Source organism: Arachis ipaensis, chromosome B4 (assembly GCF_059453495.1).
Source record: "Arachis ipaensis isolate K30076 ecotype BB chromosome B4, ASM5945349v1, whole genome shotgun sequence".
Lineage (NCBI taxonomy): Eukaryota > Viridiplantae > Streptophyta > Magnoliopsida > Fabales > Fabaceae > Arachis > Arachis ipaensis.
This window is the reverse complement of record NC_142439.1, coordinates 108,181,004-108,253,092: the sequence shown is the minus strand read 5'-3', so window position 1 is coordinate 108,253,092 and position 72,089 is coordinate 108,181,004. Positions and strand designations below refer to the sequence as shown.

The following is a 72,089-nucleotide window of genomic DNA, read 5'->3' as shown; positions in this document are numbered from 1 at the left end:
TCATTGGCCTCAAACGAATAAGTGCTGCGGAATGTAAAATAGCATGCCCCCAAACCGAGGTTGGGAGATTTGTTCTCATAAGCAAGAGTCTAGCAATCAATTGGAGGCGTTTAATAAGTGATTCTGCTAACCCATTTTGTGTGTGAACATAAGCTACTGGATGTTCAACACTTATTCCATTAGCCATACAATAAGCATCAAAAGCTTGGGAAGTAAATTCACTAGCATTATCAAGACGAATTGCTTTGATTGGATTTTCTGGAAATTGTGCTTTTAATCGAATAATTTGAGCCAGTAATCTCGCAAACGCCAGGTTGCGAGAAGATAATAAGCACACATGTGACCATCTCGAAGATGTGTCTATCAGGACCATAAAATATCTAAAAGATCCACATGGTGGATGAATAGGTCCACATATATCACCTTGAATCCTTTCTAGGAATTCAGGGGACTTAAATCCAATCTTTACTAGTGATGGCCTTAAAATTAACTTCCCTTGAGAACATGCAGCACAACAAAATTCACTAGATTTAAGAATCTTCTGGTTCTTTAGTGAATGTCCATGGGAGTTTTCAATAATTCTCCTCATCATGGTTGTTCCCGGATGACCCAATCTATCATGCCAAGTTATGAATTCATTTGGGCTAGTAAACTTCTGGTTTACAATGGCATGTGATTCAATTGCACTAATCTTGGTATAATACAATCCAGATGAAAGTGAGGATAACTTTTCTAATATAACTTTCTTATTTGAATCATGAGTTGTGATACATAAATACTCATGATTTTCCTCATTCATTGTCTCAACATGATATCCATTTTGGCGAATATCTTTGAAACTCAACAAGTTCCTCAGGGACTTGGTAGATAATAGTGCATTATTTATTATAAATTTTGTTCCTCCATGAAACAAAATTATAGCTCTTCCGGAGCCTTCTATCACATTGCCTGAGCCAATAATAGTATTAACATACTTTTCTTTTGGCACAAGATGGGTAAAATATATAGTACTTTTAAGAATAGTGTGCGAACTTGCACTATCCGCAAGGCAAATATCTTCAGAATATATCCTTGCCATTTTTCTTCAAAAACAAATGATAATAATAATAAAATGAGTAGAAGTACATGCACAGTAAAATTATTCACATGAATACTTAACAAACACATACACATATCAAACTATTCCATCGTTGATCAAATAGCCAATATTACCTTCAGAATCCTTAAAGAAATTAGATACATCATAATGAGTGGTGGAATTTTTATCATTTGAAACAAAATTTGTTTCCTTTTCTTTGTCATCCCTTTTCAAGGATGCTTGATAAAGATCAACTAGGTGCCTTGGGGTATGACAGGTACGTGACCAATGGTACTTTCCACCACAACGGAAGCATTTATCCTCAATTGATTTACTTTGTCCATTGTTTCTTTCTTTATCCCACTTCTGGTGAGATCCTTTCTTATGAACATAATTTCTTTTCCTTCTATAATTTTTTTTGTTATCAAAATCTTGCCATTCACCTTTTCTGGGGTTATAATTTGTCGCATTTGCTTCAGGAAATGGGGCGGCGCCAACTGGGCGCGCTTCATGATTTTTCAAAAGTAACTCATTGTTGCGTTCAACAACAAGAAGGCAAGAAATTAACTCAGAATATTTTTAAATTCTTTTTCTCGATACTGCTGCTGCAGGAGCACATTCGAGACATGGAAGGTCAAGAAAGTTTTCCCTAACATACTGGGCATGAGAAAGTATCACCGTCTTTTCATGATTATTCTTTTTTTTTCAAGGACTTTCCACAGATCTGCAGGATCTTTTAATGTGGGATATTCATTTTTCAATCATACTTCAAGATGATGATGAAGAAAAATCATAACTTTGGCTTTATCCTTCTGGGATGTATTATTTGCAGCCTTAATGGTATCTCCAAGATCCATTGAATCAAGATGGATTTTAGCATATAGTATCCATGATAAATAATTATTTCCAGATATATCAAAAGCATTATATTCAAGATGAAAGAGTTTCGACATAATAAAAATTTGTTACCTGAAGTCTTCTTAAAATTTCGTTAGAGCTTCGTGCTGATAACGTGTTGTAAAACAACTAAATAAATAAATAAATAAGGAAGATGTAACAAATATAATATAAAGAAGTATAAAGAGAGTGAGAGAATTGCAACGTAAAAGAGAGAGAGTTGTTTATTGATTGTGTGTGTATTCCTTTTTGGCTCAGTACATGTATTTATAGGCACACAAGAAGTAGCATATTCAACTCTCATTAAACTCTCATTAAACTCATCTCTCTTGAGAATGTGAGCCACCCATATTAAATGATGGTCATCCACCTCATTTGATCTTATCACAACAAATTTGTGATGCTTATTTTTTTTATTTTTCTTACCTTCTCCTTTTTTTTTTTGCATTTACGTTTGAGTAGTTATTACCTGTAGGAAAAAAATTAAATGCATTTCTATTCATATAAAATTAATATATATTTTTTAAATTAAAAAAAGTTCAATACAAAAAATTAGAATAAAAGTGTCAATTAAAAAAATGAATAAAATAAAATATAAATTGTAAGAAACAAGAGACCAAACTAAAGAAAGTATTTTGTGTATTATTCAGTCTGAAGAAAAATACAATGTACAAAAGGTATATATAGCTGCTAGAGGAATCAAAGTAAAAAAGGCATAGAATTTTACAATTAATATACAGATATGCTATATAAATACAAATGATACTAATTGATCTGATTCGATTCTAATTATTCTCTTAACATCCCTCCTCAAACTCAAGTGGGAGTTAAGGATACCATCTTGAGTTTGGATAACAGAGTCTGGAAACGAGTCAGATAATGAGCCTTTGTGAAGATATCAGCAGTCTGATCTAGTATTCCAACGACGATAAGACGAACAGCATCAATAAGGATACATTGCCGAACAAAGTGACAATCAATCTCAATGTGTTTGGTGCGTTCATGAAACACATCATAATGGGCAATCTGAATGGCACTGCGGTTGTCACAAAAAACATCAGTTGGGGATGACTGAGAAGCATCCAAGTCTGCGAGAAGTCAACGAATCGAGATAACTTCAGCAGTGGTGTCAGCAAGGGCACGTATTCAGCTTCGGTGCTTGATCGAGCAGTGAATGTTTGCTTCTTAGCTTGCCAGGAAATGAGAGAGTCGCCAAGAAATAAACAATAACCAGTGGTGGAACGACGATCAGTAGAATTACCAGCCCAATCAGCATCTGAATATGCCTGAAGGGATAAAGAGAAATGGGCAGAAAAATAAAGGCCATGAAATATGGTGCCTTTGATGTAGCGAAGAATGCGAAGAATGCGAAGAACTGCCGCATAGTGAGTAGTACGAGGAGCTGACAAGAACTGGCTAAGAACATGAACCGGATAGGCGATGTCTGGTCAGGTGACAGTTAAGTAGACGAGTCTGCCAACTAGCTGTCAATAAAGAGTAGGATTATCCAGAATAGTGCCATCCATAGGAGTAAATCGAACATTAGGCTCAAGAGGAGTAGATTCAGTGCGACTATCTATAATTCCGACTTGAGCAAGGAGATCTGAAGCATATTTAGCCTGAGAGAGATTGATGCCATCATCGGTGGATATGACTTCTAGACCAAGAAAGTAGCTGAGAGAATCAAGATCTTTCATCTCAAAAGTATGATGAAGGGATCCCTTGAGATCAGAGATACCATCAACATCATCTCCAGTAATGATCATGTCATCAACATATAGAAGTAGAAGAACAACTCCACGTTCGCTTTTACGAATGAAGAGAGCATTCTCATGAGGGCTGCAAGTGAAACCAAGATTGCATATGGTAGTGCTGAACTTGTCAAACCATTCACGAGGAGCTTGCTTAAGTCCATGGAGTGCCTTGTGAAGGAGACAAACTTTGCTAGAAGGACAAGGATAACTCGGAGGGGGTTTCATATAGACCGTCTTCTTCAAATCTCCATTAAGAAATGCATTCTTCACGTTCATCTGACTGAGAGACCATTTTTTAATTGCAGCAATAGCAAGAAGAGCTCGAACAGATGTGAGCCGAGCAACAGGAGCAAAAGTCTCTTCGTAGTCAATACCATATTCTTGCGTACAACCCTGAGCAACCAATCATGCCTTATAACGGTCAATAGAACTATTAGAGCAGTCTTGATCTTGTATACCTATCTGCTTTTCACAACTTTCTGATTAGAAGGATGATCAACCAAATCCCAAATGTGTGCTTTTTCAAGTGCCTGTATTTTTTCCTGCATTGCTTGTTGCCAATGTGGATTTGTGGAGGCTTCTCTGAATGACTTAGGTTCATGTTGATGAAGGATAGTAGAAAAACAATGATAATCAAGAAGATGAGGAGGTGGATTTCTTACCCTAGAAGAACGAGTGGGAGGAGGAGGCATGACGGTAGGAGCAGGATCACCGTCTAGTCTGGAATCGTCGGGAGATGGAGAAGGCAGAAGAACAGGAGGCTGTGGAGGGTCATTCGAGATAGAACCTATAGAATCATCACTAGGAAAAAGATGAACACTGGGGTTAGTGAAAAAAGGTGACTGAGTAGGAGGAATGGACTCAAAGGATGAGAACCGAGAAAACATGTGATGCTCTCAGAAGACAACATGATGAGATATACGAATATGTTTAGAGAGAGGATGCCAACAACGATAACCCTTGTGTTCAGTGCCATAACCAAGGAAATAACACATACGAGCCCGAGGTTCAAGTTTACTATGTTCATGAGGCTGAAGAAGAACAAAACATACACAACCAAAAACTCGAAGAGAACTATAATCTGGGGAGGTATGATAAAGACGCTCAAAGGGAGTAATATTACTAAGAACAGAAGAAGGGAGTCTATTGATAACATGAACAACATTAAGAACAGCTTCACCCCAAGTACGCTCAGGATACGAAGAAGAAAGAAGCATTGCACAGACGGAGTCAAGAATGTGACGGTGTTTGCGTTCAGCTCTGCTATTTTGTTGAGACGTACCAGGACAAGAAAACTCAGACAAAGTACCCTGTTTTGCAAGAAAGGTTAAGAGTTTGGAATCACAGTATTCAATAGCATTATCGCGTCGGAAAACCTTAACGACCTTAGAAAACTGAGTTTTAATCATAGTAGCAAAGTTGATATAGATCTGAGGTAACTCATGGCGATTAGTCATCAAATAAACCCAAGTAAAACGTGAATAATCATTAATGAAAAATGACAAAGTATCGAGTTTCACCCATAGAAGCAGTGGGAGCGGGGCCTCAAACATCAGAGTGAATGAGATCAAAAGGAGAGCAAGAAAGAGAGGAATTATTGTGAAAAGATAAAGCAGGTTATTTGGCAGTTTGACAAGAAATGCAATCAAAAGATTCATTTGGAACCTGACCCAAAACACCCTGAGACACAAGAGAACGCAGTTTTCCTAAGGAGGTGTGGGCAAGACATTGATGTCATAAGTGAAGGGTAGAAGGAGAAGAAGCAGCACAGAGATTTGGTACAGGAGGAATATGAAGATTCTCGAGTTCAAACAACCTTCCGACCTTACATCCAGTTCCGATGATTTGTTCCATCCGAGGATCCTGTACATGACAACCAGAAACAAAAAAAGTGACATCAAAACCTAGATCAACAAGTTGACCAACAGAAATAAGATTAAAGTTTAATTTGGGAATATAATAAGTATCAGGAAGATTAAGAGTTGACTGGGATATAGAACCCTTGTGTGTTGCGTGCAAGAGGGAGCCATTTGCAGTATTGACAGAAGGTCCATTTGTAGTGGTAGACAGGGACGAAAAAATATTACGCAAAGGAGACATGTAATTAAAGCAACCCGAGTCAAAATACCATTTAGAATTACCTGGAGGGGTCAAAAAAGCAGCAGGGGTATTACCAGAAACAGAGAGAAGATGCTGAAGAAGAGATGCAATATCAGATAGAGAGATAGGACACCATGTTAGAAACAAGAGACCAAACTAAAGAAAGTGTTTTGTGTATTATTCAGTCTAAAGAAAAATATAATGTACAAGGGGTATATATAGCTGCTAGAGGAATCAAAGTAATAAAGGCATAGAATCCTAAAATTAATATACAGATACGCTATATAAATACAAATGATACTAATTGACCTGATTCAATTCTAATTATTCTCTTAACATAAATAATTGTTATTTCTAGCATTATCATTAATCATTTGTCGCTCATGACTGAATTGTGTATGATATCAGCTGCAGCTGACGCTTTGTGTTGGAAGATTTTTACATTTTTTTAACTAAGTATCCTAAAAGACAAAAAGAAACCAAATAAATTTTATTTTGTAATCTTTCTTCCTACTAAATATACCTATCTATTTCTCAAAGTATTTATTGATTATATTTGTAATTAAAAAAACAATAATTTATATCCATAAATTTTATAAATGCTAATAAAAGAACTCATCCAGCAAGAAAATTAACGTTATATTATTAAAAATGAATTTTATATAATAAAAATATCAAACACTAATTTTTGGTTTATTTTTTAATAAAATTTTTAAATTATCCATATCTTTCATTTTTAATTACAATTTTACACCACTTTTTTTTTTAAATTTCAAACTTTTACAACCTTCTATTGTCACCATTTTAACCATATTTTTTTTATTTTACTGAAAGTTTATTTCAAAACCTTTTCTATAAGGCACTGGCTTTGATGTTAGAAATATTTGTGTCTATCATCTAGCTACAACCTCATACCAAGCATCAATTTTGTGCTAGCCATAACTTTCGATTTTGAGAAATCGAAACTGGTGCAGCTGAAAATTAAGGCCAAGGTAATTGAAATTAGTGGGGCAATGATTTTTACTTTTATGAAAGGAATTTAAATTGGCTCATCATTCAAGCTAAAATGACCAAAGAATATCCAACCCATAACTCAAGCATAGCTTTGATGCTTATAGCAGGAGTTATTCAAGCTATTGTTTTCATTCGCTTTTTGTACCGAGAGGGATCTCAATCAATAAAAAACTTGGTTGGAATATCAGGCTTTTGGCTTCTGCTTATTTGGTAAAGCGGAAAGAGAAGAGGATCAAGCAACTGTAATGGAGAAGAGGAGAAGATCTTGTGCGAGAGAGAAGTGGGCCAAATGTGCCAAGCTTTACGACAGATGGCGATGATGGGACTGCGCCGATGAAAACTGTGGGGTTGGACAGAAGAAACATGGATTGAGTGGACATAAACGGCAGGGTTGGACATCTGTGAACAAAAGGCAGCAAGACGCTGCAAAGTGCGAGTGGAAGAGAATGCGACGGCAGTTGTGTCGATGGACGCTAGTAACAGAGAAAAGGAGAGTAGAGAGGTATGGTGGCTGTGTGATTGTAGTTTGGCAGACGGTGATGAAGGAGTTGTCTCTGGAGGTCGGAGGGGCTATCTCTGGAGATGTTGGGAGTTGGGGAAGAAGAGATGGTATGAGGTTTATGTTGAAGATGAAGGGTGGGGGTAATTTAGAAATTATATTAAAAAGTAAACAAAAAATTAGGATTTGGATACTTTTATCATACGGAATTCATTTTTTATAAGTACAGCGTTAGTTTCCTTATTTGATGGGTACTTTTGTCGACATTCGCAATATTTATGGGTATAAACTAAAAATAGTTATTTTCTTTGGAATTATCCAAAGTTTAACTTATCAGAATGGCAGAGTCGACCAAACAAACACTTCTCTCTTGCCAACCAATAAAAACCAGATAAACAGTTTCAACTCTTGGTGGCATCTAACTACTCCATATAACTTTAGTGAAGCTATAATTTATTATGTCTTTTAAGAATGTTTCTGTCTGCAAGACCTACACAAACAAGTTGGTAGAATAAATGTCTTTTTTTAATTAAATTTTTAAAAACTTTATCCTCTCTTTTATGGTTAATTTTATTAGTTGCAACATTCTATGAAGTTAGTTTAGAAGTTTTAACTTTCATTGGTATAGCTCTTTCCTCCACTATAAATTTTATATCCACTCTAACCCATTTTAAAATCTACAATCCTCTATGACAAATCCTTTTTATTTGAAATCGAAAAAAACTTTGGAAAAATTTCTTTCAAAGTGCTATATCATAGGTTTAGTAACTAATAAAGATCTTTCCAAAATCAAATTCTTCTCCACCCTCTATTTTTATAAACAATTCACTGATCATCTTATCTCTTACATGTTGCTTACTAATTTGTAATTGACAGATATATTTTCGTGGATCCCTTCTTTTAGGTAGTATCTAACTTATTAGCATATCATTCGAATTTAAATGATTGCATAAGCACACAATCTTCTTTTACAATGGACAATCTTCTTTTGAGAATCGCCGCTACTACTTAAATAGAAGAGCTACATCTCGAATCATTGTATTTCTAATTCCCAATCCTTCTAATTTTTTTGGACTTTGCACTACTTTTTACTTCACTAAATGGTATCTTGTTCTTTCCATCCTCTTTATTCTATAGGAATTGTCTCTACAGTGAAATTAGTTTCTCTGCGTCTTTAGCATCTTGTATGTAAAGTTAATAGTTAAAAATAGTTAGATAGTAATTTAATCAAACATGTTAAATAATTAAACGATTCTTAACTATAAATTTTAAAAGATGACATACAAATACATGTGAATCTCCATCATTATAGTAAATCAATTATTTTTAATTAAATATCTTTTAATTAGATTAAAATATTTATTTTAAAAATTTAAAATATTAAATAAGAAATTATAATTATATATCTAACAAAAATTTACCTACTTATCACATTTTTAGTAACCTATATATATCAAGGTTCTGAAAACTGGTTCGGACCGGCTGGTCGAACCGATTGAACCGTGAACTGTTGAGAAAAACAACTTGAATTAATGCCAAAACTGTGGATTTCAAAAACCACAATTGAACCGATGAATCGGCCAGGAACCGGTCGATGGAACCGAACCGTGATCCGGCCAGTTTTTTTAATGGGGAGCCAAATGTCACCGTTTCAGCTGCTGCATTTAGCTTAGCCCTAACTCCATCCTCCCGTACCAGATGCCCAGATCTAGATTCCAGAACACTCTGCCTCTTTCACACTCAGTTCAGGGCAGGGCTCCTCTCAATCGAGCTCCTAGCCGTCCCTCACCTCCGTCCAGCCACCACCTTGTGCTGCTGCCGTCGTTCTTTCGAGCAGCCACAGTTCGCTCGCTCACTTTTCCTCCATCACGCAGCAGCCATCGATATCAACCTTCCCTTCAATCGTGCAGCCATCGCAACCTTCCTCTGTCGCGCAGCCTCGCCGACGCAGGCACTAGCTTTGTTCCTCTGCAACCACTGTCTCGTTCGAAGCCCGTTTGAAGCCCATCGCGTAGCCACGCTTCCTTGTCTTGATCACTCGGTGTCTTTGTCTCCCTCTTGCATGCTCTGTTGAAAGCTTCTTCTAGCTTCTAGGTAAATTTTTTTATTAACTATGATTGAACCATTGTTTGATTCTGTGAAGCTCTGTGAACTGTGAAGTCACTGAAGTGTGAACTGATTTACTGAAGTGTGAAGCTCTGTGAATAATTTTTTTATTAACTATGATTGAATAATTATTTGATTCTTCTAACTTCTAGTTCTAGGTAATATTTTTTATTAACTATGTGATTTACTGCTTTTTTATTTTTCTGTGAACTGTGAAGTGTGAACCAAGGTTCTGTGAACTCAAACTGTAAACTGATTCAACTGAAGTTACTGAACTGAACTGTGAACTTTGTTGAATAATTGTGAATAATTATTGTTAGTTAAGTTGTGAAGTGTGAATTACTGAATTTTGTTGTTTGATGAATAATTATGAATAATTTTGAATAATTTTAGGTGTTGTTTGTTGAGAACTTAAGATTATTGTTATTGGATGTTGTTCCTCCACAATATAATGTTTATATTATAATTAGATTGTATTGTTATTGCTCTGTTGAGTCTGTTCTGAATCTGATTAGTGATTTCTGAATGTAAAATCAATCAAAAAATTGATTTTGTGTTGTTATCGAAATTATTGCTAAAAATGGATTTGTTAATCTGCTGTGGCCGTTTTTGAATTTTTGTTGATAGATTTATTGATTTCAGAGTTTAGGGTGATTATTTGTTGCTGTGTTTTAATTTTAAACTATGCTTTCAAAAAAATTAACAAATAGCATATGTCCCATGTTATTGACTTAGAGCAAAAAAATCATGAAGATGATGTTGTTGTTGGAGGTCTTGGAGTGATGATGATGATGGTAGTGTATTTCTCTGATGTAGAAGACGGTGGTTCAAGCCACTACTCTCATTTCTAATATTTTTTACTTCATTCTTTAACTGCAAAATTTGGTTTTTGATATTTTTTAATGCTGAATTTGATTGATTCTATGGATATTTAGACACCCTTTTATTTATGATTCATGGAATTGAGAATTGGATTATTTGGTAATGCTCTCTCTCTCTCTCTCTCTCTATATATATATATATATATATATTCTATGTCTTGGTGTTGAGTCTCCTAAATATTCTTAATTACTTACTGCTATGATTTATTTCCTTCTTGAATGGGATTTTATTTTTCCAAAAGAAATCATAGAGAATTAGAGTTGTAGATTTTTTAATTGAGTGATGAGTGTAAAGTTGAAGATGATAATTGTAAGACCGAGAATCTTTGAAAAGTCTTTTTATGATCAAGTCTCAAATCATATAATTATTTATAGCCTTAATTTCAGAAATTATTTTATTAAAGATAATTAAGGCAAGTTTTGATTTATTGAATTTGAGATAAGTTATGATTATTATCCAATTTTATAATTATTGAATTATTTTCTATATTTAAACCGCAAAGTTGGTGATTGTGAAATAATAAGGATTTTTATATGATTTTGGATTAAATAATTAATATTTTAAATATTAATACTGTTACTTTGGAAAATAAAAGGTTTAATTATATTATTTCTAATTATTTTAATTTGGGCATTTTATGAAAAATAATTTGTAAAATTGGTGAGCAAATAGTATTTTCTATATGCAATTAGTGTTGGATTTAATGTGGACTTCAATTACTATATTATCCACAATTTTATTTAAAATTACAAAAATGTCCCTAACCCTAATTTTTGAAAACGAAACCCTAATTCCTAACTCTCAGCCGCCACACCCCAACCCTTCCTTTGCCCCAACAGAACACAGCAGCCCTCTTTTCTTCCCAGCAGAACGCAACACACAGATTTGTGAAAGAAAGAAAGATCCGGAAGGGAGAAGGAGGAAGGGCGGCGCTGGCGGGCGTCACTACCGCCGCGCTGCTGTGTTGCACCGAGGAGGGGGAACCGGAGACGTGGGACTGTGCGGTGCCGGCAAGGAGTGCTGTCGCCGTTGCTGGCGCCGAGGAGAAGGAGAGACTGCGCGACATTGAAGGAAGGGGACGCGGGCCAGAGACGCGAGGAGCGTGACCCGCTGCGCCGCCGTGGATCCCTTGTCGTCGAGCTCGAAGGAGCAGGGGAGAACGACGTTGGGTTTGAAAGAGCCAGAGGTGGTGCGGCGCCAGGGAGGAGGCGAGCTGTTCGCGCCACCCAGTCGCCGGTCCGCTGCCTCCATTTTCCGCCGCTGTACCACGGAGAGGAGAGAGCCGCGCCGCACCTCAGTCACTGCTTACCCACCGAAGAAGCCGCCGACGTTCGTGCTTCCCGTCACCGTCAGCTGCGTCATCACCGCACCTAGCCTCGCCGCCGTTGACCTCCTCGCAGTCCACTGCCGCCGATTGAGCACCACGGAGGACAGAGAGCGCGCTCGATAAGTGAGAAGGGATGGAGGCTGGGCTGGGAGTCCAACCACCGCATCCAGCCGGCGCTGCCTCCGTCAGAACTGCCGCCGTCAGAAAGGGGTTTCGACCGCCGCAGGTGTCGCTGCCGGAAAAAGGGAGCTGCGTCTCTATGATTCTGACTGCCGGGAGTGGTTCTGTGACTTCCGGGAGCACCGTCGGAGCTTCTGGCTGCTTTTGCCGTCGCTGAAAAATTCTATCGGTAAGGACTTTAAGTTGGTTCTCCTTTCTGTTGAGTTTCTGGGAACCTCATTGTCACTGCATATGGTTCAGGTCACCGCTGCTGCTTTAGGTAGCTGTCGGGCTGTCGCCGAACCGGTTCGAAGACCGCCGCTGTTTCGGTTCAGCTGTTCCTTCTTCGGTTCGGTAAGCGTTTCGATTTGAAAGCCCTTTCGTTACTGTTCTGTAATCTCACGCTGAGGTTTGTGGCGTTAATCGCTATAAGATTGAGTTTCGGTTGTTGTATGTTACGATTAGAGTTGCTGAGACTGTTGAGAAAACAAGTGGAGCCGATTTGTTGGTTGCCGTCAATTCGGGTTGAGGCGGAAAGGACTCTGTGACGCGTTTGGGTTATGGAATTTGCATTTTGAGGTAGGGGCGCTTTCCAAAATCTATGTTTTAAGTATTGGAATTATTACATATGGATACTGTTGTGAGATATTGTGTATTTGGTAATTGTATCTGCCTTATGTGTTATTTGATTGACTCGAGTGATTATGGACGTTGGTTTGGTTGAATTGTTGTGTGACTTTGTGAAATGTAATGTTTTGAAGTGATTCTTTAAAGATTTGAAATCTGAGTTTAATCCGTTGATGATTGATTTGATTTGAGTCAATTATTTGATGATGTGAAAAGTCGAATGCACTTTTGAATTCAGCCTGGTTTACTTTAATTGACTTGATCTTGGACAAATGATTTTTTACTGAACCGTTTCTTTAAAGCTTTGAAAATGAGTTAAATCGGTTGATATTGAGTTGATTTTGAAATAGTTTTCTTGAGATATGCCACTGAGGCGACTGTTGAATTTAGCTTGCTTTGAATTGATTTCTGCTTTTGAGCTGTTGAAAAGGAATGAGAAATGGTTTAGTTGGGACCCGAACTGGGTGGCAAAAGTCCAAGTTTTAGGGGAGGTGCTGCCGAAATTTCTACAAAATCCTAGTCTTGTTTGAAAAGTTATTTAAAAAGGATTGGATTTGAGAAGTTGTATTATTTGATTTGTTAAAAGAATATTTATATTTTCAAGCTTAATTTATTTAGTGAGCTTTATGCCTTGAGTTTGACTTATTTAGAAATGAACTATTTTTACCGTTTGAATCATTGAAGGAAAGAATGATGCTCTAATATTGATTTCAAAATAAAAAGGAGCTTTTAGTGATTTCAAAGGAATCTAGACTTTTGATTGAGTAATTAAGTTTGAGGCATTTTGGAAGAGTTAGAAAAATGGGTTCTAAAAAGAAACCTGAAAGTGGTTTGAGTCAAATGAACCGGTTCCTTTTCAAATGAGTTGATTTTTGGACCGGGTTGGAACTTGTGATTTTGTATGGTCGGTTTCATAATAAATTCAGTTTTATTTACTTGAACTGAGAATCCATGATTTTAAGAGTTTCAATGAATTTTAAGGAATTGATATAGGTAGACCTTCCCTAAAGACTTGGGACTCTGCCAAGAAGCTTTTATTATAAAATCCCATTGTGGGACGGGTGATTTTGAATACTTTGAAATAAATCCTTAACTTGTCATGGTTTTGGAAGTTTTGGAAAGAGAATGCCAAGAGTAGCTTTGTTTTAAACAGGGAACTCACTTTGAGTAAATTTGGCTTATGAGCCTGAGATGATTTGAGAAATGAGATCTTTTAAGCCAAGGCTGAAAAGAGTTGAAATTTGATTTCAAAGTGAAATGGCTTGAGAAAAGTGATTTGTGGCTTAAATGCCGGTTTTATGAATTTGATGATGTTGAATGGTGGAAGTGCTGTTTTGTTATAGGCCGGAATGGCTGTGTATGATTATGAATATTGGCTGGTTCTAGATTGAACCGTGAACCGGAATGGCTGTGTATGATATTGATTTATGGCTGATTGCCGAATGAGTTATGGGTCGTATGGCTGACTATGAATTATGAATTTAAGCCGGATGGCTGAGATGGATGTTGATCCATGGCTGGGACTGAATGAATATATGCTTGAGATACCTGGGTAGTAGCAAGGGTTGTGGTTCGTCCCACTTGCTCCAGGTCAGAGACTGTGACGCCTGGGTAGTAGCGGTAGTAGTGGTGATTCTACTCGCTCCAGGTTGAGCTTTTAAACACCCGCCTGGGTAGTAGCCGCAGTAGTGGTTATTCCACTGGCTCTGGGTTGAGCGGGTAGTAGCAATGGGTTGTAGCTCAAACCTACTTGCTCCGCGATGGGTGTTTCTATCCATAGTTAGCTACCAGGGCATGTCGGGTTGGCTATATAACCGACAGATGATATCATCAGCCACTAGGGATAGGCATGCATCATACGCATCTATGTGACATTGTTTGGGTGTGCATATTATACTTGGTTTGCCTATGTGATTAATTGCTAATTGTTCTACTTGCAATAACTGTTTGTTTGTGCTTGCATCTTCCTAATTGTGTTTGCTACTGGAACTCTGTTGGACTGTAGTGATTGGTTGATGGTTGGATTGTTTGGGCCTAGGGCCGTGGTTGGAATGAGATGAACCGATGGTTGATTTCGGTTTTGTGTTTCTGGTTTGGAATAAAATATGAAAGGCTATTTTGTTTCAGTATAGATAAACCGTTTTGAAAGGCTTTTGAGTCTTTGAGAATTGAATGGTTCCTCTTTCAGAAAAGATTTCCGACTTTACTTTTATTGTAAACCGTTGTTTTTGAAAAGAGGCATGAGACGGTTATTAATCACTGGTGCGGTTATCTTCATGTATCCTATTACAGTAATTCCTAAAAACCCTCTACTGAGAACCCTTTCGAGGATGATGTTCTCACCCCCCTACATTTTCCCCCTTTCAGGATATGGGCGTAGAAGTTACGAAGAGTTTAATTAGTTGTTATTGAGACGCTTCGTATTGTTTTAATTATTATTTATTGTACCCTCGCATTTATCTTGAGATATTCTGTAAGAGGGATAGGAATTGTATTGGTTAATGCTTGTAATATTATTTATATATATATGTGTATATATATGGATGTACTCTTTATGAGCTTTTGTAAGTTGTATGGTATTCTGTGAATGTACGTTATCGAACGAAAGTATTTTTGGGAGCGGTTTTGCGGTTTAAAGTTTTAAACAAGCTCATATTTTAGTATTAAATAGTATAAGTGTCGTCGTAATGTCCAAGCTATCAGAGTCGCGCAGCCGGAAGCGTGAGCTTTGGTAGTTAGGATGTTACAATAATAGCAAAAGTGCTTATAAATATATATTTAAAAGTGTTTTAAAAAAACTTGAATTTATAAATTAATAAGATCATATAATTTTTGTGTGTTTATTTATATTTTATTTATTATTTTATTATAAAAAATAATTTTTTCGATTCTACCACAATCGAATCAATTAAATCTGTAAACCAATAAACTAATAGCTAGAACGATTTAATAACTAATTCGATTTTTAAAACCTTTATTTATATATATATATATATGAAAATAAAAATAAAAATAAAAATCAGATACAAGAATAGAATTTCCCGTTCTTGAGGATATATATACCCCGTTCTTGTACCTGATTTTTATTTTCATTTTCATCTATAAATGTATTCAGCCCATTTTCAATCGCTTATAGGATTGTAAAGAAACACTTCTCGCTTCTTCAACTAATATAATAACTTTTAGAAATGAGTTAATAAGCATTTACATTTAATATTGTATAAGCCATTCTGTCCATATCCCTTTTGACTCGTTGGTTATTTACCCTACCTTGCCGACCTTATCATCAACGTAACTGGCTCATAATCATAATTCAACAGTTAAATCCGATCAGATTTAATAACAGCCGACTTAACTGACCCCCAATGATAACCTGACAATTACTCTGGTAGTCAACGCAATAACTTAAATCTCCTAACAACTTAAGAGGTTTATAAATATTACGCGGCTGCAATAAGGACAAGATCATCATCAAGCACCTTCAGCTTGAGTGACAGGGTGCATGTTACATGATGCTTCAAGCCATATGCTTTGGCTAATTATGCAAACTATGGTTTACAGGTTGCTAACTCCAGTTATATATATTAGTTTAGGTTCATTGGTTCAAGTCTACAACAAAAATTATTTGGAGTAACAATAATATAATAACTATTATATATCTTATTTAACTTATATTTTTATAATAATTATACACTATTAGAAAACTAGTTATTACAGACAGATATTTTTGACGGATTTTATCCCATAAAAATACAGAAGGAATTTTAGAAAAATTTTTTGTCAGAAAATAAAAAAAATGGATTAGCATAAATTACAGACGGAAAAGAGAATCCGTCGATAATTCCGTCGGAAAAATTAATTTTTTTCTATTGGAAATGATTACAGACGGAAAATCCGTCTGTAATTAAGTAGACAAAACGGTGCGTTTTATCAAATTATTACAGATGGAAAATTCATCTGTAATTTAACATTTTCCGTCGAAAATATTGAATCAAAGGTAAATGAAACACGAGCTTCTTGCAAATGAAAGCTTCTTCTCCTCTCCGTAGCACGAGGTACTTCTCTCCGTGGCTGCTACTTCTGCTTCTTCCGCCGCTGCCGTTGCCGCCGTTGCGTCGCACAATCTCTCTCTCTCATCCCTTGCGTCGCACGAGATCCCTCCGGCACTGCTCTCGTCGCATCTACTCCCATGGTCGCAGAGCTCTCTCTGCCGCTGCTCTCATCGCATCTGCTCCCTCTAGCGCCTCTTCCATCTAATCTCAACTCGCTCTCTCGGTTCTTCTCGTAACCATCTCAAATTTCAGGTATATTTATCCTGATTTTGTGATTCTGTTCTTCGTAATAAATCTTAGGGCTCAATTTTTTTGTGCCAGTTTTAGGTTTATCATACTCTGCTTCTGTGCTTTTGTACCCGACGATATCAACTCCAACTCCTTCGATCCCGATCACTACATGAACCTTATGGTAACCTCCCTCCAAGTTTCTTCGCATTTCATTGTGATTGTTTTCTGTTTTTTCAGTTCTGATTTGGAATCGTTAAATTGGAAAATTTTGTGAAGGTTCAAACATGGAGCAACTTCTTAAGAAGGTAGTTGTAGCTATAGTTTACTCAATCCGATTCGAATTGAGTTTGATAGGAATGTGTGTTTTTCCTGGTTGTTGCAGATAATGTCTGTGCAGTCAAGGAGTGACAGCGTTAACACTTCTCTTTTTGACAAAAGGGAGCACATAGAGAAGCTGCATCGTACTTGCAATCTTCTCCATAAAGTTTAGGCATTAGAGCTATTAGATGTGTCCTTTCTAGTTTCACATTGTTCTTCACATATTTTTCATCCTTGTTGAAGAATAGTTCATATATGATCTGCCTGATAGACTTAACAAGTGCATCCTTGTTTTTATTCTGGTGATGATCATTGATCTTGATGCACATCAAGGAAATGGCCATGAAACAGACTTTGCCTATGATAGTATGGCCACCAAAATTTCTCCTTATGTTGTCTGACTTCTTACCTTTTAGGATTTTACTGAAAAGACTGTGTAATGGCAGGCCGAGTCTACATTTTGGACATGTACAACCCTGTAATATACCCTTTGGTGAGCTATCTGCTCCTTTGTTTGTTTTGTGTTCATAATTTTGAAGTGATTTTCTCTAATTTTTCCTTTTCACATTTGGCTTATTTATTCATCATCACTGCATGACATTAGACATGCTACCAGTGTCTTGTGGCTTTTACCATACATTTGGTTTATCATGTCCTTTGTGGTGGTTGGAAGGATGAGTGTTTTTGCTCTTTTAATCAATGTCATTAGATGGTTCAAGATACATAGATCAAGCAACACTATTAAGTATTATGGCTTTATTAAAACCTGAATTTTCTGAAAGTTTATTTAGATCAATGTCCTTTCTAATTGTTTCTATTAGATTTTCTTTGGTATTCCTCTATCTTTGTTCATGGTACTGAACTGCAAATGTTTTTGGGGTTGATCTACTAAATTCCATATTGTTGTCAGCTATTATTTGTGGGGTTTGTATTTCTTTTTTGTGCTGACCTTTTAAGCAATAATTTAAAATATATTTTAATTGTTAGAAAATGTCATTTATGTTAAGCTTAACATGCCATGCATATCTGTTTGTATCCGCCAATGAATTGAAACAATGAAGTGTATAGGACGCCAGCAAAATTGTGCTGCCAAAAAATGTCTTGGAAATGGATTGTTATGCCTTCTAGATAACAATGTTCTACATATTAGGGAAAAGGCCTAAATATGTTTTTGAAGATGTTCGGCAATAGTCAATTGTTATTTGATTTTATTTTATGCTTAATGGCGCCCACTAGCAGTGACATTCTGTGTGACATTGGCTGCATCATTGGCAGCAAGATTAGGCCCAATTCCAATGGCTGCATTCCAAACTTGTCTTCAAGTCTGGTTGACATCCTCCCTTCTAGTTGATGGTTTAGCTGTTGCTGTACAGGTACTGCCAATATACCATATATTATTATTAGTTACTTATTATAGAAACTTAAAGCACATATATATTTACAGAAAATTGAAAGGAGTATCTAATAATAAGTTTGGTTGGGTGACAGGCAATTCTAGCATGTGCCTTTGCTGAGAAAAATTTTGACAAAGTAACTGCTGTTGCAACAAGGTTAATTTATGTTTCCAATATTTCATTTATCAATGGATTTGGTAATGCTTCGTTATATGATTTTGTGGCTAATTTCATTATATTATTACCCCAACAGTTTGTTGCTGCCACACAACCAATCAATTCATTAGCCTTTGTATTTGATGGAGTGAACTATGGTGCTTCCGATTTTGCTTATTCTGCATACTCCTTGGTAAGTTATTAGTTCACATAATGAAATGCCTTTATTTATTCCTATTTTCATAGCGTGTTAGATCTCTATCTAAACATGTTAATTTGCTATAATATTCTCTGTTTTTCAGGTTTTGGTTTCACTAGCAAGTATTATATTATTCTATTAAAGTTCCATTCTGCTAGCTTGGAGAGAACTGTTGATTATCATATTAAATATAAAAGCTTGGTTGTCATAATTTAATTTCTATAGAGACTGATATAGTATTTTCTGATCTGGTTCTAGTTGCATTTACGGTTAACACTTCCTAGATTGGTGTGAAATATCAGCTAATCTTGGAGTAGCTATTTCCAAGCTTAGTAATTATAGATGTATTCTTTGAAGGATATCTGATCATTTCATGGACTTCAATTTTGTTTACTTAACAAAACTTAAGCTCATGTCAATATAACCATTAATTAGAATCTCTATTTGTTTAGAAATCTATGGTTTTTTCTTTCTTTCCTTTTTTTTCCTCAAATGCATTTACACTGCTTGCAGCATAACTCTTTCTACCCCTGATGAGGTGTGTCCCGTTTAGCTGGTTTCGAGAGGTACTTCTTTCTTATTTCAATTTCATTTTTATCAATCATTTTCATGAATTTGAACTTCAATTAGACGTGTTCTTTTCTTCTTGGCAGTCACATAATTCTTATCTATCTTGCTTCTGCCTTTCCTAGTATTGCTGATCATTGGTTGGTATTATCCCCTTTTTCTTCCCTTCATATGTACGTCAATCAATTCTCTTCATTGGATTTTCTCATGTTTGGATCTCGTGGACCTTTGGTTAAAAAGTCTATTTTTCAAAACAATTCATAATTTTTTTATTATGCAGGCATTTTGGGGGGTTTGTATATAATTCTGAATTGAATTGTTTGTGATTTGCTGTTGTAACCTTGTTGAGTAGTATATTCTTGTGTATGGTTCTCTTAGTATACATGCCAAACTTGATGCAAACAAATTTGAATGTGTTGTTTGCAGTTTTGATCCCATTACTCAAGTATCAGCAGAAGCATTCTCACAACTACATCTTATTGGGGCTTTTCATCGTCTCGATTAGCTTGACCGTTGGCATTTCCTGTGCCAACACAGAAGGTTCAGTGCCATTCTTTCTCTACTTTTAGATGTAGAATTCGGAAAACCATTAATTGTTTTTTTTTGTGGTAGCACTATAGGTTGTTGATGTTATGGTTTATCTGATTTTTGTCATGTCTTAATGAAAATTATTGCAGGAAAAATTGTGCTTGAGGCTTTGATTTTGACCTCTGCTGTGGTTTCCTCACTCACTGGCTATACCTTTTGGGCTTCCAAGAAGGGAAAGGATTTTAGCTTCCTTGGCCCATTTTTATTCACTAGTCTCTTTACCCTGTTTCTCGTTGGCATGATGCAGGTTAGAATAGAATCCATCCCCTTTTTCATTGAGTTATAGTAATTAATCCTTCTGTTCCACATTGATGATCATTTTGATTTTTTAGTTACATTCATAAACCAATGCATTTGTACACAATTGTATCTAGATGGATTGTTTTGTCAATGTACCAAAAAAGTCAAAACAACCATCATTATGGAATGGACGGATGGATGGAGTACTCAGTAGTCTTTTTTTTTATATGTGGTTTTATAAATCTCCAATTAGTTAGTTTAACATTCTAGTATTGGGTTCTTGTCGACTTGCATGTTACTTAAGACTCCTTGTCCTTTGGCGCAGATGTTCTTCCCATTTGGACCAGCAACTCATGCTATTTATGGTGGAATTGGTGCTATGATTTTCTCTGGTTACATTATATACGACACTGACAACCTGATCAAACGCTTCACTTATGATGAGTACATTGGGGCTTCAGTCACTCTCTATCTCGACATTCTGAACTTGTTCCTTGCCATCTTGAATATGCTGAGGGAGGCAAACAATTAGCCACTCATCCTGCGTGAACTGAGTTTTTTTCAATTAAAATCTCTGAAATAACTGTTACCTCTTTACAATATACCCTAGGAAGTATTCTGATTATAACACTATGCTCCTCTTCTCTAGTATTCTCTTACAGTTGAGTGTCTTGGGGGACATGAAAAATTTGTTGGTTCACAATTGTATCTTATGATGTATTATATATATAAAAGAATATTGTGCAAAATGTTGTTCATTCCTTTTAGTTATTTATTCTGAGGTGAGTTGCCATTTGAATTTATATGATACATAGAGTCATAGATTATCAAACAAGCAACCTGCTTTATGTGGAGATCAGCATTATAAAGCTAAAAGAGATTCAGAACATTGAATATTCAGAACATTCTCTAGCTTGCATTGTTAAAAAAATTTTAGAAAATTCTAAGGATACTACTCTACTAATGTTTGTGAGACATGGATGTAATTTTCACTCCATATGGATGTATAACTGTATATTATTGAATAAGTAGAGTTATATGCAAAGAAATATTATATAGATAATCTATTTTTCATATATCTCAAAGAAGAAAAAAAATAATATATAATTTATATGAGTTTAGTTGAGTTTTTTAATATTTATTTTGTATGAAAACAAGTTTATTTTGCAATTAGAAAAATAAAAAAAATTCTATTTTACCTTACTGACGGATTTACAGACGAATTTTCTGTCTGTAATCAGAACGTGGGATGATTTTTCAAAGCTCAAATTACAGACAGAAAATTTGTCAGAAAATTCGTCTGTAATTACAAACGGAAAATCCGTCAGAAAATCCATCTGTAATTACAGACGAAAAATCCGTCTGTATTACAGACGGAAAATCCGTCGAAAATTTCGTCACCTTTGAGAAATGGATAGAAAATTTACGGAGGGAAAATCTGTCGGTAACTGGTAAAAATCCGTCTGTAATTTTTCGACGGAAAAAATCCGTCGGTAAATAATTTCTGACGGGACTTTTACAGAGGGACAAAATCCATCGGTAATTTTGTCGGTAACCAAAAATCCGTCTGTAATAAAGACCAAATTTGTCTGTAAATCTGTCTGTATTAATCCATTTTCTAGTTATGATATATTTATCATTATTATTATATATTATAATAATAATTATATATTTTTTTACAATCATTAAAATTATTTTTACTAGCAACTATAACTGTCGTTAAAGTTTTTAACGAGAAAACATAAAATAATTAATATCCAATTATTGATAAAAATATTATAAATTATCATTAAAAATAATTTTTTTAGAAGTGCAAGCAGTTATATATGCTAGCCGTAAGTAGTATACTAGTATATATAAGTTTGGCTGCCTTGCCTTATTAGTTAGTTATTTAATTAACTAACTAGCATACATGTTATATGTAAAAAAATGCCAAGTAAAAGAAACAATCAATATCTAAATTAGGTATTATTTATTTAAATATATTTACATATATTGTTTTCTCAATTTTTGACAATAAAGTAAATAATTATATTAGAATAATCAAATGTTATACAACAACTAATCAAAATTATTTAGAGCAATATAATTAATCAAACTTTAAACAGTACCAAAAAATTACCACTATATTTTAATATCTTTATATGTTTATTCATATTTTGATTATAAAGGAAAACTTAATTTGACTATAATTATGAAGTTAGTTATAAATGTAAAATTGAGTGATTATATATATTGTTTGTAAAGTTTGATTATAAATGTTAAAAATAAAAGAGTAGTACGAAAGAAATGTTTTGCATATTATTCAGTTGTGTGAAAAAGTACAATGTACAAAGAATATATATAGGTGCTAGAAGAATCAAAGCAATAAAAGCATAAAATTCTATAATTAATATACAGATATGCTATATAAATATAAATGACACTAATTGATCTAAATTGATTCTAATTATTCTTTAACATTCCCCCTAAAACTAAAGTGGGAGCTAAGGATACCATCTTGAGTTTAGATAACAGAGTTCGAAAACGAGTTGGATGATGAACTTTCGTGAAGAAATCAGCAGTCTGATCCAGTTTTCCAACAGCGATGACACGAACAGCCTCAATAAGGATATGTTGCCAAAAAAATTGACAATCAATCTTAATGTGTTTGATCCGTTCATGAAACACATCATTATGGACAATCTGAATAGCACTGCAGTTGTGACAAAAAACATCAGTTGGAGACGATTGAGGAGCACCCAAGTTTTTGAGAAGCCAACGAATCAAGACAACCTCAGTAGTAGTGTCAGCAAGAGCACGGTATTCAGCTTCTATGCTTGATCGAGTAGTGAATGTTTGCTTCTTAGGTTGCCAGGAAACGAGAGAGTCGCCAAGAAACAAACAATAACCAGTAGTGGAACGACGTTCAGTGGGATCACCAGCCCAATCAGCATTTGAGTACGCCTGAAGGGATAAAGATGAATGGACAGAAAAATAAAGGCCATGAAATAGGGTGCCTTTGATGTTGCAAAGAATTGCCGCATAGTGAGTAGTACGAGGAGCTGACAAGAATTGACTAAGAACATGAACCGGATAGGCGATGTCTGGTCAGGTGACAGTTAAGTAGACGAGTCCTTCAACTATCTATCAATAAAGAGTAGGATTATCCAAAACAGTACCATCCACAGGAGTAAACCGAACATTAGGCTCAAGAGGAGTAGACTCAGTGCGACTATCTGTAATTTTGGCCCGAGCAAGAAGATCCAAAGCATATTTAGCTTGAGAGAGATAGATGCCATCATCTGTGGATATGACTTCTAGACCAAGGAAATAGTTGAGAGAACCAAGATATTTTATCTCAAAAGTACGGTGAAGGGATGCCTTGAGATTAGAGATACCATCAACATTATCTCCAGTAATGATCATGTCATCAACATACAAAAGTAGAACAACTCCACATTCGCTTTTACGAATGAATAGAGCATTCTCATGAGGACTGCAAGTGAAACCAAAATTATATTTGGTAGTGCTGAACTTGTCAAACCATTCACGAGGAGCTTGCTTAAGGCCATAAAGTGCCTTGTGAAGGAGATAGACTTTGCTAGGAGGACAAGGATATCCCAAAAGTAGTTTCATATAGACTTTCTTTTTCAAATCTCCATTAAGAAATGCATTCTTCACATCCATCTGACTGAAAGACCATTTTTTGACTGTAGCAATAGCTTGGTGAGCTCGAATAGATGTGAGACGAGTAACAGAAGTAAAAGTCTCTTCATAATCAATACCACACTCTTGTGTACAATCTTGAGAAACCAATCGTGCCTTGTAACGGTCAATAGAACTATCAGAGTGAGTCTTGATCCTATATACCCATCTACTACCCACAACATCCTGATCAGAAGGAAGATCAACCAAGTTCCAAGTGTGTACTTTTTCAAGTGCCTAAATTTCTTCCTGCATTGCTTGATGCCAATTTGGATCTGTGAAGGCTTCTCTAAATGACTTAGGTTTATATTGATGAGGAATAGGAGAAAAAAATTATAATCAAGAAGGTGAGGAGATGAATTTCTTACCCTAGAAGAACGAGTAGAAGAAGGAGGCATGACAGCAGGAGCAGGATCATCGTCCGGCCTGGAATCATCAGGTGATGGAGAAGGCAGAAAAGTAGGTGACTGTAGAGGTTGACTCGAGATAGAACCTGTAGAATCATCACTAGGAAAAAGATCAACATCGCAGTTAGTGAAAACTGGTGACTGAGCAAGAGGAATGAACTCAAATGAGGAGAACTTAGAAAACATGTGATGCTCCCAGAACACAACATGACGAGATATACAAATACGTTTATCGAGAGGATCCCAACAATGATAACCTTTGTGTTCAATGCCATAACCAAGGAAACAACACATGCGAAACCAAGGTTCAAGTTTACTATGTTCATGAGGTTGAAGAAGAACAAAACAGACACAACCAAAAACTCGAAGATAATTGTAATCTGGAGAGGTATGATAAAGATGCTCAAAGGGAGTAATGTTACCAAGGACAGAAGAAGGAAGTCTATTGATAACATGAACAACAGTAAAAATAGCTTCACCCCAAGTACACTCAAGACACGAAGAAGAAATAAGCATTGCACGAATAGAGTCAAGAATGTGACGGTGTTTGCATTCAGCTCGTCTATTTTGTTGGAGTCACGGTATTTCATAGCATTATTGCGTCGTAAAACTATAATGACTTTGGAAAACTGAGTTATAATAATTGTGACAAAGTTAATATAAATTTGAGGTAATTCATGGCGATTAGTCATCAAATAAACCCAAGTAAAGTGTAAATAATCATAAATAAAAATGACAAAGTACCGAGCCCCTCCCATAGAAGCAGTGGGAGCGGGGCTCCAAACATCAGAGTGGATAAGATCAAAAGAAGAGCAAGCAAGAGAGGAATTATTGTGAAAAGATAAAGCAGGTTGTTTGGCTGTTTGATCAAAAAAGCAATCAAAAGACTCATTATTAACTTTACCCAAAACACTTTGAAACACAAGAGGATGCAAGTTTCCTAAGGAGCTGTGGCCAAGATGGTGATACCACAAGTAAAGGGTAGATGGAGAAGAAACAGCATAGATATTTGACACATGAGGAATATGAAGATTTTCGAGTTCACACAACCTTCTGACCATACGTCCAGTCCCGATGATTTGTCCCATCCGATGATCCTATACACGACAACCAGAAACAGAAAAAGTGACATCAAAACCAAGATCAACAAGTTGACCAACAGAAATAAGATTAAAGTTCAATTTTAGAATATAATAAGTATCAGGGAGATTAAGAGTTGACTGGAAAATAGAACCCTTGTGTGTCACGTGCAAGAGGAAACCATTAGCAGTATTGATAGAAGGTGCATTTGTAGTGGGAGACAAAGACGAGAAAAGATGACACAAAGAAGACAAGTGATGAAAGCAACCGGAATTAAAGTACCATTTAGAATTACCTGGAGCAGTCGACAAAGCAGCATAAGTATTACCAGAAAGGGAGAGAAGATGCTGAAGAAGAGACGCAATATCAGATAGAAAGACGGGAGACGGGGTGAGAGGAGCGGAGTTGGTAGATTTAGTAGTAGCAGCAACAGCAGAAGCAGACACAATCTTGGAGAAGTTGGAATGAGAATGATACTTAAGTTGATCAGGACGTGGTGTGCGAGTAGGACAGGTAGTAATTAAATATTCCGAGAGCTTGCAATAACGGCAAAATAGATGTGGAAAATTGTAGCTAATATGACCTTTCTGTTGGCATTTGCGATATTCAACAGAAGGACAATATGACGAGAGGTGCCTGATGAGCGGATAATTTATACGCTTTTTGGCATTATTTTTACATATTTTTTAGTATGATTTAATTAGTTTTGAGTATATATTTATTAGTTTTTAATTAAAAATCACATTTCTGGACTTTACTATGATTTTGTGTGTTTTTCTGTGATTTCAGGTAATTTCTGGCTGAAATTGAGGGACTTGAGCAAAAATCAGATTCAAAGGTTGAAGAAGGACTGCAGATGCTGTTGGATTCCGACCTCCCTGTACTCAAAGTGGATTTTCTGGAGCTACAAGAGTCCAAATGGCGCGCTTTGAATTGCGTTGGAAAGTAGACATCCAGGGCTTTCCAGCAATATATAATAGTTCATACTTTGCCCAAATTTAGACGACGCAAACTGGCGTTCAACGCCAGCTTTCTGCCCTATTCTGGAGTTAAATGCCAGAAATAGGTTGCAAAGCAGAGTTAAACGCCAGAAATAGGTTACAAACTGGTGTTTAACTCCAAGGAAGACCTCTACAAGTGAAAGCTTCAACTCTCAGCCCAAGCACACACCAAGTGGGCCCGGAAGTGGATTTCTGCATCACTTACTCATTTCTGTAAACCCTAGTAACCAGTTTAGTATAAATAGGACTTTTTTACTATTGTATTTACATCTTTGGATCATCTTTGGATCTTTGGAACATTTTTTCCTTAGAACTTGGAGGCTGGCCATTTGGCCATGCCTGGACCTTGTTCTTATGTATTTTCAACGGTAGAGTTTCTACACACCATAGATTAAGGTGTGGAGCTCTGCTGTTCCTCATGAATTAATGCAAAGTACTATTATTTTTCTATTCAATTCAAGCCTATTTCTTCTCTAAGATATTCATTCGCACACAAGAACATGATGAATGTGATGATTATGTGACGTTTATCACCATTCTCACCTATGAACGCGTGCCTGACAACCACTTTTGTTCTACATGTAAACAAGCTTGAATGTGTATCTCTTAGCCTCCTGATCGTGAGATCAGAGTTTTCGTGGTATAGGCTAGAATTATTGGTGGCCATTCTTGAGATCTGAAAAGTCTAAACCTTTTCTGTGGTATTCCGAGTAGGATCTGGGAAGGGATGGCTGTGACGAGCTTCAAACTCGCGAGTGCTGGGCGTAGTGACAGACGCAAAAGGATTACTGAATCCTATTCCAGCAGGATAGAAAACCGACAGATGATTAGCCGTGCGGTGACAGCGCATTTTGGACCATTTTCACTGAGAGGACGGGATGTAGCCATTGACAACGGTAATTCCCTACATAAAGCTTGCCATGGAAAGGAGTATGAAGGATTGGATGAAAGCAGTAGGAAAGCGGAGATTCAGAAGGAACTAAGCATCTCTATACGCTTATCTGAAATTCTCACCAATGAAATGCATAAGTATCTCTATCTTTGTTTTATATTTTATTTATATTTTAATTATCAAATATCCATAACCATATGAATCTGCTTGACTGAGATTTGCAAGATGACCATAGCTTGCTTCAAGCCGACAATCTCCGTGGGATCGACCCTTACTCACGTAAGGTTTATTACTTGGACGACCCAGTGCACTTGCTGGTTAGTTGTGCGAAGTTGTGACAAAGAATTAAGATTATGAACGTGCGTATTAAGTTTTCAGCGCCGTTACCAAGGAATGAAGGATCACGATTTTGCCACACCAAGTTTTTGGCGCTGTTGCCGGGGATTGTTCGAGTTTGGATAACTGACGATTCATCTTGTTGCTCAGATTAGGTAATTTTATTTTAATTTTTAGTTTTTGTTTTTATTCTTTTTATTTTTGAAAAATTTTCAAAAAATATTTAGAAAAATAAATTATTCTATGACTTCAGAATTTTTAAGAATGAATTCTACCGTTTCATGATGATCTGTTGAACTTTGGCTGGCTGTGAAGCTATGTCTAATCTTTTGGACCGAGATTTCAACTTATCATCACAAGAGTCCGTGGACTCTCATCAATTTAGCTGTTGTATGCCTGATTTGTATCTACTAAAGCTTGGCTGGCCATGTCTAATGTTTTGGACCGGAGCTTTCACTGAAAGCTTGGCTGGCTAGTAAATCATGTCTAATTCCTGGACTGGAGCTTTAGACTAACATTGCATGATTCCTGGAATTCTCATTAGAAATTTTGAAATCCTTAATTTTCTTTTTCCAAATAATTTTTGAAAAATACAAAAAAAATTTTAATAAAATCATAAAAACCAAAAATTGATATTTCTTGTTTGAGTCTTGTGTTAGTTTTTAAGTTTGGTGTCAATTACATATTTTTAATTTTCACAAAAAAATTTTTTTTTTGAAAAATTCATGCATGTGTTCATCATGATCTTCAAGTTGTTCTTGATGATTTGCTTTGTTTGATCTTTACATTTTTTTGTTTTATGTATTTTCTTGTTTTTCATATGCATTTTCAATTTGTTAGTATCTAAAGTTTGAAAATTTCTAAGTTTGGTGTCTTGTATGTTTTTCTTTTCTTAAAAATTTTCAAAAATAAGTTCTTGGTGTTCATCTTGACATTCAAAGTGTTCTTGATGTTCATCTTGACATTCAAAGTGTTCTTGCATGCATTATGTGTCTTGATTCATAATTTTCATGTTTTGAGTCTTTTTATTGTTTTTCTCTTTCTTCATTAAAATTTCAAAAATCAAAAAAATATCTTTTCCTTAATTTCTCATAAATTTTCGAAAATTTGAGTTGACTTTTTCAAAACTTTTTAAAATTTAGTTGTTTCTTATGAGTCAAATCAAATTTTCAATTTAAAAATTCTATCTTTTTCAAATCTTTTTCAAAAATCAAATCTTTTTCATTTTTCTTTTATAATTTTTGAAAATTTTAAAATGATTTTCAAAATCTTTTTCTTAATTTCATTTCATAATTTCAAAATTTTTACTAACAATTAATGTGATTGATTCTAAAATTTTTAGTTTGTTACTTGCCTAGTAAGAAAGGTTCAATCTTTAAATTTTAAAATCAAATCTTTTTGTTTCTTGTTAGTCAAGTAACCAACTTTAATTTTCAAAATAAAATCTTTTTAAAATTTTTTTTCAAATCTTTTTCAAAATAAATTTCAATCACATCTTTTTCAAAATCGATTTCAAAATCTTTTCTAACTTTTTTTCTAACCTCTTATCTTTTCAAATTGATTTTCAAATCTTTTTCAGATTAATCCTATCTTTTTGTTTAATTCTTATCTTTTTCAAAGCTACCTAACTAATTCTCTCTCTAATTTTCGAAAATCACCTTCCTCTTTTTCAAAATTCCTTTTTAATTAACTATTTGTTTTAAATGTTAATTTGATTTAATTTTATTTTTCTTTCTTAATTTTTGAATTTTAACTTTATTTTTTAATTAAAAACAAAAATAATTTTCTTTTCTTTTCAATTATTTTCAAAATTTCTTCTCTCTCACCTCCTCCTAATTATTTATTTATCTACTAACACTTATCTTCTTCTTAAAAATTCGAACCATCTCCCTCTTTCTGTGTTCGAATTTCTTTTCTTCTTCTACTCACATAAAAGAATTTCTATACTGTGACATAGAAGATTCCTCTTCTTTTCTGTTTTCTTCTTTTTCATATGAGTAGGAACAAGGATAAGAACATTCTTGTTGAAGCTGATCCTGAACCTGAAAGGACTCTGAAGAGGAAGCTAAGGGAAGCTAAAGCACAACACTCTGGAGAAAATCTGACAGAAATTTTCGAAAAAGAAGGAGACATGGCCGAAAATAATAACAATGCAAGGAAGATGCTTGGTGACTTTACTGCACCAAATTCCAATTTACATGGAAGAAGCATCTCAATCCCTGCCATTGGAGCAAACAATTTTGAGCTAAAGCCTCAATTAGTTTCTCTGATGTAACAGAACTGCAAGTTTCATGGACTTCCATCAGAAGATCCTTTTCAGTTCTTAACTGAATTCTTGTAGATCTGTGATATTGTTAAGACCAATGGGGTTGATCCTGAGGTCTACAAGCTTATACTTTTCCCGTTTGCTGTAAGAGACAGAGCTAGAATATAGTTGGACTCTCAACCTAAAGATAGCCTGAACTCTTGGGATAAGCTGGTCACAACTTTCTTAGCCAAGTTCTTTCCTCCTCAAAAGCTTAGCAAGCTTAGAGTGGATGTTCAAACCTTCAAACAAAAAAAATGTGAATCCCTCTATGAAGCTTGGGAGAGATACAAGCAACTGACCAAAAAGTGTCCTTCTGACATGCTTTCAGAATGGACCATCCTGGATATATTCTATGATGGTTTGTCTGAATTATCTAAGATGTCATTGGACTATTCTGTAGGTGGATCCATTCACCTAAAGAAAACGCCTGCAAAAGCTCAAGAACTCATTGACATAGTTGCAAATAACCAGTTCATGTACACTTCTGAAAGGAATCCTGTGAGTAATGGGACACCTCAGAGGAAGGGAGTTCTTGAAATTGACACTCTGAATGCCATATTGGCTCAGAATAAAATATTGACTCAGCAAGTCAATATGATTTCTCAGAGTCTGAATGGATTGCAAGCTGCATCCAACAGCACTCAAGAGGCATCTTCTGAAGAAGAAGCTTATGATCCTGAGAATCCTGCAATAGCAGAGGTGAATTACATGGGAGAACCCTATGGAAATACCTATAATCCCTCATGGAGAAATCATCCAAATTTCTCATGGAAGGATCAACAAAAGCCTCAACAAGGCTTTAATAATGGTGGAAGAAACAGGTTCAGCAATAGCAAACCTTTTCCATCATCCACTCAGCAACAGACAGAGAATTCTGAGCAGAATCCATCTAACTTAGCAAATATAGTCTCTGATCTATCTAAGGCCACTCTAAGTTTCATGAATGAAACTAGGTCCTCCATTAGAAATTTGGAGGCACAAGTGGGCCAACTGAGTAAAAGAGTCACTGAAACTCCTCCTAGTACTCTCCCAAGCAATACAGAAGAGAATCCAAAAGGAGAGTGCAAGGCCATTACCTTACTTGGTGTGGCCGAACCCAGAGAGGAGGAGGAGGAGGACGTGAATCCTAGTGAGAAAGACCTCCTGGGACGTTCAGTGACCAATATGGAGTTTCCCTTTGAGGAACCAAAGGAATCTGAGGCTCATCTAGAGACCATATAGATTCCATTGAACCTCCTTTTGCCCTTCATGAGCTCTGATGAGTATTCATCCTCTGAAGAGGATGAAGACATTACTGAAGAGCAAGTTGCTAAGTACCTTGGTATAATCATGAAGCTGAATGCCAATTTATTTGGTAATGAGACTTGGGAAGATGAACTTCCCTTGCTCACCAATGAACTGAATGCATTGGATAAGCATAAATTACCTCAAAAGAAACAGGATCCTGGTAAATTCCTAATTCCCTGTAACATAGGCACCATGACCTTTGAGAAGGCTCTGTGTGTGCCACTCTCTGTAATGGAGAAACTAGGAATCTTTGAGGTTCAAGCTGCCAAAATCTCATTAGAGATGGTAGACAACTCAAGAAAACAGGCTTATGGACTAGTAGAGGACGTGCTAGTAAAGGTTGAAGGCATTTACATCCCTGCTGATTTCATAATCCTAGATACTGGGAAGGAAGAGGATGAATCCATCATCCTTGGAAGACCCTTCCTAGCCACAGCAAAAGCTGTGATTGATGTGGACAGAGGAGAGTTGGTCCTGCAACTAAATGAGGACAACCTTGTGTTTAAAACTCAAGGATCTCCTTCTGTAACCATGGAGAGTAAGCATGAAAAGCTTCTCTCACTGCAGAGTCAACTAAAGCCCCCACAGTCAAACTCTAAGTTTGGTGTTGAACCCCCACATTCAAACTCTAAGTTTGGTGTTGGGAGGTTCCAACAATGCTCTGAACATCTGTGAGGCTCCATGAGAGCTCACTGTCAAGCTATTGACTTTAAAGAAGTGCTTGTTGGGAGGCAATCCAATGTTATTTAATTATATCTATTTATTTTCTATTGTTATTTTATATTTTTTTTAGGTTGATGATCATGTGGAGTCACAAAAACTACTGAAAAATCAAAAAAAGAATGAAAAACAGCTTTAAAAATAGCTCACCCTGGAGGAAGAACTTACTGGCATTTAAACGCCAGTAAGAAGCATCAAACTGGCGTTTAACGCCAGTAAGAAACATCAAGCTGGCGTTAAACGCCAGAAACAAGCACCAGACTGGCGTTTAACGCCAGAACAGAGCATGGAAGTGGCGTTAAATGCCAGAAACAAGCAGCAAGCTGGCGTTTAACGCCAGACATGCATGCTAAGGGCGTTTTACACGCCTAATTGGAGCAGGGATGTTAAGTCCTTGACCCCACTGGATCTCTGGACCCCACAGGATCTGTGGACCCCACATGATCCCCACCTACCTCACCTCTTCTTCTCTCCCCTTCACACCTTTTCATAACACTCTTTCCCAAAATAACCTCCACCAATCACCTCTATTACTCCTTCAAAACCATCATACAACCCACCTACACCCACCCACTCAAATTCAAACCATCACTCCTTCCTTTTCACACATCATAACCACCTAAAACCCCCTTGGCCGAACCATTACACACCTCCATCTCCTCCATTTTCTTCTTCTTCTACTCACTTCTTCCTTCTTTTGCTTGAAGACGAGCACACTTTCTAAGTTTGGTGTAGTAAAGACATTGCTTTTTGTTTTTCTATAACCATTTATGGCACCTAAGGCCAGAGAAACTTCTAGAAAGAGGAAAGAGAAGGCAAAAGCTTCCACCTCTGAGTCAGGGGAGATGGAGAGATTCATCTCAAAAGCTCATCACTAAAGAAAGAATGGAAGAAATAAGAGATCATGGACCTCAACAAGAGCATGAGAAATTTCTTCACCAAGAAATCCCTGAGATACCTCAAGAGATACACTTTCCTCCACACAACTATTGGAAGCAACAAAGGCAAGGAAGAGACATAGAGGAGCTCAAAAGCACCATTGGTTCTTCAAGAAGAGGAAGACGCCACCCTCACTAAGGTGGACCCGTTCCTTAATCTCCTTGTTCTTATTTTCCTATTTTTCAATTTTTGAGCCTTATGTTTTATTTATGTTTATATCTTTACTATATGATCATTAGTATTTAAGTGTCTATGTCTTAAAGCTATGAATGTCCTATGAAACCATCACCTCTCTTAAATGAAAAATGCTTTAATTACAAAAGAACAAGAAGTACATGAATTTTGAATTCATCCTTGAAATTAGTTTAATTATTTTGATGTGGTGACAATACTTTTTGTTTTCTGAATGAATGCTTGAACAGTATATGTCTTTTGATATTGTTGTTTATGAATGTTAAATATGTTGGCTCTTGAAAGAATGATGAAAAGGAGACATGTTATTTGATAATCTGAAAAATCATAAAAATAATTCTTGAAGCAAGAAAAAGCAGTGAATATAAAAGCTTGCGGAAAAAAAAAAGAAAAGAAAAATGGAAAAAAAAAAAAGAAAAAGAAAAAGCAAGCAGAAAAAGCCAAAAGCTCTTTAAACCAAAAGGCAAGAGCAAAAAGCCAATAGCCCTTTAAACCAAAAGGCAAGGGTAATAAAAAGGATCCAAGGCTTTGAGCATCAGTGGATAGGATGGCCTAAAGGAATAAAATCCGGCCTAAGCGGCTAAACCAAGCTGTCCCTAACCATGTGCTTGTGGCGTGAAGGTGTCAAGTGAAAACTTGAGACTGAGCGGTTAAAGTCGAGGTCCAAAGCAAAAAGAAGAGTGTGCTTAAGAACCCTGGACACCTCTAATTGGGGACCCTAGCAAAGCTGAATCACAATCTGAAAAGGTTCACCCAGTTATGTGTCTGTGGCATTTATGTATCCGGTGGTAATACTGGAAAACAAAGTGCTTAGGGCCACGGCCAAGACTCATAAAGTAGCTGTGTTCAAGAATCAACATACTGAACTAGGAGAATCAATAACACTATCTGAATTCTGAGTTCCTATAGATGCCAATCATTCTAAACTTCAAAGGATAAAGTGAGATGCCAAAACTGTTCAGAGGCAAAAAGCTACTAGTCCCGCTCATCTGATTGGAGCTAAGTTTCATTGATATTTTGGAATTTATAGTATATTCTCTTCTTTTTATCCTATTTGATTTTCAGTTTCTTGGGGACAAGCAACAATTTAAATTTGGTGTTGTGATGAGCGGATAATTTATACGCTTTTTGGCATTGTTTTTACATAGTTTTTAGTATGATTTAATTAGTTTTGAGTATATTTTTATTAGTTTTTAATTAAAAATCACATTTCTGGACTTTACTATGATTTTGTGTATTTTTTTGCGATTTCAGGTAATTTCTGGCTGAAATTGAGGGACTTGAGCAAAAATCAGATTCAGAGGTTGAAGAAGGACTGCAGATGCTGTTGGATTCTGACCTCTCTGCACTCAAAGTGGATTTTCTGGAGCTACAAGAGTCCAAATGGCGCGCTCTGAATTACGTTGGAAAGTAGACATCCAGGGCTTTCCAGAAATATATAATAGTCCATACTTTTTCTGAGTTTAGACGATGCAAACTGGCGTTCAACGTCAGCTCTCTGCCCTATTCTGGAGTTAAACACCAGAAACAGGTTGCAAAGCAGAGTTAAACGCCAGAAATAGGTTACAAACTGGCGTTTAACTCCAAGGAAGACCTCTACACGTGAAAGCTTCAACTCTCAGCCCAAGCACACACCAAGTGGGCCCGGAAGTGGATTTCTGCATCACTTACTCATTTCTGTAAACCCTAGTAACTAGTTTAGTATAAATAGGACTTTTTACTATTGTATTTACATCTTTGGATCATCTTTGGATCTTTGGAACATTTTTTCCTTAGACCTTGGAGGCTGGCCATTCGGCCATGCGTGGACCTTGTTCTTATGTATTTTTAACGGTAGAGTTTCTACACAGCATATATTAAGGTGTGAAGCTTTGCTGTTCCTCATGAATTAATGCAAAGTACTATTGTTTTTCTATTCAATTCAAGCCTATTTCTTCTCTAAGATATTCATTCACACACAAGAACATGATGAATGTGATGATTATGCGACTCTCATCACCATTCTCACCTATGAACGCGTGCCTGACAACCACTTCCGTTCTACATGTAAACAAGCTTGAATGTGTATCTCTTAGCCTCCTGATCATGAGATCAGAGTCTTCGTGGTATAGGCTAGAATTATTGACGGCCATTCTTGAGATCCGAAAAGTCTAAACCTTGTTTGTGGTATTCCGAGTAGGATCTGGGAAGGGATGGCTGTGACGAGCTTCAAACTCGCGAGTGCTGGGCGTAGTGACAGACGCAAAAGGATTACTGAATCCTATTCCAGCAGAATCGAGAACCGACAGATGATTAGCTGTGCGGTGACAACGCATTTTGGACCATTTTCACTGAGAGGACGGGATGTAGCCATTGACAGCGGTGATGCCCTACATAAAGCTTGCCATGGAAAGGAGTATGAAGGATTGGATGAAAGCAGTAGGAAAACGGAGATTCAGAAGGAACTAAGCATCTCTATACGCTTATCTGAAATTCTCACCAATGAATTGCATAAGTATCTCTATCTTTGTTTTATATTTTATTTATATTTTAATTATCAAATATCCATAACCATATGAATCTGCCTGACTGAGATTTGCAAGATGACCATATCTTGCTTCAAGCCAACAATCTCCGTGGGATCGACCCTTACTCATGTAAAGTTTATTACTTGGACGACCCAGTGCACTTGCTGGTTAGTTGTGTAAAGTTGTGACAAAGAATTAAGATTATGAACGTGCGTATTAAGTTTTCAGCGCTGTTACCAAGGAATGAACGATCACGATTTTGCCACACCAGTGCCCAAAATGGTTATAGTTTTGACAAAATTTACTTTTTTTGTCAGTGGCAGCAAAAGCATATGATATTTCTATAATAGTAGATATAGAGATTAAAGAAAGGAGAGAAAACTATAAATTTGGGGTAGAAAACGAGGAAACAGAGGGTAGAATCAGAAAGAGCTCACCAAAAAACCTTAGGAAAGGTCCCACTATTTGCTACGTCAACAGCCGCGTTATCATAGGGAGGACACGTGGCAGCATCTGAATGGAGGAAGAAACCATGTTAGTGCTGACACAAACACGCGGATCAACCAACAAGCCGATTCGGGTCCAGGCGTGGGTCTGACGGGTTGGATCGGATGTAGTTGTGGGTTGACCGTGGACCTGTGCGGGCACGACACGTGGTAGAATCTAGGCCGTTGATCGAGGATCCAATCCGACGGCATGAGATCAATCTGAAAAGGAGAAGAACACTGGTGGTGGCAGGGGCTTGCAGCGGCGCATGGCGGTGCGTCCAGAGGTTTCTGACGAGATGAAGACGATAGTAAGGACGGTGACGAACCAAAGCGTCAGGAAATAAATGAAAATCAAGGACAAAGAACACTATTGGAATAAAGAAAACAAAAGGGCTATGGACTAATTTCCATAGAAAAAAAAACCTATGCTCTTGATGTCATGTTAGAAACAAGAGAATAGTCTGAAGGAAGTGTTTTGTATATTACTCAGTTGTGTGAAAAAGTACAATGTACAAGGAGTATATATAGGTGCTAGAAGAATTAAATGAATAAAAATATAAAATCCTACAATTAATATACAGATATGCTATACAAATATAAATGATACTAATTGATCTAAATTGATTCTAATTATTCTCTAACAATAAATGTGAATACATTTATTTTACAGTCATGCTACACATCCATGTAATTTTGTATCCAAGTCCATCTAAGCTGGCCCAACACCAAGAAAATCCAATACCATTAAATGAGTGTGTATAACACGCGCCCCAAATCCCCCAAAACGTTAACATTCATTCGCACTTCATTATGAAAAGTGTTCCTTCTTATTCAACACGCACAAAACCGCTACTTCTCTTCAAATCTCTCTCAAAATCACTCAAACTTCCCTCATGTTCTCTGCGGAAACCACTACTGGAGAAGAATTGCGAGAAGATTTTGCAAGGAAGAAGCAAAAATGAATGAAAACAGCAACAGAGACTGCGAAAGGTATGAGAAAAACTATTGTTCATTTAAAATCTTGCAATCTCGCATTTCTCCTAGTTGCATTTTAGGTTTACTGGATTGAGTTGCTTCATTTAGTAGATCGACGTATTCTGATTCCATTTATACAGCATAACTAGGGCTTGGAATGAAATGTGTTCTTATTTTCATTTAGTTCAGTGGAGTTGCTAATTTTGATTCACTTGATTGTTAGTATGTTCAGTTGACTTCTTTTGCATGGAGAAATACTATTCTTGATGATTGAATGTTTATAACAATTTATTCAACACATGAATGGTGTTCTGTTAAGTGGGCTTGGTGATTTTCATTCAGTTGATAGTTAGTGTGTTCAGTTCAGTCCTTTTTCATGAATAAATGTCTTTCTTGATATTGAATGTCTATTACGTTTTATTCAGCACATGAATGATTGGATGTCCTCGGTTTTTATCAACGTGCATCCGAGAAGTGTCGACTGACCGTGGTGATTCACGCCCACAAAAGAACACACTCTCACAATGTGATGAACCGAAATGTGTGGATTTGGTGAACGTAAAGACTGAATTTGGGTGAACCAAATACCTGTTTGTGTTGTAGGTGGTGTCGAATGAAACCACATCTCCGAAATACTCACATGTAGTCCTGCTTCTTGCGTCGGCCTAGAATGCATGTTTGATGGAGTGATCGCCTTCGAGGTTAGCTCGAAAAAGAAATTTTGGTTCTCCTCTTTCATTCTTAGTAGGTACTTCTTGAATTCTTTGGCATTGTCTTGTTCGGAAACATTCCGTACTTCCCTTGTGATGTAATTCCTCACGTCTTTTTCTATAAAACTTAGTTCTCGGTGACTGCCGACTGCTGCTACGAATGATTGGTAAGTTTTGCTCGGTTGATTTCGGCTTCCTCGTTGGTTTCGATGGTGCGACACACGAACATGCTTAGCTCCCTGTGTTATTTGACCATCTCTGTACGGTCTGGACAGCAGGGGTGTGAGTGATTCAGAACGACTTTGGAAATTGTCTAGAGATCGATGTCCTTCAGTATGTGTACATAGATCCTGGCTGGACAGTTTATTCCGACTGAGGGGTTTGTCTTCAGAGTTGGAGATATCTTGGATTTTCACCTCCCCTCTCTGCTACATACAATTAGTTGATTCTTAACCACATCTTCCTTCTGAGTCGTGTTCCTTATTTTGGTAGAAAAACTGGCAAGTTTGGAATAATATTTTTAGAACTTTTCGGCTTCTTCTAGTGTCTTGAAAATCATCCCCACCTTTGAGGCAAATTGTTCATCCATAACACACCTGGTCTGGAGAATGAACTGAACATGTTATTATGGTGAAACAATAGTATAGAACTAGATGCACGGAACATTATCCATTATATAAACTCAAATTCAAACATCTTTCTGCATAATGAACCGATCACGTACTAATGGTGAAATAATTGTATAGTACTGAATGAACGAAACATAATACATTATATAAAATCAAATTCAAACATCTTTCTGCATAATGAATCGAACACGTACTCATGGTGAAACAATTGTATAGTATTGAATGAATGAAACATAATCCATTATATAAAATCAAATTTGAAATTAAACACCTCTGTCTACAATTTAGAGATGATCAATTCAATTCAATTCAAATTCAGAACACATGCGTCCATTCAATTCAAATTAGCAATTGCATTCCATTCAATTCAATTCAAAATTGAATAATCCAAACCTCGTCAACTTGATTCGTTTCAGAAGAATAATCCAATTCGCTCTCATTCAACTGATTTGAAGTTGAATCATTCATTGTTTCGATTCAGAAGTGCAGATCGAAGAAGAAAACGAAGAAGAATAGGAAACAGATAAATGCAACGTAATCAGATCGAAAGAAGAAAACGAGAAGATAAGCGCGACCAGAGGAGAACGACGAAGCTTATTACGTTGAAAGCAATGCAGATCAATAAGGAAGAACACGAGCAGAGGGGGGAGGGGAGGCGCGCCTGGCCTAAATTGCTTGAATAACTTGGATGTATTTTTTACATAGATGTAGAGTATTATACTTTATTTTATCTTTTTTTTTTTACCAAAGATAGGAGATTCGAACCCGCAACCTCTTAATTGAGTATGGGGAGACTGTCATTTGAGCTATTACTCATTGGCTACTTTATTTTATCTCTTAATATTATATATATATATATATATATATATATATATATATATATATATATATATATATATATATATATATGTGAGTGACTAATGATTGATTTTTAATATATATATATATAGTATATTTTTTAATATAAAATCATTTATGAATAATATTTTAAATTTTTGAAAGAGATAGGTTTACTGTATAATTGTATAAGATGTTTTTTTTTCCTACAAAAAAATCTGATCTCTTTTTTTATTATGTACTTTTTCTATTATATGTATTGAACTACTGATGATCCATAAAAATATTAAAATAATCATTATACAAATTTTAGTTCACATATATAAGAATATGTTAAAATTAAATTGCATTAAATAGTGTAAACTAAAAAAAATTATCCAGTAATGTCTTTTCCCTTATACAACATTATTTACATATATATCTTGTCTTTTTAATTAGCAAATCGCAGTGATAACCATCTATTTACTGAAAAAACAAACTAAATCACACTAAGAAGATTTGGTTTAATTCATCTAAGTGATGAAGACAATTTTTTTATGTATACACACGTTATTCTTTATATTCTTTAATTTTTGGTCTTGTTATATTCTGTTATAACATTCATGGAGAATAAGCGATGCCGATACTTTGGGCTTTGTAGTATGTCGACACTCGTCGGCTTAAGTAAGTGTCGGAGGTTCGAATTTCACTTTGTGCATGCAGTAATTTATTGGCCAGCGGCAGACCCTTAAATGGTGCTCAGATTCGCGACGGATTAGTCCTTAACCTATCGAGATGAGGGATACCGTGTGCAATCAAAAAAAGATATTTTGTTAATTGGTGCGGAATTTATAACCCAAACTAACCGACAAGTGCATCGGGTCGTACCAAGTAATACCTCAGGTGAGTGAGGGTCGATCCCACGAGGATTGATGGACTAAGCAACAATAGTTAAGTGATTTACTTAGTTAGATAAACAGAAAAAAGTATTGAGAGTTCAATTGCATCAAACAGTAGTTCAGAGAATTAGAAAATAAGCAGTAAATTGAGGTGAAATATATATGGAGAAACAGTTAAGGCTTCAGAGATATCTTTCTTCCGGATTGACTTTTCTTACTAACTATTTTAATCATGCAAGATTCAATTCATGGCAAACTATATGTGACTAAACCCTAATTTCTTAGACCTTTTTAGTCTCCTCTAACATTCATCAACCGCCAATTCCTTGGTCACTTAATTCCAATTAGAGGGTGAAGTTTAATTCTAGTTTATATGCCACAGAAACCTTAATTACCCAAATATAAGAGGATTATATGTCACGTATCTGTTAAATCCAAATAATTAGAAATTTAGGAGAAATTATTTTTAAACTTTTATTCAAGTAAAGAGCTTTTCCAAGTTATACAAGAACTCAATTAGAAAAAGGATCATACTTCCGTTCCACCCAGATTCATAAGATAAAGAAAGAAAATAATTCTTGAAATAGAAATCAGTACATGAATTAAAATAGAAAAATAATAGTATTAATCTATACAATAGACAAAGCTCCTAACCTTAATAGTGGAGGTTTAGCTGCTCATGATTCAGAGAGAAAACTAGGATTCAAGAAAACTGTAAATTATCGAATGAGGTAGAAGAGAAGAGATCAGATCGACGGGCTGATTCTTTTCCCTTTTATATCTAATTCTAATTAATGTAAATTATATTTCCTAAAACTAAATAATATCTTTTCCTATTTTAAAAATAAAATAAAGTTTAATCAGAATTAATTTACTACATCTCGTGCAAGCCTAGTGTAGAGAATGGGAACCACTTGATTTGCTATGTGTGGCGCCAAATTTGGAGAATCCAAGTTTGGCTTCGCTGAGGCCGTATGCAATCCTTGGAGTTACTTTAATTGGCGCCAAACTCGAGGTATCTGAAGTTTGGCTTCAACATCCACGCCTTATATTTCTTGGAGTCTGAGTGTGTGGCGCCAAACTTGAGATATGTCAAGTTTGGCTTCAAATGACCCGCATGCAATTCTTCAATTCTTCTTAATTGGCGCCACTTCAACTCATCAGCAAGCACTCCTTGGATTCTTGAGTGTGGCGCCAAACTTGAAGTATCTCAAGTTTGGTGCTGTGAAGACCGAACAAAATGGAAGAAAATGGTATACTATTATATATCGTTAGAAAGCTCTCGAAGTTAGCTTTCCAATGTCGTTAGAATCATGTCAATTGGACCTCTGTAACTCAAGTTATTACTGTTTGAGTGCAAGGAGGTCGGAATTGACATCATCATTCACTTTCTTCTTTTTCTGCTACAAAATTCCGTCAAATCCATCCGAATGCTACCTGAAATAAACAGAAATTACAAACAACTCAAAGTAGCATTCATAGTGGCTAAAGGTAATTAAATTTTGATTAAACTCAACAATTTGAATGCAAATTCACTAGGAAAAGATAGGAAAATACTCACGCATCATTAATTCAAAACATGCCTAACACTTTAAGACATCTTATTCAAATTCTTAATTCTCTATTTTGAGTATTAAAATTTCAACAAATAATTTTTAGTTTTTCAATTTACATATGTAAAATATATAGTTAAAATGCCATTTGATTCAATTAGTGGAGTTTCTTGTCCAAGCAGAATCCTGGAATTAATAATTGATTGACAAGAAAAGAAGGCAATTTACACTGGTAATCAGAACTGCTTCCTCATTGTGAATTTCAGGCCACCAATTACTTTTACATTCTACTGATTATTGGCATTAAGCAGTGTTTTGATAAACTGTGCAGAACAATAATAACAATCAGAAGCATTTTTCTTACAATGCAAAAGACCCTTCATTTCTCTTTTTTCCTAACTGCAAATGTTGCTTATCTCTTTGCCAATGAAGAGAGAAACTTTGACATTTTCAAAACATGTATCCTTAGGTTCAAAATTATAGTTCAAGGAGAGTTTGCAAATAGCTAACACTTGATTCATCCAAACACATAATGCATCAGAGGATGAAAACCCTTTAGTTTGTCTCACAAACAACTTGCAATGTATGACTCGTTGTTTTTTTTTTTAAATCCAAAACGCATAAATCCCTAAAATAATACTAAAACGTGTATTGACTGTACGATTTAAGTGTTTATTTAATTCATATTTTGTGTATAAATTGCATAGAGGGTGGTAGATTCTGATATTCTTTTAAAATTTCTACTCCCTAGTGCAATTTATTTTGTGTTTAAAATGGATTGAACCAGATCTTCTTAATACGATTTACTTGTTTTTTCGTAAATAGGTGGTTCTACTGCGATCCACTTATTAGAAAAACAAGACATATATGTAAATAATGTTATATTAAGAAAAAGACATTTTTATACGTTTTTGAATTTAATTGTGTGAAAAATCCTTATTTTCCAAGTACACAAGAAATATTATTACAACTAGGAACGAAGGTATAATTAATTAATTAGTTCACACATAATCATCTAACAGACAATACATATGCGGCATTCATAATTTTTGGTGTACGCCATGATAAGAATTAAAAGAAAAATCCCACATGCATTTCACTGACACTGTGTATATATGAATGAACAAACAGTGGACCGCATGGATCAATAATCCATTGATGATGAGAGGCTTTCTGGTTCTTGGATTCTTGGATTCTAACATCTTTACGTACTGATCCCATCTTAGATATATTCCCACAACTAAGCTTTACAATGTATCTAAAAAAGTCGAAAGATGTAAATTTAAGTTTCCTTTGTCACGTACATATGTATATGTCGCGAAATTACTTCTTTTAAAATTTAAACTAAAAAAAATACATAAATGATTATATATTTAACATATTTTTTATATAAAAATTTTTTTTAGTTACATGAATTTTTTACATAAATTTTTTAATATTTTTTATTTATTTTATATTATTTTTTAAAAAGATGATGATCAAATTCAAGATATTTTGATTATAAAACTTATCTGATATTATATTATAAAATTAATTATTCTAAAAATTTAAAATAATAAAATTATATAAATTATTATATTTCTAACAATATAGTTCTGATTTAAAAAGATTAAAGACATGTTTTTATTGATAAATTTATTAATAATAGCATAAAAATTTAGATAAATATTTTTTCTTGAACTTATATATATATATATATATATATATATATTATTTCATTAAAAAAATTATAGGAGATATTATTTTCGTGATTTACCCTCTCCTAAAAACACACACAACTCCAACATTTTATTGTTAGTTAAGCATTCGTAGTATATATAATTTCATACATTTTATTAGTATTTGGGCTCTCCAGTGGCCCAATACTAAACCCACATGAAATATTATAAGATGTATTTGGGATGAGAAACTAAAATTGATTCTCAAAGATAGAAAATTTACTATTTGACATAAATGTGAAATTTGTTGGCTTTTATAAAACTCATTTGGGTTCGAAACATGGGTTTAGCCCATCAATTATGCTACGTATATACAAAAATTAATTTTTAGAATAAAATACATATTAAAATACAAAATATATATTAAAAATGAATTAAACTACACATATATTTATATATTAGTCAATTTTAATAACTAATTTTAATATACAAATAGCATTTTTGTTAACTCATATTATAGAACATAGGAACTCATAATTAGGGAGAAAGGAAAAATAAATCTTCTCAATTTTTTTTTCAAATATCAAATGTGATCTATTACCATATACTTTTTAAGTGGGACTAATAGAAAATATAAAAAAAAAATATTAAATAATGAAAAATCACACTTGATAAAATAATTGAGAGAAGAAAATTGAAAAGATCCAATCCTATGTATAAATAGGTATGTGAGTTTGTGATATAATGCCTAAGATTGAAAATTTTTGAAATTATCTGATGACCAAATAAATAAATTTTTTTAAAGATAAAAATTTGTGACCTTTAATTTTATATATTAATGGGGATCAATGAAAAAAATCATCTCCTTTTTGGACGTTTTTTGTACTCCATTTAGTTAGTGAATGAAAATATATAAGACTTAAACACAAAGATACAAAATGACATAGACATAATGAAACATGAATTTTTAAACTTATATAGTATTTAAACGTATGACACTACATATAAATTACAATTATGATAAAAGGACAGTATTATCTTTGTTACAAACCACCATAACCATTATCTCTCCATCAACATTTCAATCCAAATTATCGCCAATAATAATTTTCAATTTAATTCTAGAAAAAACTAACACAAGATCACTCTAACAAAAAGATTAATCAAAATTCAAATAAATAAAATTAAACATAAAAATGCAGGGCACTCTTGCGATGAGAAAAAATAGAACTAGAAAGAGAAGGTAGCAGAAAAGAGAACGATGGCTAAAGAAAAATATTCACTTGGTGAAAGAGAGGCGGAGGTAGAACTAAAAAAGATAAATCGAGAGAGGAAGGTGTGGATGTTGGATTTAGAAGGCGTAGGTTGGATTTGAAAAGCAAAAATGTGAAAAAGAAACAAACAAATCAAAAGAGGAAAGACGCAATGAGGCAGTAGCAACAATAACAAGATAGAGCGCCACACTATTTTATAAGTTGGTGGCTTGCTCCTATGCTAGCACATCCATGAACAGGCGGAAGATTGTTACAGCGAATGGACGTTAGTCAGAACTAGGGAGATAAAGCGATGGCAGTGACTAGTAAGAATGAAAGAATTGAAGCGGCAGAAGATGAGAGAGGAAAAATAGAAAGAAAGATTAAGATAAATGGGATGGTAGTTATGAAAATTTAAAAATTAAATAAAGATAAAAGTGTAAAAAAATAGTATCTCAAAAATAGTGTCTCAATGTCTTAATTATTTAGAGGTACATGAATTTAGTGTCTTTGTGTCTTCCTGTGTCCATTAAAAATTTGTGTCTCACTGAACTTAACGAAAGATGTATGTCACCATGGCTGTCTTAGAGAGATATGGACAACAACCAAATTCTACCTTAGTAACCTATTTTGTAGACATTATTATTGTTTGGATAAACTACCAAAAATGCACTCGAATAATTTTGTCATCGATAAAAATGCACTTGAATTTTATTGTCGACGAAAATGTCCTCAAATAATGGAAAAATACGACAAAAATATCCAAAAACAATATTATTTTTTTGTAAGTGGCAAACGATTTTTATATTTGACAAACTGCTTATGCATTTGATCAAGAATTTTATAGGAACATTTAGATAACTATTTAAAAAATACATACAAAAAATCGAATAAAAATGTTATCTCTATATTTTTTATTTTTTAAAAGTATTATTAGTTATTGACAAAAAATCACAAAAAAATATATATAATTAGCGAAAAATTACCAAATTTTAAGAATAAAAATATTTTATTTTTTTAATCATGCTTATAAAAACGCATCAAAATTTAATGTCTAAAATATTTTTTAAAAGTACATATTTAATGTTGGATATTATTTTTATTACATTTTTAAATTATTTAAAATTATTTTTATCGATAATAACATTCAAATATATTTTTATCAACGATAAAATTATTCGGATGCATTTTTGGTGGTTTACCTTTCTTGTTATTACTCTCCAGTATATTATCACATGCACGCATTAAAGCTATCTAGCAATAATAAATCTTATAGATATTAACTTTAATTCTTTAACATGAGATGTAACTTAAATTGGCTTAAATTTATCGAACCAACCTGTTTATTCGTAAAACAAAAAAGACTGGCTTAAAATTTGAGACAATGAAAAAAAAGAAAAAGGCCAAACCCATCTCATCAAATTCTAAATTCTAAATGGCTAAATTTCAAATTGATTAATTTTTCCTTCTTTTAATTTCACTTTTTAATGTTTAATTGGTTATCAAATTTTATTTTTCATTTTAGTTTAACTTATAACGATTTTTCTTTTTTTTTTCAAATTTTTTAAGGTAAAAAAAGAATCTTTTATGGAGGAACAGCCCACCAATTCATAAAAAGACAAGGTTGGGTATAATTTTTACAGTACAACTAATTTATCCATATAATTCGTCTTTTAATTAGCCAATATCTACAAAAATTTAATAAATTGATTGTAATAATTATTTTTAAGTATTATGTCTCAAATCTTCTCTTTTACATATTTAAAATTTAAAATTATATCTTCTTAAAATTAAAATATTTAAATTTAAAATTAATAAAACAAAAATAACAAACTAAAATTAAACTCTAACAAAATTAAAATTTAAAATAAGACTATCAAAATTTTTCAATTCTGAATCTTATATATGTCTTTTTTCGATTCTTGCTTTTTTTGTTGATGTGATTGATTGATAGATAATTTTTTTACGTAAATAAATTTGTATGAGTGTTGAATGTGTTTAAAAGTATTTTGTGCACTATCATATTCTTTTGAATGTATAATAGCAAAAGTTTGATGTAGTATTCTTTTAGATAATTAACTTAACACAACCTTTCTTATTTATTAAATTTATAACCAATTTATTTAAATTAATGATAACTCTTTTAAGGATTAACTGACTTTAACCTTACAGTACCATCTTAATTATTTGGTGGCAGAATAATTTTAGTTCTCATTAAATATAATGACCAATAATAATGATATTGATAGTTTTATATATATATTTTATCAGAAATTTCAGACAGCATTTGTTTAGTGTTTATTTCTATTAGAGACATGGATACGGCAGTATATGTTTATTGTTTGTTTAATAGGACATAAAATTTTTATAGACACGTATACTGATAAATAAGTGTACGTAAAATACGTATCTGTAGTGTTTTTTTTTTATTCTGAAACGCTGAAACACAATTCTTAAAATACAGAATTATTTACTTTTGTTTCCTTTTTTTTTTCATTAAATTTTAATTTTGACCTTATAACAACTCTAAGTCTAATTCTTTTTATTCCCTCTCACCTTTTCTTTTTTGATCTTCTTCCACTATCACCTTCCTCCCTCTTCTTTATTCTTTTTTCATTCGCCTTATCCACTACTCCCTCCTTCATACATCACGCCCCTGCCCCCTTTATTCCTCTTCCTCTTCTCCCACTTTTCCTTTCTCTCCTTATCCCTTTCTTCTTTCTCATATTTTATCGTCTCCCAGTTTATCATTTTCAGAGTCTCATCTCCTCCATCTTTTCTTCTTTCAAATCAAGATCTCCCATTGCAGTCACTGTCGTCGTCATCGCTATCCATTGTCGCGTCTATCCCTCGTTCCCAGATCTATCATTGCCTCAGCTTTAAGTTGCGTTTGTCATTATCTCTTGTTTGCTAGTTTTCTATCTAATTTTCTCCCTCTCCTCTGAATCTACTTCTCTTCTATGAAATTATCTTCTTCTACTTCCAAATCTATTTCTCACTATATATGTCTCTTCCATTTGGATTTTCTACTAATTTTATTTAAATTGTATGTTTACTTTTTTTATTTATTTGAATATAATTTTAATTAATGTTTGTTAGATCTGATGATGTTTTGTTTAATTGAATTTGTTGATTATGATGGTTATCAGTGGCTAAGAGAAGGGGGGTTGAATATTAGCCCCTTTTCGCTTGACAACACTTGCTGGCCTTAGAAATTGCTTCTAGAGACATTTTGTCTTTTTATCTCGTCACTAGCCACGAGACTTTTTATTTTGTCTCGTCCCCAGCCACGAGATTTTTCTTTTTGTCTCGTCAATCAGCACGAGATATTTTTGGTTTTATCTCCTGTTGCAGCAGAAACAGAAATGGAGTAGAAGAGAATATTACACCCAGATATATCCTGATTCAGCTGCTAAGTGCAGTACAGCCTACATCCAGTCTCCATCACAACAATGATGGAATTTTACTATAATCATCCTTGATTACAAATACTAATTCTCCCTAGGAACTACCCTTCCTATCTGGGACAAGTCCAGAATCTAAACCCAAACTGAACTTGACTTGGTCACTGCCAAGCTTTCAACTGTAAAGTGCTAACCCAACTTACAAGGGGATTCCCACAGAATCATGAAACATAACACAGGTGTACAAAGGAACTCTAAGGACATCTATGGCTTTTCTTTTAATTTTGCACTCTCTGCCTTTTTTCGCTCTATGGCTTTTTCATACAAACCTCACTATTTGCCTTTTTCCATGAGACTCAAGACATGACAAAATTAGACAGAAAAATTACAAAACATAAAACATTGAAGGAGAAGAAATTCTGTCAGCTTGTGTTGCTATGAGAATTCTGTGCCTTGCACTCTCACTTCTTGAATCAACCCTAACTGTTCACCCATACTTATAGGGAGAAGCCTCCAAGGTTGAAACCAAACAAACTAAGCCAATCTTCTTCTTCTTCAAACAGAACCGGTTCAGCCAGAGAGAGAAAAGAGATAACACATGCAAAACCCAACATGCAATTACCTCTAGTCCTTCCTTGGTCACCACTCTTCATTAATCCGAGCCCTTCATCCTTGCCTTACTCTCCAAGATGAACTTCTGACCCTTGATGCTTCATGATGATGATAGCTTCATCTGCTCCAATCTCTGCCTCTTCCATCACGTAGCCACTGTAGCTACCTCCTGTGATGGTTGAGCAGAGTCAGAGACAAGCCATCCTCTCCAAGGATCTTCTTCTCTGTTGGCCGAGATCTTCACTTCTATTTTTGGTATGGAAGAGCCAAGATCTCATCACTAAATCTTAACACAAGTGTGAGAGGATCTTAGCCACAACATACTTTTAGTTTGCTTTTTCTTACCATCATTTTGATGGTCTTTAGGCGTGCTTCTTCTTCTCTATGGTAGCTTGCTATAGCTTCCATGGTTGCTGAGTGATATGAACGAAAGAGAAGAAAAGAAATTAGAGAGAGAAGAGAGAAATTTGAACAGCATTAAATTAGGAAAGAGAATGGGATTAAATGAAAATGATTCTTTCCTTGCTGAGTGGCGTGTAGCATTGAGTGCTGGAATCAAATCAAATGCCTTTTTCTCTCTCATTGTTCCCATGCATTTATTAACTTCACTTTAATGAGATTTGAATTCTATCACATGGTGAAGCATGAGATCCGTTGAAGACATAAGGCAATAAAAATATTTGCTTTCCTTCTCAATTGGTTTCGGATCATGCATGAGGAATAATTTGGGCTTGTATCAATAATACTTAAAACTGGCCCAACTGATATATCAATCATTCAGCAATAAAGATAAAAAATAATTTTATATCAATGCTGAATATTTTAGTATTGGGCTTGCAATAATTTCTTTTAATTTTGGCTCAATGCAACTCTGCATCAACAAAATTATTAATTTAGCAAGTAAGAATTGAGATCAAGCTAATAATTTTGTAAATAATTGCTTTAATAATGTTTGTTCATCATCAAATTGAATTTAGAGTTTTCCAAACTCGTCAATCTCCCCCTTGATGACAAACATTATTAAAAAAAATGAAATAGAAAGAAATTAAAGGTTAGAGTATAGAGTACTCCCTTTAAATTTGAATTTCTCCCCCTTTCCAATTGTCACATGGCTCCCCCTTAATGTATGCTATTTTATCATGGGAAGTTTTATACCTGTAACAATTTTTATCAAGTCTAAGGTAGCAATGTTATTCAACATATTCATCATGTAATGTTGAATGGCTTGATATATGAGCAGAACTAAATGATAATCAAAACTCATTTGTTATCAATAATTTAATTTTCTGCTCAATCATACAAAAGCAAACAGCATGATGTTTTCTGAATATTTTCTAATAAAAACAAGGCAGATTGATCATAGCAAAAGAAAGTTTTTTAATCATTCATGATCATCTCAAACTATAGTAAAATTCATATTTTTCAGCTTAAAAGAACTGCCAAAAATAAATCCAAAACAGTAATCATTATATCAAGGTAAAACAAATGCTTCATAATTATAATCAACAATCAACCAAGCATTTTACCAAGATAAACATTAAGCAATCAGCAGCAATCATGATAAAACAAGTGCATTATCGACATGCATTATCAAGCAAGCATAAACAAGGGTGATCATGAACTCTCAAGAGAGTTTCATCCCCTGTTTTCCATTTTCAAATTTCAGAACTATTCCTCCCGCTTTTGGCATCAAGGGGCACCTGCAAAAAGAATATGACATAGCAAGCAAAATATCCAAAATATTTCCAAAAGTGTCCACAGAGTATCACAGAGTTATAGTACTAACAGTAACAAGCCAAAACAGAGTATCAAATTGAGCTTAAGTGTGCCAATATCAAACACTAAACAGAAGTTTAATCATCAGAGAGATGAAAATCAGATGCTTCAGCCCCTTCTTCACTTGCATTTTCCGGATCCTCATCAAGACTTTCTAGCATCAAACTGACTTTATCTTTGCATCTTTCCCAAGCCTTCTCATTGTCATACGCTAACTTGCGTCCTGCTTTATGGAATTGTATCATGAGTTCTGACATATTTAAAAATTCAGTGAGAATTTCTCTAATGGATTCGGTTGTCTTGGAAGATTCGGGCCGACTCTTATAGTCACTCTCCGAAGCCCCAGATTTCTTGCCCTTTGTTCCCTTAACCGCTCCACCTCCCTTGATCATTGACACTTTCTTCTCTACAGCCTCATTCAGAAGGTCAACTTTAAAATATTCGAAGATGCTAGTTAAGAACATACCATAGGGCAGATTTGCCTTTTTGGTGCTTTTTACCGATTCCCACATATGTCGGATCATAAGATAACCAAAAGATATAGGGGTAGAAGTAACAAGTGCAAAGATAATAAGAGAGTCAGAGAGTGTTACTCTATTGTGGAAGCCGCTTTGAGGAGTCAGAATGTGGGTTACAATTCTGTGAAGCAGAGAATTGGTTGGTCCGAGAGCTTTGTGGGTGGGAGTAGTGCCATCCAAGCCAGAGAGATTTTCACAAATATGTTGAAGAACAACTTTGTAGAGAACGCCGACCTGTGAGTCCCATTTTTCGGCCATGTATGCTCGCGGCCCTTCCTCCTTGTAGCCTAAGGCCGTCCTAATGGTGGCAGTATCAAGAGTGATATGAACTCTCTTCACATATGAATGTATGGTACCATCAATAAGTCTCATGTTGGCGTAGAACTCTCAAACTAAACCTGGGTAAAATGGCTTCTGGATGTGAAGCAGAGGAGTCCATTGAAGCAGTTCAAAAAGAGGAGACATATTTAACCCCTTGTTGGTGAGAGAGTCCAGGTTGACAAGGTAGGTTGCACAGAGATGACGCTTTTCCAGGACTTCTTTATGAAATTCATATGAAGCACAGGAGTTGAATCGGGCAGGGTCATAGTGAGAGTGTGTCTTGCTGAATTTGTTCTTGAAGTCCAAAGATTTCAGGTTTGCAGGATCCTTGGTGTTGTGCAGAGCAAATCCTTTTGATTTCTGGTCATTTTTCCCGGGTGTGACTTTCTTCTGTGGAGATGGTGGTGGAGACGGAATGGGTGATGTGTGAGACTTTTCCTCTTCTTCTACGGGAACTCTCTCTTTCTTCTTCCTTGAAGAAGTTTTTGTAGCTATGACCTTCCTATGCATGGTGTCGGTTTGCTTTGAGGGAGGTGAGGGAGAAGATGATGATGTAGAGTGAATATGGATGTGAGTATGAGATTGTGGAGTGGACGGTTTTTGATAGAAGAGAATGTGTTCGCTTTTCCTAGGAGCAGTTTTCTTTTTCATGGTAGTGAAAATGGAGAAGTGGAATATGAGGGGATTGAGTAGAAACCGAATGGAGTGAGGGAGGAGGGAGGTTAGAGAAGCAATAAATGTAGAGTTGAGAGAGAACTAAGGGGAATTAAATGTCCATAAAGTGGCGGTTAATACCCAAGGAGTTTCTCATTTATTTTAAATAAATTAAAAGGTGGTTTCCTAGAATCAAGGGATTAGGTGAAGAGAAGGATTTGATTTGACAATAACCACTTCCAATAAGATTTGATGAGACAACAAAAAGACATTTTGATTTTCAGAGAGAGAAACTAACAAAACGGTCAGAATGGGGTCAAGAAAATTTGGTGGGGCCCATGAGAATTAATTTTTGGTGCTGTCTCCCCTTTGATCACAGCCCTTCCAACGCTTTTATTTTTATCTCATCCATTCCTACGAGACAAAACTGAGTAGAATCAATATTTCACAAGTTATCAATCCCAAAAGGTAACGGAGGCGTGCAAAGGTTTCCTCGGGCCAGACGGAGATTGGCCCTCGAGTGCAAAGGCAGAAGGGAGCTTGACTGCAAGACCCACCCGTCGAGCAGGGACGAAAGTCGGCCTTAGTGATCCGACGGTGCCGAGTGGAAGGGCCGTCGCTCAACGGATAAAAGTTACTCTAGGGATAACAGGCTGATCTTCCCCAAGAGCTCACATCGACGGGAAGGTTTGGCACCTCGATGGGGTTCGAATCCCTCCTCGCCCACAACCGGCCAAAAAGGTAAGGACCCTTATCTCTGGGGGTAAGAAAATCATGATCGGGCTAGCGGATCCAAAGCTATGGAACTTGGGTGTGGGTATTTTGTCGAAATGGAATGGCCTTACCTTAATGTTTTCTTAAAAAATAAACAAAATTTTCGTAAATGGTGGATATTTCTAAATAAAAAAAGTATGTCCTAAGCTTTAGCTTTTAATCCGCATATTTTTATCCTTCGTAATTCTTCCTTAGCCAGGCTTGTGCAGAATGGCAAACTTTTTCTTAAGGTGCAGAATCTGTCTTCACAGAGGGGTTTTGTAAAAATATCAGCAAGTTGGTCTTAGATTTTACAAATTGAATATCAATAGTACCCTTTTGCACATGTTTTCTAATAAAATGATATTTTATCTCAATATGCTTGGTTCTTGAGTGCAAAACATGATTTTTTGAGATGTTAATAGCACTCATTTTATCACAAAATAAGGGTATACTATTGATCTTTAACTTGTAATCTTCCAACTGCATTTTTAACCAAATTAATTGAGAACAACATGCAGATGCAGAAATATATTCAGCTTCAGTCGTGGATAGAGCCACTGTGGCTTGTTTTTTGCTTGACCACATGTTGAGTGAGCTTACAAGGAAGCAACACATGCCGGATGTGCTCCGTCTATCCACTCTATCTCCCGCATAATCTGCATCACAAAACCCTACTGCACAAAAGTCATCAGATTTAGGATACCACAAGCCATAATCACTAGTCCCCTTAATATATCTAATGATGCGCTTAACGACTGAAAGATGGGATTCTTTTTGGTGAGATTGAAATCTTGAACATACGCCCACACTTTGAACAATGTCCGGTCTAGAAGAAGTAAGGTACATGAGTGACCCTATCATTCCTCTATACCTTGTTTCATCCACATCTTTGCCATCATCATCCTTTTCAAGTTTTGTGTTAGGATGCATTGGTGTACCCATTGGTTTGGAACTTTCTAGGCCAAACTTTTTGATAAGTTCTTTTGCATACTTTCCTTGGTGAATAAAAGTACCACTAGGAGTTTGTTTAATTTGGAGGCCAAGAAAGAAAGTTAGTTCTCCCATTAAACTCATCTCAAATTCACTAGTCATGAGTTTTCCAAACTCTTCACACAAGGACTCAATGGTCGAACCAAATACAATGTCATCCACATAAACTTGAACAAGGAGAATGTCATCATTAGATGCTTTAATGAATAAAGTAGTGTCGGTGGTACCCCTTTGAAATTGATTTTCCAACAAGAAGGCACTAAGCCTTTCATACCAAGCTCTTGGAGCTTGTCTAAGACCATAAAGAGCCTTAGATAGTTTAAAAACATGATTTGTGAAATCTTTATGTTCGAAACCGGGGGTTGTGCCACATACACTTCTCTATCAATAAAGCCATTAAGGAAAGCACATTTAATATCCATTTGAAACATTTTGAAACCTTTTTGGGCAGCATAGGCAAGAAGCAACCTAATTGCTTCCATTCTAGCTACCGGAGCAAAAGACTCATCAAAATCTATACCCTCTTCTTGATCGTAACCTTGAGCCACTAATCTAGCCTTGTTATGAACAACTTGTCTATCCTCACCAAGTTTATTTTTAAACACCCACTTAGTACCCGTAACTTTCTTACCATCCGGATGAGGTACTAGTGTCCAAACCTCATTCTTGTCGAATTGAGCAAGCTCTTCTTGCATTGCTTTGACCCATGATGGATTCTCAAGAGCTTGTTTGATATTGTTGGGCTCCATTTGTGACAAGAGGGCAAAATTGCTTGGTTCGGATTGCCTTTTAGTTGAGGATCTTGTTGTTACTCCTTGAGAGGGATCACCAATTATAAAGTCATGAGGATAACCCCTCATAGACTTCCATTCTCTAGGCTTCCGGAGTGGTGTTGAGCTTTGATGAGTTTCTGGTGGTCTCACTGTTTCAGTTTCTTGTGTCTGCTCAGGAGACAAAATGGAAATGTCTCTTTCAATCTGACGAGACAAAACTGGACTGGCATATTCTTCATTTTGAGCAGATTTGGGATTTTCTTTACTTGTTCCAGCTTCTTCATAATCTGAATCATTATCTATCACAGTACTGGGAATTAAATTAGAATCACAGAAAGTAACATGTATGGATTCCTCTATGGTCCTATGCTCTTTGAGATAAATTCTATAGGCCTTGCTAGTAGTGGAGTATCCAACAAACATTTCTTCATAGGATTTTGGATCAAATTTTCCAAGGTTTTCTTTATTGTTAAGTACAAAACATTTGTATCCAAAAATATGAAAATACTTAAGATTTGGAGGGGTTCCTTTCCATAGCTCATAGGGGGTTTTCTTCAACCCTTTTCTAATAATTGTCCTATTCAAAATGTAACAAGCTGTATTTACAGCTTCAGCCCATAAGAATTTAGGAGTCTCATTTTCACAAAGCATGGCCCTAGTCATCTCTTGAAGGCTTCTATTCCTTCTCTTAACCACCCCATTTTGTTGAGGGGTTCTAGGGCATGAAAAGTTATGAGAAATTCCAAAGTCATCGCAGAATTTTTCAAAATCTTGGTTTTCAAATTCTCTTCCGTGATCACTTATCAAATGGGCAATTTTTAAATCTTTTTCATTTTGAATTTTCTTGCAAAGAGTTGCAAAAGCATGAAAAGCATCATTTGTATGAGCAAGAAAAAGTACCCAACGAAATCTAGAGTAATCATCTACCACCACAAGACCATAGTGTTTACCTCCTAAACTTTGAGTTCTTGTTGGACCAAAAAGATCAATGTGTAACATCTCTAATGGCCTTTTGGTTGAGATTCCATCTTTTGGTTTAAAAGAAGATTTTACTTGTTTGCCCAATTGGCAAGCATCACAAGTAAGATCCTTATCAAATTTGATATTTGGAATTCCTCTAACCAAATTTTTCTTAACTAGCTTAGAAATTCGGTACATGCTAGCATGACCCAACTTTCTATACCATAGCCATTTTTCAGATTCAAGAGAAGTAAAACATGTTATATTTTATTCTTTCAAGTACTCAAGAGTCAATCCATACATATTATTGCAGCTTTTAGCTTCAAATAAAATATCCCCAGTTTTCTCACAAACAACCAAACACACAAACTTTCTAAAAATAACTTCAAAACCTAAATCACACAATTGACTAACACTAAGTAAATTATGTTTCAAACCATTTACAAGAAGAACATCATTTATACAAGATGAAAAGCTTTTACCAACTTTCCCAACAGCCACTATTTTTCCTTTTGCATTATCACCAAAAGTGACAAGTCCTCCATCATATTCATCAAACTTTATGAAGAAGGTTGTCTTTCCGGTCATATGCCTAGAGCATCCGCTGTCCATATACCACATATTCTCCTTCCGTTTGGATGCTAGGCACACCTACAAAACAAGCTCAAGTGACCTTAGGTATCCAAATTTTCTTGGATCCTTTCACGTTAAACCATCTCTTATGTCCTAAGCCATTATAATCAAAAACAACCTTGTAAACTTTATTACCTATCATCCTTTCACCAAAAAAATATTGTATGGGAAAGTGTCCCACTCGGTTACATAACCTACAAAATCCTGGAGTTGTTGTTTTGTTAAAGCTTCTTGGGTTTTGAAATCTTGTATCATTGGAAGATGAAGCAATATTTTCAAAATGAGATTTTTCAACAGATTTATAAAACCCCAAGCCAGCTTTATCATAAAGAGGTTTTTGGCTAGCCAAGATTTGATTCAGATTTTCAAAACTTTGTGTGAACTTGGCTAAGTCTTCTTTAAGCCTTTTGACCTCTTTAAGCAACTCTTCATTCCTTCTAAAACAATCAACATATGCAACAACCAAATGGTCACTTTCACAGCTCCTAAGTTGGGCTTTTAACTGCTTATTTTCTTCAACAAGATCACAAGCAGTTTCGGCCTCCCTTAGCTTTTCTTTTAGAAATCCATTTTTCGCTTTAAGGATGATAATTTGTTGTTCAAGTTCTTGATTATCCAGCAAAAAGTATATTATTTTTTCAAAAAGGTGATCTATCATAAGATGAAGAGATTTAGTGTCAGGGTTGGGAACGATTACCTGTTCAACGTGGTCAACCATAAGGCATGGTTGAGACTTTGTTTCAGATTCTTCATTGTCTTCAAAATCATTTTCAAGATCTTCCCATGATGCCATTAGTCCCTTTTTCTTTCCTTTCTTCGGCTTTTCTTCCCTTTTCAACTTAGGGCAGTCAGATTTGAAATGCCGCGTTTCTTTACAGTTGTAGCAAGTCACCTTGCTAAGACCTTTCTTCTGTTTTCTTGAGCTACCTCCTTTGCCTCTCTCCTTGAGCTTCACCATTTTCCTAATTTTTTTTGCAAACAACACATATTCATTTTCAGATGAGTTATCACCGGATTCATCATCCAGAGAGTTAGTAACAGATGAGAAAGCTATTCCTTTCTTTTTTGAATCTTTTTTCAAATAGGTGTTTTCAAAAGCAAGTAAATTTCCTCTAAAATCATCATAAGTCATGGAGTCAAGACCACTACTCTCAGAAATAATTAAAGCTTTTGTTTCCCACTCTTTTGTGAGACATCTCAACACTCTTCTCACTAGCACAGATTCAGGATACTTGATTCCCATAGCATCCAAGCCAATAATAATGGTGTTGAAGCGCTCAAACAGCTCATCAATGGATTCTCCTTCCTTCATTTCAAACATTTCATATTCTCTATTTAACATATCTATCTTGATCTTCTTTACAATGGTGGTTCCTTCATGAGTGACTAGGAGTTTGTCCCAGATTTCCTTTGCTGTTGTGCATCGTGATACCCGTCACTACTCCTCAAAGCTGATAGCACAGTTGAGCAAGTTGATAGCCTTGGCATTGAGCTCAACCTTCTTTCTGTGTTCTTCGGTCCAGCTTGCTTCTGGTTTAGGAGTGACAACTCCTTCGGCACTTGTGACAGTTGGATATTGAGGACCTTCAAGGATGATCTTCCAGATTCTGTAATCCACTGCTTGCACAAAGATCTTCATCCTCTCCTTCCAATAGGTATAGTTTTTTCCATTGAAAAGAGGAGGTCTGTTGCTTGATTGTCCTTCAGTCAGATTGTAGGACACTAGATTTGAGCCACTGTTTTCTGCCATCTGGATCTTTACTCCAAGCTGCAAAGCTTGATCTCTTTAAGACCAAGCTCTGATACCAATTGATGGTTATCAGTGGCTAAGAGAAGGGGGGTTGAATCTTAGCCCCTTTTCGCTTGACAACACTTGCTGGCCTTAGAAATTGCTTCTGGAGACTTTTTGTCTTTTTATCTCGTCACTAGCCATGAGACTTTTTATTTTTTCTCGTCCCCAGCCCCGAGACTTTTCTTTTTGTTTCGTCAATCAGCACGAGATATTTTTGGTTTTATCTCCTGTTACAGCAGAAACAGAAATGGAGTAGAAGAAAGAGAATATTATACCTAGATATATCCTAGTTCAGCTGCTAAGTGCAGTACAACCTACATCCAGTCTCCATCACAACAATGATGGAATTTCACTATAATCATCCTTGATTACAAACACCAATTCTCCCTAGGAAGTACCCTTCCTATCTGGGACAAGTCCAGAATCTAAACCCAAACTGAACTTGACTTGGTCACTGCCAAGCTTTTAACTGTAAAGTGCTAACCCAACTTACAAGGGGATTTCCACAGAATCATGAAACACAACACAGATGTACAAAGGAACTCTAAGGACATCTATGACTTTTTCTTTTAATTTTGCACTCTCTGTCTTTTTTCACTTTATGGCTTTTTCATACAAACCTCACTGTTTGCCTTTTTCCATGAGACTCAAGACATGATAAAATTAAACAGAAAAATTACAAAACATAAAACATTGAAGGAGAAGAAATTCTGTCAGCTTGTGTTGCTATGAGAATTCTGTGCCTTGCACTCTCACTACTTGAATCAACCCTAACTGTTCACCCATACTTATAGGGAGAAGCCTCCAAGGTTGAAACCAAACAAATCAAGCCAATCTTCTTCTTCTTCAAACAGAACTGGTTCAGCCAGAGAGAGAAAAGAGATAACACATGCAAAACCCAACATGCAATTACCTCTAGTCCTTCTTTGGTCACCACTCTTCATCAATCTGAGCCCTTCATCCTTGCCTTGCTCTCCAAGATGAACTTCTGGCCCTTGATGCTTCATGATGATGATAGTTTCATCTGCTCCAATCTCTGCCTCTTCCATCACGTAGCCACTGTAGCTACCTCCTGTGATGGTTGAGCAGAGTCAGAGACAAGCCATCCTCTCCAAGAATCTTCTTCTCTGTTGGCCGAGATCTTCACTTCCATTTTTGGTATGGAGGAGCCAATATCTCATCACTAAATCTTACCACAAGTGTGAGAGGATTTTAGCCACAACATACTTTTAGTTTGCTTTTTCTTGCCATCATTTTGATGATCTTTAGGCGTGCTTCTTCTTCTCTATGGTAGCTTGCTATAGCTTCCATGGTTGCTGAGTGATATGACCAAAAAAGAAAAAAAGCAATTAGAGAGAGAAGAGAGAAATTTGAACAACATTAAATTAGGAAAGATAATGGGATTAAATGAAAATGATTCTTCCCTTGCTGAGTGGCGTGTAGCATTGAGTGCTGCAATCAAATCAAATGCCTTTTTCTCTCTCATTGTTCCATGCATTTATTAACTTCACTTTAATGAGATTTGAATTCCATCACATGGTGAAGCATGAGATCTGTTGAAGGCATAAGGCAATAAAAATATTTGCTTTCCTTCTCAATTGGTTTCGGATCATGCATGAGGAATAATTTGGGCTTGTATCAATAATACTTAAAACTGGCCCAACTGATATATCAATCATTCAACAATAAAGATAAAAAATAATTTTATATCAATGATGAACATTTTAATATTGGGCTTGCAACAATTTCTTTTAATTTCGACCCAATGCAACTCTGCATCAACAAAATTATTAATTTAGCAAGTAAGAATTGAGATCAAACTAATAATTTTGTAAATAATTGCTTTAATAATGTTTGTTCATCATCAAATTAAATTTAGAGTTTTCCAAACTCATCATATTAGTTTAAGAGTTATAAATGGTAGTAGAAAAATAGCATTGATGATGGTAAAGAAATAATGATTGTTTTTTCTATGATAAGGATAATACCGAAGACAATATTGATATTTATAATTTATTATTCTGTCTTATATGCTGTTACTAAACAAATTAAAAAAAAATTATATCTGATTGTATCTATGCCTTCAGTGTATGTATTTTTGTGTCTCGGTCTCAATTCATACCTCAACCAAACGCAACCTTATTATAAAGCTTTAAAAATATATACGACAAATGCATGTGTCGTCAAAATTAATTATTATATCTTTGAAATTATATATCTTTTTATTCATCAATCAATAATTATTTAACAAGAATAATAAATATAATTATTTTTATATGAATTTTAGATGTATTAAGAAATTATTTAGTGTGCAATTTTATAATTTTAGATATGTTAAAAAATTATTTATGTTAAAAAAAATATAAACATGGATTTCAATAAATTTTGGATATATACCAAAAGTATTTTGTGTATTATCTTATTATTTTAAATATGTTAAAAAAATTATTTATGTTAAGAAAAATATAAGTACAAATTTAAACGAATTTTAAATGACTAAATGTGTATCAAAAATATTTTGTGCATTATATTATTATTTTAGATATGTTGTAAATATATGTAAATAATAAAAAAATGCCACAAAAATAATCATGCAAAAAAAAGATAAAAAATAATGTTCCAACACAAACACGCAGAACTAAAATGTAATTAGACATAGAGAAAAGGAGATGATATTATTCAAATTTAAGAAAATATCAATGATCTACAATGTTTTTACACTATGAGAAGGAGTTATGAAAAAAATGTATCCAATAATTTAAATAGATAGTACAACAATGACCAAGGAAGTATTGTTTATCGGTGTGCACCAAGAAACAACACAAAATCAGCCTATAACAATGTGCACTAAGTTTGGACAAAACTAGTGGATAGTGATTTGACTGTTAAAAATTCCAAACTAAATTAATTACAGTAAATTTAAGAATGGATTTTAGTATATTTAAATTATAAAAAAATAAAATAATTTTAAATTAAGTGACTTTAAGAATAAAATAAAACTAAATCTAATTAAAAGTTATTTTTCTTTAAAATAAGATATTAAATTAATTTAATTTAAAAGTTGAATAAAGATATTAAATTTCATTAAAAAAAATTGGCGTTATCGTAATATTTATTATTTAGGCTGTCGTTTTAGACGGAGTAAACAGAGCGACCTGTTTTTAGCTGGTTTAGACAAAGCGACGGGGGATAATAAGCATGCCTACTTGTTGTCCCTAGACATAAAAAGGATAAAATTATAACTGGGTTTGAACTTCTGATCAAACTCAAAGTAAAAGATTATTATATATTTTGGATAGAAGATCAATATCTCAACAATAATTTCATAATATCCCAAAACAAAAATATTTGATAATTAAAATAAATTAGTCAAAAATAGCTAAAACTTAATGTTAAATAAGACAAATTTTATTGATTTTTTATTGTCTTTCTAGCATTATTTATTCCGAAAATTCTACTTATAAACCTTTCTGAAATGTCATAATTAGTTAGTTACGTGAGCCGTTAGGCTGTATTTATTTCTGAGAATAGGATAAGACAAGACATTGAGAACAAGACACAAAAAACAGAGACATAAAATTGCGTTCTTATATTCTGTTTGGTAATAAATCAGAACAAACTATGAAAATCCAATTTATTCTCATTTTTTTATCCAAAAACTTTGAGAAGAAAAATATAATAATGAAAAATTAATAAGAATAATGAAAGAAAAAATGAAAAATAAATTGTGTCCCTTGTTAGTGTTTCTGTGTCCTTTCTGTTATGATGGACAAAAAATACACTAATTTAGTATTTCTGGATACAATGTCTCTGTCCATGTCTCATCTGTCAAACATAATTTTGTATCTCTATGTCCCTGTCTCAATGTCTCATCCCTGTAAACAAACGCAACCTTATTTATAATAAAAGTTTATCTAACATAATTTTAAGCACTGGAAGTGAACAATGATCGAAAGCTCTCCTACATTTTCCACGGAAGAAATTGATTTAGTTCAACGTAGCACCAAGAAGGTTAAATCACATGAAATTGAATTAAATCAACCGGGTGACTCCATGAAAATCCTGGTAGAGGACATTGAGAACTCATCTGACCCACAAAAAACATCCTATAAGGACTCTTTACTCTCAGTTCCTGGTGCATCATTGGAAGGAAGCGACCTCTCTTGGAGAGGACGACCCTAACCCAGAAGACCGATGATACAAGGACGATGATGTTCGAGATAATGGAGAGAAGCCCTTTGATCCTTGCCCAAATAGTCCTATTTTTAAGGAGGCGTTTGACGAGTGGTGCAAGCCATGGAAAACGATGCTTACTGTTAAAGTCTTGGGCAAAAGAGTCGGCCTTGGTTTCATGGAACAACGTTTTAATAGCGATTGGGTTAAGAAAGATAAGATTGATGTTGTTGATATGAATTGTAACTATTTTTTGGTTCATTTTTCAGATGAGGAGGATTATTCGCATGCGCTCCTTGGAGATCCTTAGATGATTGCTGGACACTATCTTATTGTGCAACGATGGAAACCCTTTTCCTCTCCTCTGAGAATGTGGTAAAGAAGATTTCTGTCTGGATCCGTATTCCAAACATCCCCATTGAGCTCTACAATCATAAATTTCTATGGAGGGTTGGCTCCACTATTGGTACTATGTTGAAAATTGACTGAGCTACGTCTATTCACTCGAGGGGATGATTTGCTAGAATTTGTGTGAAAATTGATCTTTTCAAGAAGCTTATTACTAGAATTTCTGTTTTTGGTACCACTTTTAACATTGAGTATAAAGGATTGCATTTGATTTGTTTTTCATGCAGCGAGTATGGACCTTGATCGGATCAATACAGTGAATCACCGGCTGACGGTGATGTTCAGTAGATCTCAATTGTTGTCGACGAACAAAAAGCGGTTGGAATAGACCAAACCACAAAGGATAATCAAGGCAAGAATCTTGGTGATTCTCAATTTTCACCTAATCAGAAAGTTAATCAAGATCCCCTAGATTTTGGTCCATGGATGATGGTGAAAAGGAAAGTCAAAAAAAAATCTGTGGCAGGAAATAAGGGTAATCAAGCTCATAAAGAAGATAACTCAATTATGGAAGATACTATATCTAAGGAGGAAGGGTCGCGGTTTGAGATGTTAAATGAAGAAGGCAAGGAAGATAATCACGTTGTGGATGTGCATGAGAATGTTTTCTCCAATGTTAATATGCATGTAGGGTCCACTATTGGTGAAGCTAATCAAGTCCAAAAAGAAACCAAGCATCCTAACATGATTGTGAAGAGAGTCCTTCGCCCTAGAGCGGGTAAAAATGCCCAAGGAGCTAAAAAACATGTTCAACTAGATTTGGGCCTGGTCCTATTGCCAAATTGCTAAGCCCAAGTTAAAAAATAAACAAGTTGGTCTAATACCCTCCTTTGCTGTCTTGGCAGCCACTCCTCATCTAAACACGTTGCTCCCTTCTTCTACATCTAGTAACGCTGAGAAGACCCACATGGAGCTTGTTATGCTAGATAATTTGAGAAGACTAAATCAAGAGCAAAGAGAAGCCTTCGAGTTTGCTAGAGCTAACAACCTTTGTCTTGAAAGCCATGTGGTGAAGAATACTTTTCTTACCCAAATCCCGAACAATAAATTCGAGTCTATAGCTATGGCTGTAACACCCTACCACACATAGTTTTATGCCTAGGATATAAACCAGAGGTGGTGAGGTGCTACGACCTCTAAAAATAAAAATACTTTTATAGATATATTGAAAAAGGGTGTTATCTAGGAGCCTTGAAGAAAAAGTTGAAATGAAATACAAACAGAAGAGCGCATCACTCACGAAAGTTACGCATATATGGATAAGCAAGTTCGAAAGAAATGTTTAAAACATATACATATGGATCAGAATTCCAAAATACAGATAACAAGCTCTGACTCGACCTGCGAAGCTAAGGCTGGCCAGAGTATACTAACATATATATATATATATACTTAACCCAAAATACAACCCCAAACGGTAAAATAAACACCTGTTTCTCCAAGTCAACCTCTAGGAGGGACAAAGTACAAAACACAAGGAGCGGAGAACAACTATGTAAATATATATACAAGCAGAACATAATACTAAACCCGAAATATAGCCCTTCACTTCCAGAAGGTCTCCAAAATGCTCAGTGCGGTGCCTCCCGACCTACATCTGAAAACAACAATATATGTATAGAATGAGAATGGGGGGTTCTCAGTATGCTAAAGGTGCCCACGTACATAATATATAAGGTCCCAGGAAAGCTAGAGGCAATCGTAAAACTTCGATACTTAGATTTAAACTTAATGAATATACTAAACCATAAATTAGGGTGGTTGTCTAAGATGTTCAAGTTTTAGATCTACCTTTAACTTAATACTTCACTTTCCGTCTCCTCTAACCCTCAGAAATATCGGTGGAACAACCCTCGTCACGCCTCCACTACACGAGGGATCTCTCAGTTGCACACACATACAATTCAGACAAAGAAAACACAAATAGAGGTACAGATACGATAGTTAGAGCAAATAGCAATTAAGCATATATAAGCATTTAGGCAAACCAAAACAAGGCATACTCAAACAAATCACACAAATGCACATGATGCATGTTTGTCCTATGGCCGATGAGTCTCATCTGTTGGTTATAAAGCCAAACCCGACATGTCTGGTAGCTAACCCTGGACAAAACACCAAACACAGTAGAAGTTGGACAATGCCGAAATCCTTGCATCTTACCTGTGTACCCGAAGCCGGGGACAATCTCACCACTGCCTCTTACCCAGGCAGTATTATAGTTCTCGACCCAGAGCAAGCGACGACAGAACTCGACCCTTGGATCTTACCCGAAGCCTCGAACTCTTACCCGGAGCAAGTTGATAACACCACTGCATCTTACTTGGCAACTCGACTCTTACCCGGAGCAAGTGGATCACACTACTGCATCTTACCCGGAGTCTCAACTTATACCTGGAGCGAGTGGACAATGCCACTGCCTTTTACCCTGTCACATATATCTCATAATTATTCAATTCATTCAAATATCGTAGTTCAATATCAACCCTCATCATCCTTCATTCAAATTCAATATTCATTAATCCATCTCTCGCTCAATTATCATTTCAATTCTTTCATATTCATTCAAACTTCATAATTCACTCAGTGCAATCATTCTTCTTCCTCATCCCTTACCCAAAGCAGGTGAACAATGCCACTGCCTCTTATCCGGGGTCACATATATCTCATTTAGGTACAACTCATCATTACTTCTATCATCCTCATCAATCTCATCTAATTGAACATTATCAACTCCTCATTAATTCAGTTACACTTCGCAAAACCCTCCCAAATATCTCCTCAATTTATTTAACAGACTCATCCTCATTCTAAGCTTAAAAGCTCACTACCGGACTTTAAACAAGTGTAAGAGAGGTTTGAAAAGCTAGAAAATTGGTTTAATATGCAAAAATTCAAATTTTAGCTAAAATAAGGGTCTTGCGTACGCGAGTTTATGTCTACGTACGCGAGATGGAAAAACAAAAGGAACTTCTCGCGTAGCGTGTGCCACCCGCGTACATGAGCGTTTGATTTAACAGGTACGCGTACGCGGGACCATATCTACGTACATGAGATATCCAGGCAGTGAGAGAATCTTGCATCGCGTGTGCATGCTCGCGCAGGCGACTCCTCATTTTTCTCAAAAAGCTGCTAAGTTGTAGAATTTCAAAAATTTGACACCATACTTCAAACGCACATAGCTCTTTTGTTTTTAATGATTTTTCATCTGTTCTTTGAACGGCATAAATTTCACAGACCCAATTTTTATTTGAAAAAAGTTTGACAAGATTTGGGGTCCAGAAGCCAAGTTATGGCCTGCCGAAGTTGGTCGAAAATCAAGTTTTACCAGAAATCCTAAAACCTCTTTTCTTTCCAAATTCTCAATTTCAAAAACAAAGTTTTATAATCAAACAACACCAAAACTCCCCAAAAATACACATATACCTTCCAACTACCTCACCTCACATCAATACCTGATTTTCTTTCCTCAATCATTCAACAATTCCATATACATATGACGGAGGAAAAATGTCGGTAAAGATTTTTACAAAAATATTGTGTTGCAAGTATTGTTCTAAACCGACAATTAACCCTCACATCAAGTTTAATATGTTTGTCACTTAAGCAAATCCAATAAAATTAACCGAAGTATTTAAACCTCGGGTCGTCTCTCAAGGAATTGCAGGGAAGTGTAGTTATTGTTGGTTATGGGAAAGTATATTTTTGGGTTTTGGAATAAGGAACAAGGAAGTAAAATAACAAGGAAATAAAATAACAACTAAGAAAAATCCTAACAAGGATTGAGAATTAAATTCCTATCCTCATTATCATCATCAATTGTGATGGTAATTGCCTTTTGCTTTCACTTAGTTAACCTCTAACAATGAAGGAAAGTTAAGTGAGTAAAATCAACTTAAGTTCACAAGTCCTAATCAAAGACTAGATTTAGTGAAGTCTAAGCCAACTAGCAATTTTCAATCACCAATCAACAAGAGAATTTTGATAACTCAAGAGTCTCTAATTGATCAATTCAAGTTAAGAACATAAAAATCTAATTTAAAATCCAACCAAGCATTTTAACAAACACTTGGAAGGCATAACATAAAAACATAGAAAACTAACAAGACATAGCAAAATCTAACACTAACCAAAGCAAAGAAATAACAATAACAAAGCAATTGAACAATAGGAAATATGAAACATAAATTGCATTAATGAAAATTGAGAGTAACACATGAACTCATAAACTAGATTAGCAAAATAATGGAATCAATAAGAGAAGTAGATAACTAAAGTGTTAGAACAAATAAAAGTAGAAGAAAACAAAATTAAAGCAAGGTAGAATTCTGAAATTGAGAAGAACAAAACTAAAAATCTTAAAACCTACGCCTCTCTCTCCAGAAAACTACATCTAAACCTAACTAATGTGTATGAAAAGTGTGAAATGATTGATTCCCCCTTCTAGCTCCACTCTGTAGCCTCTAATCAGTAATTTCGGGCCTGAAACTGGGTCCAAAGCAGCCCAGAAATCGTTCCCAGCATTTTCTGTTTATGCAGCACGTGACGCTCTGTCACGCGTATGTGTCAGCCATGCGTACGCGTCGCTGAAAAAATTCCTGGTCATGCGTATGCGTCATCCATGTGTACGCGTCGTCCATGCGTGTGCGTCGCTACCAGCTTCTGAAATCCTCCATTTCTTGTGTTTCTTCCACTTTTGCATGCTTCCTTTCCATCCTCTAACCTATGCCTTCCCTGGAAAACCTGAAAACACTTAACACACATATCACGGCATCGAATGGTAATAAGAGAGGATTAAAAATTAGTAATTTAAGGCCAAAGAAGTATGCTTTCAATCATAGCACAAAACTAGGAAGGAAAATGTAAAACATGCGATTTACATGAATAAGTGTAGGAATAGTGGATAAAATCCACACAATTCAATACAAAATAAACCGTAAAATAGTGGTTTATCAATCTCCCCACACTTAAACATTAGCATGTCCTCATGCTAAGCTCAAGAGAATCAAAAGAGTGAAGAGGAATGGTATAAATTATGAAATGCAACCTATTTATATGAATGCAACTAAATGTAAAATGTTTCTACCTACTTGGTTAAAAGTAAGTCAATTTCTCCAAGAACAAATATGAACTTGATTCCACTAATTCAAATCTCAAAATAAAGTACAAGTAGACTTGCAAAAGAAGATAGCTCATTGATAAACCCCATTTTTAGGGTTTATCTTGTATGAATTTTGAGGGTTTTATCAATGTTCTTTCACATTTATTCATAAATAATGCAAGATTCTGTGTTTTCTTCCCGATTTTGCTTCATGGATGAAAACATGCCTCTTTTACACTAAATATGCCATATTTGAATCCTCTTCTATTACCATTCGATGCCGTGGTCTGGGTGTTAAGTAATTTCAAAGTCTTTAGGGCAAAGATGGCTTAGAAGAGAGGAAGGAAGCATGCATAAAAGGAAGGAGCATGGAAAATGAAGCTTTGGAGCTTGAGCAGCGACACACACGCGTACCTTGCACGTACGCGTGGATACGCGCTACTGGATCAACGCGAGAAAGCCAAAGCTAGAAGCCGGTGCATTCACGTGGCTTAGCCAGAACCTCATGGACACGCATGCGTACAGTACGCGTGCGTGTTAGTGCCCGCACATGATTTTTAAGTGAAAGCGTGCCTAGCGAATTCACAGAAGTTGTGGGACCCAATTGGAATTAATTCTGGCGCCAAAACCCATAAGAAGACCAAGGGATGAGGGGATTCTCATTCATTCACTCATTTTAGATATTTTCTAGTTAGTTTTGGAAGTTACATTTTGTAGAGAGAGAAACTCTAACTTCTCTCTAGGGTTTTGCTTCTCAAATTGGAACTCTCTTGCATCCATTGGTGAGATCTATTATCAATTCAATGCTACATTGCTTCAAGTTGTAGAGCTAGATTCTCCTACTCTCAATTTAGTTCTTGTTGTTCAAGTTACTTGTGGATCTTAGCTTTTGGATGTTATTACTTCTATTTCCATTAATACATTGAGGTAATTTCATGTTCTTATTTGTCAATTATTGATTGTTGTTAATCTCTTGTAATGTATATCTTTGATTGCAAGTTTACTCTCAATTTTATAATGTCTTTCATCCTTGCTCTCCAAGTGTTTGAGAAAATGCCAACTTTAACTATGGAGTGGAATTTTCCTACTTGGCTTGGGAGTTGAGATATTGGAGACACTTGAATTATTAATGTCCTTTGTTGATTATCAATTGGAGATTGTTAATTGGTTTGAATGTCACTAAAGCTAGACTTCCCTAGGGTTAGACTAGGACTTATGAACTCAAATTGGTTACTTCCACTTGACTTTCCTTAATACTAGAGGTTAACTAAGTGAAGTAATACTTAATTGTGATCACAATTGATGGAGATAATGATGATAGGAAGTCCAATCCTCACTACTAGCCAAGACCTTTACATCGCTTGACTCTCATTCACACTATTGGCTTGTTCATTTCTTGTATGAAACTCCAAACACCAATACACTTTCTAACCAACAATGTGCATTATGGAGCACTCCTAGGGAGAACGACTCGGGACTCATACTCTCGGTTATTGATTTTAGATTGTTTGATGTGGAATTACGTGTTGGTTTAGACTATACTACGATTGGATTTATTGATAAATTCTATACCGGTACAAAATCACTCATCACTCATGAAAGCCGGGAACAAAGAATCGAGCATCGAACCCTCACTGGAAGTGTATACACTCTAATCACTCAAGTGTTTAAGGTTCGATTCTCTCAATTCTCTACTAATCTTGCTTTCTAAGACTTGATCTTCTGCTAACAATCAACAAAAATTAATGCACAAATACACATATCAAGAGGTCTTTTCTAACGTTGTATTGGGGTTAGGGTCAAGGTAGGATTGTATTTGGTTAAGTGGACTAAAATCTGAATCCTTGATTAACCCAAACTTCCAACCTAACTTAAGACAATCCATGTAATCAAAATGCAAAATCTAATTACCATTAACTATGTTTTTCACATATTCATGCATCCCAATTTTGAGTACAGTACATATGCATTGCTATCACCATTTACTTTGGGACATTTTGTCCCCTTTTTATTTTATTTTTTTTCTCTTTTTTTTTTTTAATTTTTCTTTCCTTTTGTTTTTCTCAATGCATATGATTAAGATATTGAATGCATGAATATGTGCTCAACTATTTTTTTTACATTTTCACAGGAGTATACAACACCCAATTCCCAAACTAAATGTTTCCAAACCCAAATTTTCCACACTTAAATCATGAACACTTTCACTAGTTTAAGCTAACCAAGGATTTCAAATTAAGGACATTATTGTTTTTCGCTTAGAGTTAATGATGAGCTAAAATAAAGAACAAATAGGATAAAATAGGCTCAACATTGGTTTGCAAAGGATTAATAACAAGGGTAAGGCCATATGGGTACGTGAGCTATAGTGAAACAAAGGCCTCAATCATGTAAGTGCATGCATAAATCAAACAATGGAAATATAGACTCAAGCAAGATAAAGATCACAATTTCAGAGAGAACAACACACAACAAAACAGAGTATTGGTTGATAAGATGCAACCAATCAAATAGGCTCAAAAAACTCACTGGTTTTGTGTGCTCGAGCTCTAAAACCATGTTCCAAAATAAAATCTTCAAGCAAGTTCAACAAAAAAATTTAATTCAAATTAGTGAAATGCTATAAAATAGTGCCTTGAGAAGGAATTTATCACTTCAACCAAGTATAGTACATACATACAAGCAACTAACTACACATGCGATTCATCATGCAATGCAACAACTAGCTAACAAAGAAAATGAAGAATTGATGCTGAGAATAAAGTAGTTACCCACGGAATTTGGTATCGACCTCCCCACACTTAAAGATTACGCCGTCCTCGGTGCATGCAAAGATGTGCAAGTGGACGTGTTGCTACAACTGATTCGCTTTTCTTCAAAGATTGTGCGGCGGGACTTGTTTGTCGCCTCATATAGAAGTTTTCGTTTTCCTTCTTGGTGGCCATCCTGAAAGAAGAGAAAATGGAACAAGAATAATCTACAAACAAAGATATCTAGACAAATAAAATATGGGTGGACTAATACCAATAACAATGAGGTTCTCAACTACATGGTAGCTATAACATGCAAGTGAGAAAACAATATAGGCAAAGAGCATGTGGAATAAATACCAAACAAGTCAAGAAGCACCAAAATGATTCAAGAAATTTTCAAAAGTTGAGTAGAGAATTTAACACCAATGGAAAAATAGGAAACTTAGAGAAGAAATAAAAACATGCACAAAGTTAAAATGCAATGAATGAAAGTATGCAAATACTATAAGTAAAAGAGAATGAAAGAGAATAAGGATGAGAAGGGAGGAGAAGAAAGTGAGAAAGGAAGAGGAAAGAAGAAGAAAGAAAAACAGGAAGCGACGCGTAAGCGTCGCCCACGCGTACGCATGGGTGGCAGAATAAGTAAGTGACGCGTACGCGTGGAAGTGAATTGTGCTCCGCGCACAACACTTGCACAGTTCCTGCCCAACTCTCTGCTTGAAGTACTGGAGGGGGCATTATCAACAAACCACGCGCACGCGTGGATAGGTGAAATTTGACGTGTGACGCGTACGCGTTGGTCACGCGTACGTGTGGCGTTGGCGATGCGTCTAGATCCCCACCAGCGTAGTCTTGGCACAACTCTCTGTCCAGGCTGCGCTGTTGCCCTGTCCCAACACAGTTTGGGCACAAACCAACTTGGGGCATCGACGCGTACGCGTCGGTCATGCGCACGCGTGACAACCCTTTTTTTTTACAATACCAAAAATTATTAAATAGCTAAATCATAACTGAAACTAAATAATCATAACTAAATAAACCCTTTAGCTCATTAAACACAACACACATAGCGAAAGAGAGATTAAAGAAGAGAGGAGGCTTTCCATTAAAACACTATTCACTTCTCACTTCAATTCGTGATATCTAGAACTACGGTGTTCCGATTCGCGTGCCCTCAGTGGCTACACGAAGCTCTTGCTGAGCCCGTCACTTCTATCCAAGCTTTGTGGTAAGTTTTTCGAATTCTCTTGCCCAATTTTTCTGCCCTTGTGAGATTCGAATTTTGGGATTTGGTTTTGAGTAAAATCTTGTGTTTTTGGTGTTCAGGTATACTCTAGCACTTGATTGCTTGTGGTTTTGGCTTCCAAAACTATTGGATAAGGTAAGAGCTCTTGAAACCATTGTGAGATTATGATTAAATTGAGCCCTAGGTTGATTAGTGATGATTTATGTGTATATAGCTTGATTATTGTGAGTTTGGAAGCTATTGGAGCTTGTTGGTGCTTGTTGAAGTGGAATTGGAGGCTTGCTTGTGGTTGGAGACCTAGCTTGTGCTCAAATTTGGGTTAAGGGCATATTGGGAATCGGCCAAGGTATGGTTTCGGTTTTCTCTATGTAGTATATAATATTCATGGACACTTAGGCTAGTTACCCATAGGATAGGTTTGGATTTATGTGGTTGTTGAAGATGGTTGATTGGTAATGTTTGTTGAATTGATATTGTTATGTTGAGAAAAAATGATGTTGAGGTATGATGCTTGATGACTTTGAATGATTGTATATTGTTGGATATTGATATAAATCATGAATGATGTTGATGATGAGAATTGATAGTGGTAAAATGATTATTGGCGTATGTGTTAGTGGAGGATTGACTTTGGTATCATATATTTGAGGTTTGATGGTTGAGAATGGTGTAATATGTTATAAAGGGTAGATTT

At 35.3% G+C, this 72,089-nt stretch overlaps 2 protein-coding genes and 1 non-coding gene across 3 annotated transcripts; 2 read left to right on the top strand and 1 right to left on the bottom strand.

Annotated features, from left to right (window-relative positions):
• Nucleotides 1–17,284: 17,284 nt before the first annotated feature.
• Nucleotides 17,285–20,821, top strand: LOC107636691 (BI1-like protein). The gene is made up of 5 exons (XM_021122508.2): nucleotides 17,285–17,304; nucleotides 19,505–19,533; nucleotides 19,787–19,900; nucleotides 20,038–20,195; nucleotides 20,514–20,821. The coding sequence occupies exons 1-5, from the start codon at nucleotides 17,300–17,302 to the stop codon at nucleotides 20,718–20,720; spliced, it is 513 nt and encodes a 170-aa protein (XP_020978167.2). The 5' UTR covers nucleotides 17,285–17,299; the 3' UTR covers nucleotides 20,721–20,821.
• On the top strand, nucleotides 18,340–19,077 carry LOC107637890 (protein DETOXIFICATION 43-like). The gene is made up of 4 exons (XM_016341149.3): nucleotides 18,340–18,417; nucleotides 18,533–18,787; nucleotides 18,897–18,915; nucleotides 19,019–19,077. The coding sequence occupies exons 1-4, from the start codon at nucleotides 18,340–18,342 to the stop codon at nucleotides 19,075–19,077; spliced, it is 411 nt and encodes a 136-aa protein (XP_016196635.2).
• Nucleotides 20,822–30,115: 9,294 nt separating the features above from the next.
• LOC148568714 (small nucleolar RNA R71) lies at nucleotides 30,116–30,223 on the bottom strand. The gene has a single exon (XR_015882724.1). It is a non-coding gene; the product is annotated as a small nucleolar RNA R71 (small nucleolar RNA).
• Between the last annotated feature and the right edge of the window lie 41,866 nt (nucleotides 30,224–72,089).

Excerpts from the sequence above, each read along its gene's own strand:
- LOC107637890 (XM_016341149.3), top strand. The coding sequence starts at position 18,340 with ATGGCTGCATTCCAAACTTGTCTTCAAGTCTGGTTGACATCCTCCCTT. Across the intron at positions 18,418-18,532 it reads GTTTAGCTGTTGCTGTACAG|GCAATTCTAGCATGTGCCTT; the intron begins GTACTGCCAATA and ends GTTGGGTGACAG.
- LOC107636691 (XM_021122508.2), top strand. Across the intron at positions 19,534-19,786 it reads CCTTTTTCTTCCCTTCATAT|TTTTGATCCCATTACTCAAG; the intron begins GTACGTCAATCA and ends TGTTGTTTGCAG. Across the intron at positions 20,196-20,513 it reads TTCTCGTTGGCATGATGCAG|ATGTTCTTCCCATTTGGACC; the intron begins GTTAGAATAGAA and ends CCTTTGGCGCAG.